Source organism: Xenopus laevis, chromosome 1S (assembly GCF_017654675.1).
Source record: "Xenopus laevis strain J_2021 chromosome 1S, Xenopus_laevis_v10.1, whole genome shotgun sequence".
In the NCBI taxonomy this organism is placed as follows: Eukaryota; Metazoa; Chordata; class Amphibia; order Anura; family Pipidae; genus Xenopus; species Xenopus laevis.
The window spans coordinates 117,369,582-117,441,641 of NC_054372.1; the positions used below are offsets into that span (position 1 = coordinate 117,369,582).

The window sequence follows — 72,060 nt, forward strand, 5'->3', positions numbered from 1 at the left end:
TGCTTATTTCCGTCCTGGTATGCAGGCCCCATCTGTAGTTATGCCACTGACATGTGCCTTTGATCCTCACTGGTACTGATTTCTGTGCTGCAGGGTGCCTCCCGAAAGTCATTTACATAATAAAGTTTCCAGCGATCCATTTACATTATCAAGAGAGCGGCCCATTGGGCATTTGCCCAATATCACAGATGACCAGTCCGGGCCTGACTGTGCCTATGAATTTATGTAGGGAAAGGAGGACAGTCACTGTGCCTCTGAATTTCTGTGGGGTACGGGGGGAGTCACTGTGCCTCTGAATTTCTATGGGGTACGGGGGGAGTTAGCGTGCCTATGAATTTCTGTGGGGTACGGGGGGAGTCACTGTGCCTCTGAATTTCTGTGGGGTACGGGGGGAGTCACTGTGCTGATAATGGCCAAATACAGGACAGCCATTGTACAAGATACCCCTAAAGGGACAGAAAACCCCCTCAATACTTAGATGACTGTACAAAAGTCAGATTGTAATGATCAGATACTTATAGACAAATACAAGATTCCTCTGCACTCAACCCATTATCAATATATTTAAGACAGAGACATTTTGTGCATACTGCTACTGAAAAATGCCTTACCCTTTAAACAAAACAGGGATTGTTTGTCCATATATTGCAATATATGTATTTATATTTAAAGGGTAAGGCATTTTTCAGTAGCAGTATGCACAAAATGTCTCTGTCTTAAATATATTGATAATGGGTTGAGTGCAGAGGAATCTTGTATTTGTCTATATGTATTTTGTGGTCACAGCCTCATTGCACCCCCGCCTAATGATTTTAAAAACTAGTGGTGAGCACAACTTTCCCTTGTTTGTTATAGTTCTACAGGAGCAGTGACCAGCTCCATGTTGTAGCTCCCACCCTCTCCAACTATAGTCAGGTGATCCCACTGGTGTCTAATAAAAGGGCAGCCAAGTTTGGGAGTTTTACTTTGAAAGCAGCTAGTAAGTTGCAGGTAAAACGTATTCGTCCCTTTTATAAAATGTATAATTAAACCATAGAATTCTTAATGAATCAGATGAAAATTGAGCATAGGACTGGCCAGATATGGGATGACTTTGACGTAGTTGGCCAGCTTAAATATATTGCAATATATGGACAAACAATCCCTGTGTTGTTTAAAGGGTAAGGCATTTTTCAGTAGCAGTATGCACAAAATGTCTCTGTCTTAAATATATTGATAATGGGTTGAGTGCAGAGGACTCTTGTATTTGTCTATATGTATTTTGTGGTCATACCCTCATTGCACCCCGCCTAATGATTTTAAAAACTAGTGGTGAGCACAACTTTCCCTTGTTTGTTAATGATCAGATACTGACAAACATTGGCTACTGTTACAGAGCACATTATGTACCACAAACTTTTAGAGAAGCCATAGATTCACCCCAGTCACAGATATGTCTTAATGCAATGAAAGATGAACTAGATTCACTAAAAGAGAATGATACGTTCACACTGACCACTCTACCAGAAGGTACAAATGCAGTGGGGGGGTTGATGGGTCTGTGCAATAAAATGCAATGCAGATGGATCTGAAACATACAAAGCAAAACAATGTGATGAGATACTTGAAAATTACTATTGTTTTTGAGTTAAGCTACAGAAAATGTAAAGAGAACTTAAATCTTGAGGCATATAGTGATGCTAGTTGGGCCTCAGACCTAAATGACAGAAGAAGCACAACAGGATATGGTTTTAGTCTATCCACGAATGTTGCACTGATTTCTTGGAAGTCAAGGGAACAACCCACAGTTGCACTGTCTTCCAGTGAGGCTGAATATATAGCACTGGCTGCTACCACACAGGAGAGTTTATACCTGATGCACTTACTCAAAGAAATAGACAGTGAATACCAATAGTTAAAAAGTTAAATATATAATAGTTAAAATCTGACTCCGTAGTGCCCCCTGTTGTCTGTTCTGTTTCTGAATATTACTTGTTCCTCCCTACACAAGGATTCATGGGCATTCTTGGAACTAGTCGATTGATCCTATGCTCCAAATTACTACAACATCATTACGGTAATGTCTGTTACAATTAGATTAGAAATATAGTGCTGAGCACTTCCCAATATCTGGGTTTTACAATTGCCAAGCTGCAACCTTTTGTAAGGCATAGCAACCAACGTCCAATCAGGGCCGGATTTACAGGCACCCCTCGGCACTCTGACGTTCATCGCCCCTGTCCCCCCCCTTTATTCAAGCAAATTTTCATCATTGGGATTGGTGCAATGGGGATTTGCGCACAGGAAATTAAATAAAATATTGTATCTCCTGTGCATCTCCAGTGTTTCTGAACCAGTGTGGGTGTTATTGGGCTTCATGCTGCCCCCTAAAATCCTGCTGCCCTAGGCCCGGGCCTTGGTGGCCTTTCCACAAATATGGGCCTGCGACCAATTGTATATTTAATGCAAAACTTTGCTTTTTCTCCCAATGCAGTGCCCAATGGATCTGACCAGGGTGGAGCAGAGGCTTTGTTCTGGGTATTATCTCACCAAGAAGCAGTTTGTCAATGACATGAAAACCATATTCAGGAACTGTGCCAAGTACAACTGCCAGGACAGTGGTAAGTATTGCTATGAATAGCTTATTGTATGTCCATAACATTCCCTCCCTGGGAGCTGCTATATTATTTCCCTTAGGCAGTACATTATGAGGGTATAGCTTATTTTGTGCCCAGAACATTCCTTCTCAGGGAACTGCCATATTGTTTCCCTTAGACACAGTACACGTTGAGGTTCCCTATACACATGACTCATTACAGAATACACAGAGATGGTGGAAAAACGGGAACTCTGCTTTAAGAAGGACATGCTCAAGCACCTTCCCGAGGATGAGGGGGAATCTGACAGAGAAATCAGTATTCACATAAAAGAGAAGAGGGCTGCGAAGCGGAAGAGTCTGGGGAGGCTCTCAAAGTTGCTGGCGGAAAAGCAGAGAGGATAGTGGGAGAAAAAGGCAATCAAGCTCAGGGCTGATCCTATCAAATGTGGGGCCCAATTGGGACCATGTTGGCGGGGCCCCTAGACAAAGTGTTGCTGGCTACTGACACACCAAGTATTTAGGAAAATAAGTGCATACAGGCACAAAATAGAAAGGAATGGGGCAGACAAGGTAAGAGAGGGATGAAATAGGGGCACATAATAGGGGCACACAGGGTAAGAGAGAGAGGGAGGAAATAGGAGAGTGGACTGGGCCAATTAGTTTGGGGCAGGCTGGGCCGATTCAGCTTGGGAGCAGGCTTGGTTGGATTGGGGGCAGGCAGGGCCTATCAAGGTTGGAGGAAAGCTGGGGCTATGAGAGTTGGGGCAGGCTAGACCTATGGAGTTGGGGGATAGGCTGGTTTATCAGAGTTGGGGGTGGGCTGGACCTATGGATTTGGGGATGGGCTGGACTCTCAAAGTTGGGGGCAGGCCAGGCAGCATCATGTGCTGAGGGAAATATTATCTGCGCTGCCCTGTGGTGCGGGGCCCCCAGAGGTGCGGGGCCCTATTGGGCCCAATTGGTCCAATAGGCCTAAGGCCGGCCCTGATCAAGCTAAAGCAGCAGGGCCAGTCCTTCCACACCGAGACCAGAGGAGAGTGATAGGCATTGTGGTCCTTCTGCTATGGCATCATCATAGTTACTAGGCTCAACAAAGAAGGACCGCTCAAAGTTCATCTTTTTGCTGCTCCAGTCGGGCGCCCCGTCCGCAGCGTCCCCACTGCTGAAATTTTGATCCTTACAGGAGTATGGAATAAAACTATATTCCTTCGTATCGGAGTGCCGTCCTTTTTCTTGGTGTCTAATATGGCATCATCATACCCTCACCAGCTGCACTATGGGGGCATGCCCCGGCAATATCTACATCCAAGGGCCATGGCAAGCAATGTCTCGCAGGCTAACTGCCAACTCTCAGTGATGTTTAAGGGCTACCATCTTGAGGCTTAGGGACAGTCCATTTACTGGAAAATAAAAAGCTTTAAATAACAGCATATCAGTGTTCTAATTCTCCCTGCATATCTGGGCAGGTTCACTTAAGGTCAGTTCTCTCGGGGGGGGGGATTGGTCATATTTGAGAGCTGTGTCCTCCAGCTCTAGCAACTGTGTAGCCTCAAGTGACTGATTAGTTCAACCTATTATGGTAATGACTAAAAGGGAAGCTGCCCAGCTTGCTAGATAGGCTAATGTAAGCCTTTTACAGTTTGCACTGCTTTTAGCTTAAACCCCTTATTAAAAAAACCCTAACCTACATAGGGGTAGCACCAAGGTCCTTTCCCAGATACCCCCACAACTAGCACATTCTCCCTATCAGTCTTATCAGCACCCACCCTATTACCCTCAGGAATATCCACGCTGGCCTCAGCCTCCTCAGCAGAGAGGAACCTATGCTCACCCCGGAGCCCCCCAAAATATACAGGGAATGGGGGATCTGAGGAGCTTGCTTATGTCCCCTCTCCTGGAAGGAGAGCCCAAGGCAATGCCAGGGGAGGCCAAAATGCAGACAGAGGAGGAATGATGCTGCAGCCTCCCTATCCACCTTAGCATCATTACTGACCTCAAGCGTACCTCTAGCCACCTGTGCATGCCATGCGGCCCCTTGCTCAAGGTGACACTAATGGCCACGCTGCTCTGTGGCCTGTCTGCCAGAACCTGGATCACAACAGAGGACACTTTCAGGCTGTCATGTTTGAGCAAAGTGGCAACATGCCCCCTTTCCAGAATATATACCGACCCCAGTGGTGAGTATTGTGGCAAGTGTATTGCTGGCATCTGGTCGCTAGCATCTCCAGTTCCTACTGAATTACAACTCCCAGTATTCTCTGTTCTTATGGTATGTAATCCATAGGCCAATGTGAATACGAGTTAACGTATATCATGTTTAGGGACTGGTTGGCTGAGGATGCTGGGATCTGTGGTTCAGTATTAAAGTAAAAGTAGAGACTTATTGTTTCACCAGTGAGTTCATGTTTTAATCTCTCTCCATCTCCCTTTTACAGGATGCCATTCCAAATGCAGCCTCCCCAAATCCACTGCACAAGGGGATATAGGACCAAAACACCCATGCATGCTGCAGGACCAGGTAAGGGGGGTCAGTTTGGGGGTCACAGAACCCTCTCAGTGACATCTAATATCCTAATCATTTAAATTAGGGCTTATATTACCCCTAATACATGAGTGATATTCAGTGTTCCCTGTATAACTCAGCCTGCAGCCTTGTGCCTTTATATGGTCACAGAACAACCCCTCAGTGACTTCTAATATCCTTATCATTTACAGTAGGGGGGTACATTATCCCTTATAATACACGCGTGATACTCAGAGTTCCCTGTATAACTCAGCCTGCAGCCTTGTGTCTTTATATGGTCACAGAACAACCCCTCAGTGACGTCTAATATCCTTATCATTTACAGTAGGGGGTACATTATCCCTTATAATACATGAGTGATACTCAGAGTTCCCTGTATAACTCAGCCTGCAGCCTTGTGTCTTTATATGGTCACAGAACAACCCCTCAGTGACTTATAATATCCTTATCATTTACAGTAGGGGGGACATTATGCCTTATAATAGATGATCCCCAACTCCACCCTCAGCATAGGCTCATTCCAGTAGAAGCCTCAGCTCAGTGCTGCTCCATCATCCCATAGCTTCGGCTGGCCTGTGCATTCAGGAACCCTCTTCCAAATACCCTGCACCCTACGTGGCTACTGCAGGCCCTTGCTGCCATCTTAAACTATAACTTGGAACAAGCCTGTCCATCCCAAGGTGACACACAGGACAGGGTATCTCAGGAAATTTGAGTGGCGTTGTTCTTGCACCTACTCGCTTCTGTTTACACACTCCATTTTGCTGCCTTTTTGTGTTTTTTTTTTTTCATTTTAATTATTTTTATTTTATGGTTTTGATGAATGTATTGTGCATAATTTGCCCCCATCCCCTAATGTGTCTGATTCGAGTTCCTTTGTGGGTGAAGAAATCATTAAGACTGGGAGTCCAGTTAGTTCCCCTTTTAAAGGAGATATCTCTGGATAAAATATCGGTGTGTTTTCCTCTTTTTGGGTTGCTTTTCCCCCCTAAAATAAGATGGATTTCTTAGCCAGTTATTTAGAACATGGCGCTTATCCCTTTAATGAATCCGATTGGTATCCATTGCTGTGATGAGTTACAGGCACTGATTTTGTTAGCTCTGTTTGCTTGCTGAAGATCATGGGAACTGTATGCCAGGAAGATGCTGGTATTGGCATTTTATAGTTTAAGAATGTAGTATTAAAAGTAAACTCACTCTTAAGTACTGCTGTTTTCTATCAAAAAGGATGTTGAGAGTCGCAGTTCAAAGATTCCTGAAGGACCAATGTGCCCTATTTATGACCAGGTTCTCTCCCTGTGTGCTTATGGAACATCCCTGCATATTTGCAATTAAAAGACATGTAAACCCTCAAAAAAATATATGTATAATTGGTCTGCTGAGCACTTTTGCAGTTTGCGGTAAGTATGTTTTTCTCCTTTTCAGGATTTCATCAGTTTGTACCCTATTAATGTAATGACATTAAAGCAACAGCGTCACCTGCTGTTTATTTTGTCCTAGCAACCACAGTCAGGAGATAATGAAGTTAGTGTGAAGAGGAAAGTCTTGTGATATTGCTATGCTTGGAACTGACATGAAAAACATCAGGTGACTTCTCTGCTCGTTCGCTTCCTTTTCTGAGCAGTGCAACACCACAAGAGTTTCCTTTTCTCACTAACTTCACTTCTACCTGACAAACAGCAGGTGGCACTGTTTCAGCTTCACTGTATTAGCAGTGCAAATACTGCTCATGTCTTGAAAACACAGAAGGGAATAACTCTTCCCGTGGAAGGGGTAATTCTTCAATATTGTGCAGTCTCCCATTTTCAGCACCACTGTTATTTAAAGTGTCTGACTCTGGAACTCGAGCAGCCAGCCAATCATTTTCCCTTTAATCCTGATTATTTTGCTGTGCCGTGTGAGTGCAAAACTAGGACGCATGGAGCCACATGCATTGTTGTTCTGTAGATTTTGTTATGCTATTACATCCTGCTGCATTTGTATGAAATTTGTCATGTGACCAGGGTGATGCAAAGAAAAATGCCGCCCCCCATGTGCAGAATATGCGAGAGTCAAATGTGTCCCTCCACTCTGACTCCTCAACAGTCTAGCAATAACCAGCCGACTAACCAACCTGAAGCTGAATGGACCTGTCTGCTACATTTGTTCAAGAGTCGGAACCAGAAAGCAGAGGGATATTTTAAAATCAATGGCATTTACAGATTAATTTAAAGCCACTGGAAAAGTGAAATCGCAATCCATGTACTGGACTCGTTTATTAAAAAAAGAAATTAGATGTTTTTTTTAAAAGTAACACTTTTGAAATATTAAATCTCAGACTGACTTCGCTCGTCATGAATAATTGAGAATAGCACCAGCTCATTCACTCCTGTTGCTTTCCAGCACAGAGAAACTCATCAGGCGCCTCCCAGAAAATGTCAATTTATTTTTATTTGTTGGTTTTTTACAAATGTGTATATTGTTTGGATTTGGATTTTTTCAATGAACTTGTCCAACACAACAATGGATCTGTTTAACCAACCAATGGCTCGAGTGTGGTTTCCCCATGTGTATTTAGAAAGAGGTGAAACATTTTATAATTTGACAAAAAAAATATGCAAAGCTTTGATATATACATTAAAGGTTCTTAGAGGGGTTGAGCACCTTTAAATTAACATTTAGTATAATGGAGAGAGGGGTATTCTAAGACAATTTGCAATTGGTTTTCATTTTTTATTATTTGTGGTTTTTGAGTTATTTAGCTTTTTATTCAGCAGCTCTCCAGTTTGCAATTTCAGCAACCTGGTTGCTAGGGTTCAAATTACCCTAGCAACCTTGCACTGATTTAAATAAGACACTGGAATATGAATAGGAGAGGCCTGAATAGAGCGAGGAGTAATACAAATATGTTTAAAGAATACACATGTAACCTTACGGAGCATTTCTTTTTTAGATGGGGTCAGTGACCCCAATTTGAAAGCCGGAAAGAGAATATTTCAAAAGCTATAAAAAAATAATGACAACCAATTGAAAAGTTGCCTTAGAATTAGGCATTCTATAACATACTTAAAGGTGACCCACCCTTTTGCAGGGATACGTTACCCTTAAACAGATTATGGGCTGTTTTTATAGATACTAACAATGTCTGTCTGTTGTGTGCTCTGAGATGTAGGCATTTTCACCACACACTAGAGAGCGCCCCTGCTCCATTATAATGCTGGTGTTTTTCAACAAATCTGGATCAAACAAACCCTCAATCTTTTAATTTCCCAGGCTATTTGGGCCCCTTCTGAACAATAAATAGGGGAGGGGCTTATAATATTAATATTGGGCTCCACTGAAACTGAATGTCTTCTTATGTAATCCCTGTCTTTATCCTTTATGGTTACCCAATGGAAATACAGGTATGGGACCTGTTATCCAAAATGTTCGGGACCTGGGGTTTTATTGAAGAAGGGATCTTTCCATAATTTAGATCTTCATACCTTAAGTCTACTAGAAAATCATGTAAACATGAAATAACCCCAATAGGCTGGTTTTGCTTCCAGTAAGGATTAATTATATCTTAGTTGGGATCAAGTACAAGCTACTTTTATTATTAAATAGAAAAAGGACATTTTTGAAATTATTTAGATAAAGTGGAGTCTATGGGAGATGGCCTTTCTGTCATTCAGAGATGTCTGGATAATGGGTTTCCAGATACTGGATCACAAATGTAATACCAGTACTTAGAGATAAATCATAATTTTCATGGGCTTTTACAGCATTTGTTACAGCTCTTCGTCCAGTATCACACCGGAATTCAGTGTCCTTTTGCTTTTCCTTGCACTTGGGGGATGAGACCCTGCATTCAAGCTTGGTACCCACAGACTGCCCTCATAATCAGGGAATTGGGGACTTTCAACACAGAACCTGATGGATTTGTGGGTATTCAACCAGTACCAGACCCAGTGCAAGACTCAACACCCTGTAACTCGCCAACCAGTTATTTTTTATGCCTCTGCCTCTATTGCAGAGATATCCAGGGTGCAGCCCTTTAGCTGTGTGCCTGGGGATCATGGGAGTTGTAGTCAAACAACAGTTGGAGAGAAGTTGTCTGGAAAATATCCCCTATCAGATCCACTAAATCAGATATTTAGTGTAGGTAAAGCTTTAAGGGTAACTTCGCTTTATATGGTTTGTTTTGCCTATGATGGGTAATAGGGGCACAGTGTTTTGCCTGTGGTGTATTCCGAGGGCACTGTGTGGGTGCTAGGATATATTTTGGTTGGTTTTTCCATCCTGAGCTTTCTTACCCATGTCAAGCTTTAGGATGGGCCTTTCACCATAATAGATAACATGAGCTTGTCTTGTGACTTTCGTGGTACAGTCATGCTTGATGCCCAGGGCTCTGGGGGTGGCATAGAAAGAGGTGAACATCACCCCTTCTATTATATTACATAGAAACCCTGAAAAGATATCTACCCTGTGTCTATCAGCCCCATCACGTAATTATTAACCAATGAAATTGCATATCATTACCCATTCTAACAACCACCTGCACAAATATTGACCTCTTGTATTTCAGCCCCATGATGTTCATATTTACCAATGAATTCCCAGAGCAGTACCTATTCTAAAAAAAAACCTGCATAGATATAAAACCATACAGATCTTTAAGACTCTATCAATACCACTGGTGAGTTATATCCCACACTGCCCTGCACATTTGAGCAGCCCCTCCGCAGTATTAAATCACACTATTGGTCCGTTACATTGATCAGAATGAGGCACAGGAGCACCTTCCCTCCCTTCAATATTTACCATAGAGATTCAAGAAAAACACAGAGACATATTTATGGGGAAACCTGTTGATGTGAACAGGATTTATTCATATTAAAAGTCAATTGGGTGCAGGCATCCTTAACAGCCGATGATCCAGAGGTAGGCAAAACCTTAGAGTGCTTGGGCCAATCTGCACTAAAGGGAAAAATTCCTTCCTGACTCCAAATGGCAATCGGTATTACTCCCTGGATCATAGCTTTATATGTATGTTTGAGAGGGAGGGTTCATGTATGTACATGTGTGAGTGCTTATGTGGGTACTAATATGAGTGCATGATAAGCGGTAAGGGGGAGTGAGAGTGAGGGCAAAGGGTGTGGGTGAGAGGAGGGGGTGAAAGTGAGAGTAATGGGTGGAGGTAAGAAGAGGGTTGGTTTAAGCTAGGGTAAAGGGGGTTAGAGGAGGGAGGTTAAAGCAAGGGTAAGAGGAGAGAGAAGTTAAAGCGAGGGTAAGGGTGTGGGGTAAGAGGAGGGTGGGTGAAAGCAAGGAAAAGAGGTGGGGGGTGATAGAGGGGGGCTAAAGCAAGGGTAAGGGGTGGGGGGGTAAGAAGAGTGTGGGTGAAAGCGAGGGAAAGGGGTGGGGTGAGAGGAGATGGGGTTAAAGCAAGGGTAAGGGGTGGGGGGCAAGAAGGGGGTGGGTGAAAGCAAGGGGTGGGGGTGAGAGGAGGGGGTGAAAGCAAGGGTAAGGGGTGGGGGTTAGAGGAGGGAGTTAAAGCAAGGATAAGGGGTGGGGGGTGAGAGGAAGGTGGGTTAAAGTAAGGGTTGGGGGGTGAGAGGAGGGGGTGAAAGCGAGGGTAAGGGGTGGGGGGTTAGAGGAGGGGGTTAAAGCAAGGGTAAGCGGTGGGGGTGAGAGGAAGGTGGGTTAAAGTGAGGGTAAGGGTTGGGGGGTGAGAGGAGGAGGTTAAAACGAGGGTAAGGGGTGAGAAGAGGGGGGTTAAAGCAAGGGTAAGGAGTGAGAGTAGGGGGGGGTGAAAGCGAGGGTAAGGGGTGGGGTGAGAGGAGATGGGTTAAAGCGAGGGTAAGGGGTGGGGGGTTAGAGGAGGGGGTTAAAGCAAGGGTAAGCGGTGGGGGTGAGAGGAAGGTGGGTTAAAGTGAGGGTAAGGGTTGGGGGGTGAGAGGAGGAGGTTAAAACGAGGGTAAGGGGTGAGAGGAGGGGGGTTAAAGCAAGGGTAAGGAGTGAGAGTAGGGGGGGTGAAAGCGAGGGTAAGGGGTGGGGTGAGAGGAGATGGGTTAAAGCGAGGGTAAGGGGTGAGGGGGTGAGAGGAGGGGGGTTAAAGCAAGGGTAAGGGGTGGGGGATGAAAGCGAGGGAAAGGGGTGGGGAGGTTAGAGGAGGATGGTGAGAGTGAAGGTAAAGGGTGAGGTGATGTAATAAGGGGGGGTGAGAGCAAGGATAAGAGGTGGGGTTGAGAGGAGAGGGTGAGAGCTAGGGTAAGGGATGGAGGTGACAGGGTGGGAGCGAGGTTAAGGGGTGGGGGTTGAGAGCAAGGGTAAGTGGTACGGGGTTGAGAGAAGGTGTGAGAGCGAGGGTAAGGGGTGGGGAGGTCAGAGGAGGATGGTGAGAATGAAGGTAAGGGGTGGGGTGGTGTAAGAAGAGGGGTTGAGAGCAAGGATAAGTGGTGGGGGTGAGAGGAGGGTGGTGAGAGTGAGGGTAAGGTGGGAGGAGGGAGATGAGAGCCAGTCTAGGGGGGGTGAGGGTATGGTGTGGGGTCTTAGAGGAGGGGGTGAGAGGAAGGAAAAGAGGTACGGGGTTGAGAGATGGTGTGAGAGCGAGGGTAAGGGTTGGGGAGGTCAGGGGAGGATGGTGAGAGTGAAGGTAAGGGGTGGGGTGGTGTAAAAAAGGGGGGGTAAGAGCAAGGATAAGGGGTGGGGGGTGAGAGCAAGGGTAAGGGGTGAGAGGAGGGTGGTGAGAGTGAGGGGTAGGTGGGTAAGAGGAGGGGTAAGAGCAAGGGTAAGCTGTGGGTGGGTGCTAGGGTAAGGGGGGTTAGAATGAGGGCAACAATAGATGCTAACAATTTTAATCCATGAAAACCATGTTACAAAATCAATGTCCACTATCTCCTCTACCTCCATGTCTTCTATCTGATCCACCTCCATGTTCTCCACCTCATTCACTACATCCACCTCCATCTCCGCCACTACATCCACCTCCATGTCCTCCACCTTATCCACTACATCCACCTCCATGTCCTCCACCTCATCGACTACATCCACCTCCATGTCCTCCACCTCATCCACCTCCATGTCCTCCAACACATCCACTACATCCACCTCCATGTCATCCACCTCCATGTCCCCCACTTCATCTATTACATCCACCTCCATGTCCTCTACCCTGTCCATGGGGGGGCCATCTCAACTCCTTACTCCCTACTCTCTACACTCCACTCCCTACTCTCCACACTCCACTCCCTACTCTCCATTCCACCACTCTCCTCACCCCCTTCTCTCCAACTATTCCCACTTACCAGCACAGCCTGTACAGGTGGAATATATAAAAGCGAGGTTGGCTCTCCTAGAAAGAGAAAGGAAGAAGATGGAATTACTTCTACTGTTACTGATGAACACTTCTGCCCTTATTTGCTTTATGTTATTTTATATATATATATATATATATATATATATATATATATATATATATATATATTTGAGGTAACTTTTAGTATGATGTAGAGAGTGATATTACGAGACAATTTGCAATTGGTTTTCATTTTTTATTATTGGTGGTTTTTGATTTATTTAACTTTTTATTCAGCAGTTCTTCAATTTGCATCTTAAGCAAGCTGATAACTAGGGTCCAAATTACCCTAGCAACCATGCCTTTATTTGAATAAGAGGCTGGAATATGAATAGGAGAGTCCATGAATAGAAGGTAATAAAAAGTAACAATAACAATACATTAGTAGCCTTACAGAGCATTTGTTTTTTTAGAAGGGAGTCAGGGATGCCCATTTGAAAGCTGCAAAGAGTGGGAATAAAAAGTCAAATAACTATAAAACTATAAAAAAAAAAATAATGAAACCCAATTGAAAAGTTGTTTGAATTGGCCATTCTATTACATATATTTACCTTAAAGGTGAACCACCCCTTTAATAAAGCACCTACATATTGATACAGGTTTACATACAAAGTAACCAATAACATTGTCCCCTTTAATATCCCATAAAAAGTCCCCCATGATATACCCCTTACTTACTCCAATAAATTCCTGCCTGGGTCAGCTGAAAAATCTCTGACAAAATATCTCTCTAAACTTGTAGCTACTCTCTGTCTCTCCAACAGTCAACTGTCCCAACTGTCACTGCTGTCTGCTCCTCAGGGAGTGAAATGCTGGGGTTTCCAACAGTCCTGCCCACTAGGAGCCCCAAGCAGATCATTGGTTAAGACTCAGAAGGAAGGTTAAAAGCATCAATGGCAGAAAACCTTTTGAAATGCATGAACTAAATACAGAGAATATGAAATATAAATGTGGTATAGGTATACTGATGTCAGGGGACAGGGTTAAGCTCACAAGTAGGATATACCCCAAATAGATGAGCTACATACTGGTATAGCAGCAGCTATTTTCTAGGTTTGCTCATAGCCTATACTTAGACATATGTAGGTGAGGTTTTTCTAAACCCCAGGGATTGAGTTTGCCAGCTAGGCTGGTTCCCTTTTTTCCCAGATTAGGTCCTTTTTCCCAGAGGGGAATTGAGCGTTTAGGATCAGGATTAGGCAGAGTTTAGGATTATGGAGTTGCTGCGAGTTAGACCCCCTTGCCCAGGTCCTCTATAACGGTTTATAGTAACAAAGCAAATATTCATATAGCAGCAATAACATATATCATGTAGAGTCTTGTAATAGGAACAATGGGACAAGGGCCACACTGTGCCACCTAGTGACAGTTTTAGAGCTCCTAAAGGGACATTATTGCAGTAGAGAAAATACAGACAAGAGTAACTAAGCTGATGAAGAGAATGGAAGGTCTCCGGTATGGCCAAGTTGGGGTTGTTCATAGTTACATGATAACTATGTATAAATATACTAGGGGACCATACAATAAACTCTCTGATGCTTTATTCAATAGTATATCCTCCCAGCAAACACAAGGGACCCACTGAGATTAGAAGAAAGGAGATTCCATCGTAACATTTGGGAAGGGTTTGTTACAATGAGAGCTGTGAAGTTGTGGAATTCTCTTCTATTCTCTTCTTTTGGGTACTTCGACCGTCGAATAGGCTACTATCACCTTCGACTTTCGATTCGAACGATTCGAACTAAAAATTGTTCGACTATTCGATAGTCGAAGTACTGTCTCTTTAAAAAAAACTTTGACTACATACTTCGGTAGTTTAAACCTACCGAGGTTCAATGTTAGCCTATGGGGACCTTCCCCGGCGCTTTTATAAGTAAGGATTTTATCGTTCGATCGACCGATTTTTATTCGATCGATCAAAGTATTTGCGCTAAAATCCTTCAAATTCGATATTCGAAGGATTTTACTTCGAGGGTTTATTAACCCTCGAAATTCGACCCTAGATAAATCGCCCCCCCCCCCCAATAAAAAAACCAAGATGGGAACACTCCCATGACAACTTGGATCATTCCTACCTTAGAGATGTTGAACCTTAGGCTGTTTCAATAAGTTCAGTATATAAAATATGGCATTTTTAGCCATATTCATTGTTATAGTTTAGTAAGAGGCTCCTGTCTAAGGACCTGAGAAAATAATAACATGCTAATCTACACGTCACCCCACATAAAATGTACATTTCAATGGCTTTTAAAAGTAGAAAAATGCACAAAAATACCAGATAAGACACAAATATAGACTTAGTTTTAGTGATGATTCTGAACTGTCTCATTCCTGTGAGAGCGTATTCAGCTTGGGGCATTGCTTTTGTGAGAATGGGAAAGTCAGTCAATAACACACAGTGTCACTGGCTAAATAGCTGGGGAAAGTGCAGGGCCACTCGTCCGCCTTGTGCAACTGCCTCGCACCGTCTCCTCCTCCTCCTCCTCTGTGGGAGCGTCAGCAGCTGCAGGGGTGGAGGGCGGCGTAAAAGTGACAGAAACTGAAAGAGAGGGGAGGAATAACTTGGGGGAGGAATAACTTGGGGGAGGAGGGGAGGCTGAGGAACGAATCGTGCTCTCTAGTTATTTGCGCTCTAAGCAGGGTTCATCCAGCCTCCATTGATTTTAAATGTGCTGTTTTATAAGGCAAAGCTTGAGTTGGCAGCGGCACCATTTATGTACCTGCGCACTGTAAACCCTCAACTGGCGCCAAGCTACAGGCCGGACTCTTTTTATCTGTTGTTTTAAACTTTCTCCCACTTTGCATCATGGTGGCTCGAGTGCTGTTCCGAGCGGTGATCATGGGTCCCCCGGGCTCAGGCAAAGGCACAGTGTCAGAGAGAATTGTCAAGCACTTTGCCCTCAAGCACTTGTCTAGCGGCGACCTGCTCCGGACCAACGTCCAGAACAAGACAGGTAGGGACCCTCATCTACACTCCCTGCTCTGTATTCTACAAGCACTTCTTGCACATTTCTATTCAATCTGCTGCACTGACAGATATATCAGGAAATATGCCAACTGTATGTAGCAATGGATAGCAATGCACAATATTCCCTGCCATTTATAGACATTATACATCCTTATCATCAGTGCTTGGCACTAATATTGTTTTCTTTTTGAGTTCTAAAATATCATTTTCCTAGCAACGTTGCAACTAGTCTTCATTATTTATTCTATTATTATTTGACAGCTTCTTTCCAGCTGTTAAATGGGGGGGTCACTGAGCAGGGTGAAAAAAGGTTTTGTTCAGTGAGGCTGTACTTATTTATTGTTGTTGTTGTTAATTTATATTACTTATCCTATTTATATACTTATCCTATTCAGTCCCCCGTTATACTTATTGCAGTCTATTAGTCAAGCCGCTGTCTGGTTGCTAGGAAAAAGAAGAGCCTAGCAGCCAGTTAGCAGCTAAAATACCAGACTGGAGAACAGCTGAACAAAAAGCTGGATAACTGAAAAACCATAAAAAATGAAGACCAGTTGCAGACATTACCCAAGAATATCACTGTCAACATCATACTAAAAGTTAATTTAGCTAACCCTTTAAGGCTAATGTCATGTGGTGTCACAGGCATAAAAAATGCCAATACACTGGGGTCCAATCCACTGGGGTCCAATCCATTTTTAGAAAGCACTCACAGACAAAACATCCACCTGTCAATGCTCACGTGGGTGGATTTTGGCTCAAAAATGCACAAATGTATATTTTTGGTCCATGTGGCATTAGTATTCCTGTGGGAGCCAATATTTTCAACAGTGCCAATTATACCATTTTTGACAATTATTAGTAAAAGATTAATTTGTTTGGTGAGCAGATCTTTATCAGTGTGCCCACTTTGAGGTGAGCATAATCAGGCTAATCAAATGGTTTAGCCCTCAGGCCATAATTGCAGATCATAATTTGCACTATGCAGGCCATTGGAATGAGGACTGCACCAATGGGTGGTCTTCTGTCTGACAGTAAAATATAACCTGACCAATCAACATCCAGCTATTTTTTGTCCAGATATTGGCCAGTTAGACCTGTTAGAGGGCAGATAAACTGGCTTGTTGGCCTGAGGGGCCATATCCGTATATTATATCTGCCTGTGGCCTCTGCGCATGGGGTGTTTTCACTGCAGCTGTCATCCAGGGGTGTTCAAAACACTTCTGTCTGCCTATCACTCCTTATTTATGAATAGTGATGGGCGAATTTGTCCCATTTCGGTTCACCATGAAATTTCTTTCGCAAAAAGGGACGAAAAATTTGCAAACTCGACAATTCTGATGTCGGCGACATTTGACGTGCATTAAAGTCAATGGGCATCCCTTAATTGAGGCCGGCGTCGGGATTGTTGCCAGCGTCATAAAAACTTTGACGATGGCGAACTTTCGCAGGCGCATTTCCACAGCAATTTCGCAAATGTATTCACTGACAGCGAAACACGCAAATTCGCCCATCACTATTTATGAACGCTTAAGTATTTGCCCTGAGATCTGCCTTTCACCCCTTCATGTGCTTCAGCCAGGTCAACAGTGGATAAAATTCCCAGCGCTCCATTAGCCTTAGGGCTGACATTTGCCTCCTACGGTGCGTGATGACAAAGTGAAATTACCATTAGCTGCTCACCTCCACAGTAATCCATTAAATCTAGTGTCTTCAAAGGTGAGACATTGTAACAGGAGCCTGCAACGCCCTGTAGGGGACATTGTGTGGAGGATCCTAATGACCTTACCATGAACTAATGGGTTATATTCAACCAGTTATACAGATGTTTGTTAATGTGCACACACGTACCCACATTGTTAGAAGTTACAGATTGGGACTTTAAACAGGCATTTTCATATTAATTCTCCCTGGGTTAAGGGAATCCATTTCCACCTTGAACTGTTACCTAGCTTACTTGCTTACTCCTCCCCAATCACATTGCACATTCCCAGCATATGGTATGCACAGTTCCATGTGCTTAACACGCCCCCATTCCGTTCTCCTTCTGGAGTAAGGCAGGCACTATACTAACACTGACGTTACTAACAGAAATATGACTTGCATGTGATAAACTATTTATAGATGATAAGAATCCATATGTTAAAACGTTCCTGACTGCATAGAGGCATTGCATCTTGCATACTGTATTTTCTATTATGATAATATTATAAGGAAAGGACTTATTTAAGAATATTTATCAGTGTAATATATTACACTACTATATTAAATATTATGGTAAATATAAGGAATAGACTTGTTTCAGAATATTTATCAGTGTATATGTATGAAGCTACATCATAAATGTACATAGTTCCTTGAGGAGTGAATATGCAAAAAGTGCTCCATGTTGGGGATTTAGGGCTCTTACTGACGAGCGGTTGAAGCTGCGCTCCCCTGCGTTCCGTTTTTCTGCGTTCAGCCACAGCGCCTACACGCGCCTGTGTGAGTACAGCCCCTTTGAAAAAATCTTAATGCAAAATCTTAATACCTTTTTTTGGTCGATCGAACGATTTTTCGTTGACCAAAAAAAGATAGCAAAGCCTATAGGGACCTTCCCCATAGGCTAACATTGACTTCGGTAGGTTTTAGGTGGCGAACTAGAGGGTCAAAGTTTTTTTAAAGAGACAGTACTTAGACTATCGAATGGTCGAATAGTCGAATGATTTTTAGTTCGAATCGTTCGATTCAAAGTCGTAGTCGAAGGTCGAAGTAGCCCATTCGATGGTTGAAGTAGCCAAAAAAAATTCGAAATTCAAAGTTTTTTTTATTCTATTCCTTAACTCGAGCTAAGTAAGTGGGCCCCCAAGTGTTCTCACAAAGTTCAGTGAGTGTTTCAAAATATGCTGGGCAGAAAGTGAGATTATTTCACTGCTATGCCTTAATTTTAGCTTGCCTCCAACAACCCAGAGCATACTGACATGTGCAGCGCTTCACATACCTGATGAAGAATTGTCCATATTCAGAAAGTTGGCAATAACAATGTCCAGTACTTGCAGGTTTGCTTCCCACTAACCTCAATACTGAGGGGCTTCAAGTGATTTTCTGTGGGGGAGTATCACACTGAAATTGTATACGATTCTGAATCTGACAAGTACAGGTATGGGATCTGTTATCTGGAAACCCTTTACTCTGAATTCTGTTCTGAATTACAGGAAGGCAAACTCCCATACTCCATTTAAAAGAAGTTGTTCACCTTTAAGTTACCCTTTGATGTGTTATGAAATGGCCAATTCTAAGCCAACTTTAAAAAATTGTTGTCTTCTTTTTTTAACCCTTTCCAGCTTTCTAAAAACCAATGCTCTGTAAGACTACAAACGTATTTTTATTGCTACTTTTTCAATTTTCTATTTATACCCTCTCCTATTCATATTCCAGTCTCTTATTTAAACAAATTCATGGTTGCTAGGGTAATTTGGACCCTATCAACCAGACTGCTGAAATTGTAAACTAGAGAGCTGCTGAATAGAAAGCTAAATAAGGAAATTGGAAATTGTCTTAGAATATTACTCTCTACATCATACTAAAAATTAACTCAGTTGAACAACCCCTTTAATCAAATAATTGAACATTTGAAAACCTATTCCCAATTTCTCGTTAATAACAAAACAGTACCATGTACTTGATTCCAACTAAGATATAATTTAATAATAAAATACTGATGGGGAAACAAGCCTACTGGGTTTATTTAATGTCTTTATGATTTTTAGCAGACTTAAGGTATTGAGATCCAAATGACGGAAACCAGGTCCAGGTCCCAATCATTCTGGATAACAGGTCCCATACATTTTGTGGCCAATTTGATTGTACTATTATTATAATCATATTGTACAGCTGCATTAAATGGTTGTACAAACTGGACAGATTACAGTTCATACAAAACAAGAGGTGAAGAGAATCCTGATGTGCCATAGTCCTAAAACAAAGGCTGGTCCTGCTGTGCTTTTCATTTATGTCAGGTGGAATTGCATGCACCAAAAGCAGATATACTGTATGATATGCCTCCATCACTCCCCTTGTGCCACAACCATTACACTGATTGCATATACAACGTCTTCGTCTGTATATTTCTGGTGCACAAAATCACAATAGCAGCCTCCCATTCAATTGCCAGCACTGGTGATTTTTGAAAAACACCAGTACTAGAGTTGTCAGACTTTTTCCATTTATTTAAATATAAGTCAGAAGTAGCAGTAAGGCTAATGGCTAATATCATATGGGGATGATTCTCGGCTCCTGTGTTGGGTTAACCTAAGGCTTTTATTAAACACAGCAGGACATTGCTGTGAGCCTGTGAAGTTATTACGTGACTAAACAAGAGCCATTGTTTCTGCACAGCTGGTGTTTATTTATAAGAGTCATATAGCAAAACCTCAGTGCTAATTAAATAGCTTTTAGTTACCTGGGCCAAAATAAGGCCTATGCCACACACAGTGGATTTCAACATCTGTGACTGCCTCTGAAATATGCTGAAAAACACTGCATGTGACATGGGCCTAGGATAAGATGGGCCAAGGAAGAAGATCCTGCTGTTGGCCCCCACATAAAACCCTTGTAGCTGTTCTGCCCTCACCCTTATCATTGCTATTAAAAAAGCCAAATGTAATAAAGAATAGGCCTAATTTAACAGAACATCCACATTTTTCCTTAGGATGTTGTTTTTCCTTCCCAGAACCCCACAGAGAAAGAGGAAAGCAGATGTTTAATAAGGTTACAAGCAAAGAACTTTCATTTGATTTGATCTAATTTATTGCTTGCACAGAATCCATACTCTTACAGCACTGGCACAGGGGCAGATTATTTTTGCTTACTGTGAGATTTGCAGCTACGTGGCTAGCTACTACACTTCATATTTCAGAGTAATCTCCTAAATTCTTGGGTTTACTTGCAAGTCTGGGCATAGAAGGAAATTCTGACTTCCATGGCTTCAAAAACAATTGCCTTTGGTTGCAAGTACACCTAGGGGCAGATTTATCGAAGTTGAAAATACTTCAAAATTCAACCATCAAATTGAATTACTTCAACTTTGAATATCGAATTCCCAAGTTTTTTTTCATCTAATTTGGCCATGTGCGGTCGAAGTAAAATTGTTTATCGGTTAATCGATTCGAAGGATTTCAGCGATCGATCAAATGATTTTTCTTCGACTTCAAAAAACTGCTGTAGAAGGTCCCCATAGGCTAACCTAGCACTTTGGCAAGTTTAATTTGGCGAAGTATTGAAGTCAAAGTTTTTTTAAAGAGACAGTACTTCGATTATCGAATGGTTGAATATTCAAACTATTTTACTTCTAATCGAATTCGAAATCGTAGTATCCTATTCGATGGTCGAAGTATTCAAAAAAAATTACTTCAAATTTCACTTTTTTTTTACTTCGAAAATTCCCTCGAATTCACTTCGACCATTGATAAATCTGCCCCCTAAAGTCCTGATAATTTGTGTTGTATTGTATGTGTAACAATTCCACTCAGTTTATCACCTGCCCATTGAGCTAGAAATGTCTTTGGTGACAAAATGCCTAGAGATTTCCCCATATACCGAGGCCCTAAATCATATATGCACAGATAAATCTGTTTTGTACTATTACCTGTTTGTAAATGCTGGTTCCCCATCATGTCCTATATATACGCAGGCAGTGGAGACCGGATGATCAGCTCAGTGTGCCCTCAGCCTGAACAACATTGGTTACAAATGCTGCCCTCCACTAGCCTCCACTCTTCACACATTGCTGCTTAGCTTTAAATTGTTTTGAGAAAACACAGAATAATATACCACCCAGAGAAAATCTATTTGCATTTGATAGCTTTCTGGCTTGTATGCTCAGCTGTTCTGAAAGTCAGGTGGAACATCCAATACTACTGTAATAGACAAAGTCATTGCTTTCAGTATAAGTGAGTAAAGCAAAACATTGCTAGCTGTCACAGGATTCCTAGAACAAACTGGGAAGACATGGCATGTTCTTATTTTTCCCACTCTTGAGTAGTTACAATCATCCTCTTGGTAAACATTTCCCCACTTTGCAGTAATGTAATAGTTGACTAGGCTTGTCTGTATTTAGCGCAGTGCTTGTTAAAACAGTACAGTGCTGAGTTTTAAAAAAAATATATAAATAACTATATACATTAATAATGCTATATTTAAACATTTGTCTTGTCCAGCATGGTCTCTTTTCATCAAGTTAAATCTAGCGAGAATCTTGCAATTCTTACAAGAGTTGAGTTTTTCATCTTCTGAAGGTTATACAGGGATGTGTTTTTAGGTGTAGGTGTTAGGATTTTGTAATATACTGCACCTCTTAGTACCACAAAGGAGTCTGTAGTAGTCGATCTATGTATTTAACATTATTATTAGCCTAGCAAGGCATGCTGGCACTATGACACTCCTCCTGGGACAATTAAATACTACAGGGAGTTTGCCATCTGTAGCACTCAATAATCTATTTTCTCGACTGGCAAACTCTTCTCAATTTAGCCACAATTTTCTGTTCTGACTTACGGCTATTAAGTTCCCATGTTTGGAGGCCAGGTAGTTGCCACCTCCCTCTTATCGTAGTACAGGTATGGCATTCATTATCAAGAAAGGCTGTCTCCCGTAGACTCCATTTTACCCAAATAATCCACATTTTTAAAATGATTTCCTTTTTCTCTGTAATAATAAAACAGTACCTTGTACTTGATCCAACCTAAGATATAATTAATCCTTATTGAAAGCAAAACCAGCCTATTGGGTTTATTAAATGTTTACAAGATTTTCTAGTAGACTTAAGGGATGAAGATCCAAATTAAGTTTATCCAGAAAACCCCAGGTCCAGAGCATAGGTCCCATACCTGTATATCCTGATTAATTCCACCAGAGGCCTCACCAATGTATCAGTGCAAAACGTATTTTTAGATTTTAACACAACGGCGCTGATTTACTAAGCTCTAGTGAATAATTCGAATGCAAAAATATTCAAATTTCGAAGTATTTTTTTGGGTACTTCGACCATCAAATTGGTCAAATTCGATTGAATCGAATGATTCGAACGATTCGAAGTAAAAATCGTTCGACTAATCGACCATTTGACAATCGAAGTACTGTCTCTTTAAAAAAAACTTCGACTTCATACTTTGCCTTTACTTTTAAACCTACCGAAGTGCAATGTAAGCCTATAGGGACCGTCCAGAGCACTTTTCTAAGTTTTTTTTGATTGAATAAAAATCATTAGATCGATCGATTAAAATCGTTCGATTCGAAGGATTTTATCGTTGGATCAAACGATTTTTAGGCGATCGAAGCTTTTGAGCTAAAATCCTTCGAATTCGATTTCAAAGGATTTTACTTCGAGGGTCGAATTCGAGGGTTTTTTAAGGTTTCTGCTGAATTTAAACATGGTTCTTATGAAAACACACGTGCTGACATTTTGTGCTTCGATTTAACTGTTTCCATTTCACCTTGCTAATTATTTTGATATTGTGATTAAATCCACAGAAGTTGGTGTTATTGCAAAATCTTTTATTGACCAAGGCCAGCTTGTTCCAGATGATGTCATCACCCGACTTATATTGCAAGAGCTTCACAAGATCAATGAAACCAGTTGGTTGCTTGATGGTATGTATATGGGACCATTATCACAAGGCAAAATTCTATTTGTTGCTCTGTTTTTTATTGTATGGGGAATAATATTCCACCCATTGTTAACAAAAAGGCTATTATAAGTCAAGGAGAAGTTCCATGACCATATGAAGGCCAAATGCTTTTATACAGGTCATAGGACATATTTTTCGCAGGGGCTACATAATTTGTTATAATACACGAGTATATTACTTTCATTAGGATAATCATTGTGACAGATGGAGGTTTAACAGGACAGAGCTAATGAGAAAGCAGGATTTGATTGCTGCAACAGTAGATCCTCCGTCATGGACTTCCAGCAACTTAACATTCGCAAACTTAACATTTTTCCTGCCATATGTTTCTTTTGTGAAGTCCATGACTGTCACTCTGCCATTTGTACTGATCTGCAAATGCATCTTGTTTTCTCTGGAGCTGTCTACTCTTAACTGAGAACAAAAGCTACACAAACAGTTAAGACTGGTATGATTATGATCTCCTGAACAGATATTTATATTTTGTTTCCTCAAATTGTTCCTTTTCCACCGTGGCTGCCATCTTGGCTAGTTTCTGCATCACTTCCCTCTGCCTAAACTGCTTTATGAAAATGTGCAATATTGGTATAAGAGCAGCTGGGTCTTGGAGGGTGTTGTGGCAGAAAAGAAAAGTTTGTATACTATGGATTAAGTAGTTTTTACATTTTTAGCCACATATTACCTAAAATGCTATATTTAGTGTGTAGGGAAGAGACCCAAAAGTAAACATGGAACAAAAATCAAAAGTGATCCGACAGAAAATATATATTATCCTGCCTATTTTTCCTCTTTTTTGTTCAGTTCATATTGTAAAATGCCCCCCCCCAGCTAAATGTTTGTATTTACGCACTTGTGTATTCCTCTTAAAACAATGGCAATTTGATCACACTACGTATATCTACCTAAACTTACTGAACATCTGCATGAGCCATTCACATTTGTGTCTGCACTTAAACCATTTCTGTCCACCACCACTACTACATATTACAGTAACCAACTCCAGGCTCCCTTCAGTAATGACACACAGCTGTTGTGTGTTGTGGAAAGATCCAACACTCAAAATCTGTAACTTATAGATACCATAACACCATTCATATAAAAAAGAAAATAAGTTACCGTATATAATTGATCATTTTTCACTGCTTTTTTTCTGTTAGGTTTTCCCCGGACAGTATCACAAGCAATGGCTTTAGATAAAGCTTTTCACATTAACTCTGTGATTGACCTGAATGTACCATTTCAAACCATTAAGGGTCGTCTAACCGCAAGATGGATCCACCCTGCTAGCGGGAGAGTGTACAACACGGAATTCAACCCTCCCAAAGTACCGGTAATGACAGATTGACTATGAAATGACGTGCATGCTGTATACATGCATTGTATGTACATTATGGTTGTAATATCAATTTAACCCTTTAAGTGCCAGCAGAATTTCACATTTTGGTTACGTGAAATGCCAGCCGTTTTTAAAACATTTTGTGCTCTCTCACTTTAGGGGCATTTTATGAGGGGAAACTTTTATAGTTTACCCACGAAAACACAGAAATTGATGTTATGTTAATGTTCAAGTATTAAAATATTTTGAAAATGTGTTACAAATGTGTTTTAAAATGTGTTACAGGGTACAATGTATTCATTTTGAGTTTAACATATTTCTGTTCATTTACCCATGTGTGACTATGCTTCTTATTAAACTGTTAACAAGTTAATAAAGTATTTATTGCTCTTAGGAAGTTGATGACCTCACAGGAGAACCTCTGATACAGCGGGAAGATGACAAACCAGAAACTGTTACTAAAAGACTGAAGGGATATGAAGCTCTTACAAGGCCTGTGCTGGAGTACTATCAGTGAGTTGAAATTGCCTTCATATAGCCTTATATCTGATAGTTAATTGAAGGATACAATTAATGCTGTTTTTTTAAAAAAAAAATAATAATCAGCAGTTATGTATGCTGCAGATAAAACTGATGCTTGAAATTGAATAGTTTTAAGAGAAAACCTTCACCCATCCCCCAAAAACAAAAACGTCTACAAAAGTCAGACAGGAGTATAACTCTTTGGGACCAGGGGTGAGTTCTCCCAGAGCCCACTATAACTTGATGGTTTTTATTTTTTGGAAATGTGGACACCTGTCACACCTTTGCTAAAAATGAGCACAAATAACAGGGCTTCCAAAAGATCCATATTTTCCTAATTGTTTGTCTTTTCTAAAGCTATACTTTAAAAAAAAAAAAATTCTTTGAATTTTCTGTCCTACTTTAATGAACCGGGCTGCCTATCTCTCTTGGAACAACAAAACAAACCCCTCCTTGTCTAAGCTGCAAACTTTTATCAGCTTATTATCAGAGAGGGCTTCTCAGGTTATTCGTTTTATCATTTTCTCTTCTGCTCTGCAGGACCAGAAAGTGTTAAAGTGGAACTGGATTCATTTATTTAGTGCTAGAAATATATAAAAAAAAAAAACCTAAATCTTTCTGAATTGAAACTATTGGCAAAAAAGTGTGTACAGTATTTACGTTCCTTCTCGAGAGCGCAACTTCGCCTGGCGTAAGTGTGTGAAGTAGCGCTAGAGTAGGTCAGTTTCGCTATCGAATTTACGCCAGCACCCATTAGTAAATCAGCGAAGTGGCAAAATGACGTCACGATGGCGAATTTTCGCTAGCGTTAGCCACTTCGCCCTTTAGTAAATTTGCCCCTTGGTTCCCACTGATTGGTTACCAGACAGTAACCAATCAGTGACTTGAGGGAGAGCCACAGTTATGTCCCTTGTGCCCCACCTTAAAGTCGCTGACTAACTCAGAGTTAGAGAGCTGAAAAGTAGGTGTTCTGTTAGACATCCAGTCACTCCAGCCTTCATACATTACATTTTTGGCTAACTAACTATATTAGAAACATTTTTTATTTTGCACAGCCTATCTACCCAGTTTTTATTTTTACACTGAACTGTTCCTTTAATTGTTCAGAGTGCTACTATATTAGCTTATGGGTGTTTCTGGAGAAATATCTTCTGGGATCTTTAAAGGGGCTGTATACTGCCTATTCAAAACACGTTTAATGAACTTATAGGGGCTGATTCACTAAAGGTTGATATTCCATAACGCACAGTTTTGTGCGTTATTTAAGACGCATTATTTAAGGAATGATTCACCATTTTCGCATGCGTTAATAGACATATCGCAAGCGTTAATTATACATTTCTGCACATCAGTATTCTAATCGCATTTAATATTTATAGAATAGAATTAATCCTAACGCATTATTCACTAACATGTTTTAAGCAATAAAAGCATAAAATAGTGCGATAATTACTGTGAAATTTAACACCTCCCAGGAGTAGGCGTTACTAAACAACATCAGATGGATTAAAAGTGGAAGACGTAGTGAGGAGCTGTAGGGCAGTAATTAAAGACCTTTATGAGGAACTGGAGACTTACCTACAGCCACTAACACATTTTCATGATACCTTGGGCAGATCCAGAATGCACTACTGTTGTGTTTTGGTAGCTGAGGATGAGTAGAGTATAACAGTGCTTTATTAGCAGATTCTTGCAGCCATTACACATCAACAGTAGCTTTTCTCTAACACCCCAACCTGCATAGAAAGTAATGTGCATGTACAGCACAACTCATGTGCACAGTGACACCTGCAGGCCATTTGTAACACCACAACTACGTTCTGGGTCATGGAATTATATTAAGTTTCCCATATATAGTGCACAGGTTTCTCAATATAAGTGGGGGGATACATTCCTAACATGTGTTTGATGTTCTCTCCTTAGAAACAAAGGAGTATTGGAAACTTTCTCCGGAACAGAGACTAACAAGATCTGGCCACATGTCTATGCGTTCCTGCAGGCTAAATTGCCTGATGTAAACCAGAAGTGAGGAGACTTCCAAGAGCCATCCATAGTGAACACATTTTAAATGCAAAGCCAGTCTTGTGCCATACCATATGAATGTAACCTTTTTATCACTTTCACTTTAAGTGGCAAACTATTTTAATGTCTATGTACAAAATCAATTTTTATGTCAACTGCTCACTTTAGCATTTTAATATTCTTACAAGTGAATTTTATTTTTGTAACGTAGGATTTTAGGAAAGGAAAACTGAATACTTGAAAAAAAATTACATATAATCTATTTTATTTAGTTTGGTTTCAATAAACCAACTTGATATCGTGTTCACTTAAAATATTGAAAAGTTGATTTACCAATTTACACCTAAGAAATTAAAACTATATTTGTACTTGGTTTTGTAACCTCAAAAACAGTTAATTTATGAAATTACTGAATGACTGACATATGTGTGAGCTAATTTTATGGTAAATTAAAACTAAATGTGCAGAATAATCTGTGTGAACTGTATTTGCCCCCATGTTTCAAAAGTAAAGATTTAAAACCAGCCCCTTCTCATCTGAGTTAGTGTCAGTGGGTTTCTAGTCTGGTTTTTTGCTACTAAGCCTCAGACATTATGGGGCCGATTCATGAAGCTCGAGTGAAGGATTCGAAGTAAAAAAACTTCGAATTTCGAAGTGTTTTTTGGGCTACTTCGACCATCGAATGGGCTACTTTGACCTTCGACTACGAAACGAACAATTCGAACTAAAAATCGTTCGACTATTCGACCATTCGATAGTCGAAGTACTGCCTCTTTAAAAAAAACTTTGACCCCCTACTTCGGCAGCTAAAAGCTACCGAAGTCAATGTTAGCCTATGGGGAAGGTCCCCATAGGCTTGCCTAAGTTTTTTTGATCGAAGGATATTCCTTCGATCGTTGGATTAAAATCCTTCGAATCGTTCGATTCGAAGGATTTAATCGTTCGATTCGAAGGATTTAATCGTTCGATCGAAGGAATAATCCTTCGATCGTTCGATCGTAGGATTTGCGCTAAATCCTTCGACTTCGATATTCGAAGTCGAAGGATTTTAGTTCCTAGTCGAATATCGAGGGTTAATTAACCCTCGATATTCGACCCTTCATACATCTGCCCCTTTGAGTTTTCATTAAGGGGTGGTTCACTTTCAGTATATTTTTTCAGGTTCCACATGGGGGTCACTGACCCTGGCAGAAAAAAAAACTATAGTTCTGTTAGACTAGAACTTTATTGCTATTGTTGATTTTTATTACTTATTTTTATATTTAATCCCCCTCCTATACTTATTACAGTCTCTTATAAAACCACAGCTTGGTTGCTAGGGAAAATAAGACCTGAACTGAAGAGCTGCTAAACAAAAAGGTAAATAGCTGAAAAACCATAAAAAGGAAGACTAATTGCAAATTGTCTCAGAATATCACTATTTACATGATATGAAAAGTTAATTTAAAAGGTGAACTACCCCTTTTAAAGCATTCTACAAATTTTTATGCAAACGAAATAAGAAAACTGCCGAATAGCACAATACTCACAAGGACATCTAGATATCACATCTATAAATTGTGTTGATGTTGCAAATGATTTCAGGGCACATTCACATTACCCAGTCAAACATATTGCAGATCAGAGGGACTTAAACACTACGGGGCAGATTTATCAAGGGTTGAAGTGAAATCGAGGGAATTTTCTAAGTAAAAAAAAATCGAAATTCAAAGTAATTTTTTGGATACTTCGACCATCTAATAGGATAGTACGACTTCGAATTTGATTCAAAGTAAAAATAGTTTCAATTTTCACCATTCGATAATCGAAGTACCATCTCTTTAAAAAAACTTCGACTTCAATACTTAGCCAAATTAAACCTGCCGAAGTGCTATGTTAGCCTATGGCGACCTTCTACAACCATTTTCTAAGTCTTTACACATCGAAGTAAAATTGTTCGATCGTACGCTAAAATCGTTCGAGCGATTTTACTTTGATCGCAGGATGTCCAATTTCGGTGAAAAATACTTCGACATTCGAAGTATTTCAATTCGATGGTCAAATTTCAAAGTATTTTACACTTCGAAATTTGACCCTTGATAAATGTGCCCCTACATGTAAAAACACTCTCAGCAATCGCATTGCACTTCTATAAAAGTTAATTTAGTAGATCTTTAGTAGATTTATTAGATATCCTATAACCCTTGAGATGGATTTAATGACTATACCTACTAGAAATTGGAGATTTTGTTAAGGAATGAGTGGGATAGCTCTTTGAGGTTTATAGTATATATTCTGATATTGTGGGGGTATATTTTTAGGGGCATCCACCCTTAAAGGAGTGGTTCACTTTTTAGCAAACTTTAGTATGTTATAGAATAGCCAATTCTAAGCAGCTTTATATAGTTTTATATATAGTTTTTTCTGACTTTCCAGCTTTCAGCATCACTGACCCCATCTAAACTCTGTAAGGCTACACACTTATTATTACTGCTACTTTTTTATTGCTCATCTTTCTAGCAAGGTCCTCTCCTATTCATATTCCAGGCTCTTATTCAAATCATGGTTGCTAGGGTAATTTGGACCCTGGCTACCAGATTGTTTATAATGCAAATTAAAGAGCTGCTGAATACAAAAAGCTAGAATACAAAAAGGCTAGAGACGATCCTTCACAATTCAAATGTATGCCTTTCGATCACATACCTAAGCCCCCCCAGGGGTGGTGATATAGAGAAATTGCTGTTAAAACTGGAAGCTTTTTGGATTTCCGAACTTGATTGTGTGGCTCCCAATGGGCAGTTACAATTGAACTGTTTTCTGACTTAACACTTCAGGTTGTCTTTATGCATTAGTCCCCATATGTAATGCCTTATCCTGGAGTATAAACTTACTGTTTATTTCACAGAATCACAGTCAAATGAATACTCTTTTCATCTCTGTAAGTAAATGTTACTTTTTTTGTTCTGTACGCAAAAGGAAATATTTTAACCAGTTTTTAAATACAGTGTTTCTTATATGATAGATTGTTTTCTTTTTCATGCACACTAACCTTTACACAGTGCAAACACTGACACCCAGTGGTGTATTTGCGGAATTGCACACTATTTTTTCAAAGGAAAATGGAAAGGAGAAAAAAACTTTGAATTTGACACTTCTGATTGGACTTATGACGTCATCTTGGCGCCAGAGTACACTAATGGGGGGTGGGTATTTAATGGACGCATTGCTAATACACAATATCCTTAAGAAACTTAATTTTGTTCACAATAAAATATTCTTCACTAACAAGTGTGCTCTGATCCTCCTTACACCATATATATATATATATATCTATATATATCGAGAGAGAGAGATGAAGAAGATAAGCATTCCAATATTTCTGATTAATAATTATTTATTCCACTGTGCATACCAACGTATCGGGCCACATTTGGATTTTGTGCAAGTGTTTGGTGTGAGCTTAAATACCCGTTGGGTATTTAAGCTCACACTAAACACTTGTTTTTCCAGTTTTTTTTCTTTTTTTTCCAGTTTTTTCAATTGCTTTCCATTTTTTACCCAAAATGTACGTTTAAATAATGTTTGTCTCCAGTGTCTCAGTCTGGCAACTCAATGATCCAGAAGCTTCTAAACGGTTACAATTTGTTACAATTAATTGATACATTTCTCAGCAGTATCTGTGGAATATTAGCAACTATTGTATCAATTCTAACAGCTGCCTTTAATGAAACAGGCATTCTGTTCAGCAAAGACACCGATAACAAATGTATCAACTAAATGTATCAATTTAAAGGAGAAGGAAAGGCTAAAAATAAATAAAGCTCTAATCATTGGCCGTAAAATGTACATATACATACCATCAGTAATTTTTTCCTACAATTAGTCAGTTATTCTGAAGGTGAAATCAATTTTAAAAAAAACTTTAAGCTGTTCTGCAAAGTATACCTCTGCTGCAGTCCAGAAATTCTTCTATTCAGGGCACACGCAGGCGCAGTTAGTTTCTGAGGTGCCCTGTACATGCGCACAACTTCTAAAGCTTTCCCCAGCATATAGATATCACGTGACCTGAAAGCAATTGCTAATCTCGCTGCCCCTGCCTGTTTTAGCTCAAGCGCCAGTAGGATTACTGCTGTCCCGTTACCATGGAGACGTCCCGAAGTTAAGATAAGTTTTGAAGCTACTGCGCTCCTCAGGAGCAGTAAACAGATACATCAGCTGCATTCAGGTCTGTCTGACAGTTGTCTGTACGAACACAGCATTCAATTTACAAACTGACGTTGTTGGGGTCAAATTCTGGCGAGAGCACAGTAGCATTACATTGGAGGAAGGGAAGTGACGTGCACAGAGGAATATGGCGGCGGCAAACGTTTAAATAGTGGGGATTTTTCAACTAATACTTTGTGAGAATGGTAACGATTTGAAAGTTAATAAGGCAGCGTTTCAGGAGAGGGGGGGTAAGATGAACATCTGAGAGGGGGTTTATTTTTAAGGCTTTCCTTCTCCTTTAAAAAGAATCAACGGCTCCCCCCTCCTAGAGCTGCTTTAGAAGGTGAAAAATGAAGCTTTACACTTGATTATTAGAAAAACTGTCATTAATAGGAAGTAGTTGGAAAAAGTTTATTTATGGTGAACTATCTGAAACCAACTGAACTGAAAAAAGTGTTTGAAAGTGTTTAATAAACATTGGAATATTATACAGCACATGGATTAGAGATTATTTATCATTCCCATCAGTGCCTGCTCAGCAGTTCTTCCAGTGCAGGATCCAAATACATAAATGCAAACCACATGTGCACTGTGCTCTGCTTTGTCAGGAAACAGTTGATCATTATGTGTTTTTGAAGGAAATAGGAGTGCCCACAGCAAATCTACACACACAAAAATGGAGAGCAAACTGGTTGCAGAGTCAAACTAAGGACCCCAGTACTGCAAGGCAGCAGTGCTAACCCTTTAATAACGGAAATACTTAAAGGATTACTGTCATGGGTAACTCACAAAAAGGATTCCTGATGTCTGGTAAATTTTTCATCCCCATACTGTCATGGGTAACCATGTTTTTTTCAACATGCATCAATTAATAGCATTGGTCCAGCAGACTGCAATGTTTTTCAAAATAGAAAACTTATTCTTTTATATTTTATTTTGGGGCTAGCCATAGTCAGTTTCCCAGGTGCCCCCAGACATGTGACTTGTGCTCTGATAAACTTCAGTCACTCTTTACCGCTGCACTGCAAGTTGGAGTGATATCACCCCCTCCCATCTTCCCCCACCCCCCCCCCCCCCCGCAGCCCATCAACAGAACAATGGGAAGGTAACCAGATAACAGCTCCCTGGTAGATATAAGAACAGCATTCAATAGTGAAAGTTCATGCCCCATGTCTGGAAACACATGACCAGGCAAAATGACCTGAGATGGCTGCCTACACACCAATATTACAACTTACAAAAAAACACACTTATTGGGTTAGGAATAAAATTTTATACGGTAGAGAGAATTATTTGCAGTGTAAACATTGTAATTTAGAAATAAAAACTACATCATAAAAATCATGACAGAATCATCACCAGGGCCAGCCAGGACTAAAGGACATGCATGAAGGCTGTACACAACAAATAATTTTTGGCATTGGTGGTCCTGACATTTCCCCACAACCCTGCTATTCTCGGGCACAACTAGTAAACCTTTTTCTGGATGATGATGATGATGAAAGGGTTCTCAAATGGACCAAAAAAAACCTCAAACCTCAAACAGTTAGATTGTGATACTGTAGATAAGATCTTTATTTCTGTCCAGGGATTCATTGCTGCATTTAAGTCATGTAATGTTCATCCAGCATCAACATGACTTTTGGCATAGCATTACTTGTTATTCTCACCAACAACTTTGTTATTCTAAGGAGTCTTTTCTGAGTGGCTAGTTTGTGTAGGGAATACCAAAGGATACCAAGTAGGATCTGGTTAAAAACCACTGGTCATTTCACAAAATAAATTAACCAGCAAGTTATGAGTTGCATTGGAAGCCCTGTGTTATACGCCAAAGCTACACTGAGGCTTAAAGGGGACCTGTTAACCAAAAAAATTAATCCAAATCCTATTTTATCATGTTAGTCAAGCAAAAAGAACTATAATTACTCTGTATAAATTATTTGAATCTTGTTTCCTTCAGTCTGGGAATTCATAATTATAACAAGCAGGCAGCAACCATTTTGTGGACACAGTTATTATGGCAAGCCTTCATCATCTCAGAATCTTGTTTGTGCACCAGAATGGGGGACCTAATCCCCATCCCCATGCCCTGGTTACACAATTAAATGGTGAAGAGAACTGGGGAATGTGTGGAGCAGTGACATCTAGGAAGTGCTGAATGTAAAGTGAAAGTAATTGCCTGCCCCACCTCCATGCCTAAGGTATAGTGGAGGGGCAGGCAGTATTTGATTGACAGCTGAGATTTTTAAACGAGTTACAACAGCTATTAATGTTTTAATAAAAAAAAAAATTTGGATTTCATGTTTTATTTATAAAGGACTTTTAATATACAGCTTTTTATGTCTGAGTGACAGGTCCCCTTTCAGAAGAGTCCCGTTCCAGCACTTGGTGAGGCCAAGTCTTTAAAGCTCAGGACCTGAAGCTATCCTTTAAGTGATCATATTTTAGTTTTACAGTTGGCTATTGGCAGATATTATTGCAGCTGATAAGCTTTGCAAAAAAAAAAAAAAAAGTTGCAAATAGAATGAAAAAATACTTGTGCAGCAAAAGCATTTCATTTTAATTCCCTGTATTTTGTGGAAAATAGCAGCAATGTTCACGCAGTAAAACACCATGAACATATCTCTGAGGAATTATTTCCCTCCAACAACAAAAAAAGTCAAGTGCAAAATCAGTTAGTAAAAGTCACCTATAAGAACACAGCCACATAAGTTCATGTAGCAGTTTTAGCTCAAGTGCTTCTTTTGTTATAGTGTGTCCATCATTTTGAAATCCTCATCTTCTGCATGCTCCATAGGGTTCAAATGGCATACACCAGCATTAAGGTGACCTTGTAGAACATCCTATCATAATGAAAAGCATAAACAACTCTTTCAAAGTAGGCATAATTGGATGGAAACATACAGTGCAATTATACACAGAGGGCACTGATCTGTTTTTTTCAGATGCCTGTGATACCTATGGATGTCTTGCAGCAATGGCACTTTTCAGACTAAAATACAACTTTCCAAATTTACCAATACAGTAGAACCCCCATTTTACGTTTTTTTCAAGGGACTAGGAAAAAATTATGTCAAATCCAAGGAAAATGTAAAATCAGGGAAATGTGTTAAAGTAACTTTTTCTGAACTGAAAGGATATAAGCACGAGCCAGTTTTACTTTGAGATACAATATTTACGGTGTTAATAACAAAGGTTAAACATTAATGTAACACTATGGGGGCATGTGCAAGATTCTGTCAGTTACATACTAAAGCAATAAGTGATTGGTGCAGGACTGTATAAAGGGTAGACTAATTGGAACTGACCATTTAAACCTCTTTATTTCACAAATAATACAATTCATAGAGGAAAAAAAGCATTTTTTGGGAACATCAGGATAAACTTTTGATGCAAAATCCAGGGGAAAACATTACTTAAAATCAGGGAAATGCGCCCATTGAAATGCATTATAAATTGAAGGGACCACAAATAAAAAATGTAAAATGCAGGGGACTTAATTGAAGTTTCACTGTATATTAAGATGTACCTGTTGATGGCACTGCTGTGCACCCATATGTCCAAGGTCAGGAGGAAAAGCTTGATATCTTTGGGATTCAGTATGCTGGCGGACTTTTGATTTGAGAATTTCCAGTTCACTTTTAAAGGCTTCAAAATAACCTTCTTTTTCTTCCTGTGCATTGCATGTAATTAAAAAAAAAAGGCTTTTTTAATAAAGGTACTCAGTGCAAGATTCCTGGTAAGCTTTTTTGTCCTTTATCTTGCCACATTAGGGCTATGCAACTGCAATCCCAAAGGCCAGATGTTGCCAGTGCCACTGTCATAAATTTTATACAATCCCCCGAGCATTAACATGAGGTATTTCTGATAATCTCCTACTATATGTAAAACAATGGACATGCATATTAGCATATGGGAGAATGCAAAGAAAATAGCTCATTTACAACAACACATCTTCAAAGAGTTGGAAAATATTATAATAAGCTAGTTTATGGAAACACAATTTTAAATCTGTGTTACAGTGCTGTTAAATATCAGATAAGCAGTAAAACCTAAATATAAGTAAAAGTAACACATTTATAGTCCATACTAGTTAACATGTTGCATATGATTACAAAGCTCTAACACCATTTATTTAGAGATAGGCACCTGGTAACTTACTTTGGCTTTTTGGAAAAACAAACGGAAACAACCTCTGGGATCCACATTACAGCTTTTTGCCATTTCTATAATAAACTGCATGACTACAGCTTGATGTGCCACTTGTTCCATAAGTGCTGTCTTCTGTACATGTAAAATAATGACAGGTTAGTACAGGTCAGAAATTCCCCTAAACTCAATACACGTAGGTCGTATGTGAAAGGTTAATTTTTAAGATACAGGGGGGCTCATTAATAAACACTGGACAATTTTGCACCTGGGCAATAACCCATGGCACGTAGAAGGATCACCAGCACACAGGAGTTTCGTTAGCAGGTCAAGCCCTTGCAATTTTATTAATGCAGTGCAACGTTTCGGGGCACGCCCCTTTGTCAAGCATGCCAGCGTGCCCCGAAATGTTGCACTGCATTAATAAAATTGCATGGGCTTGCCCTGCTAACTGAACTCCTGTGTGCCGGTGATCCTTCTACGTACCTTGGTTGGGTGGTTGCCGATTCCCCTACCACTGAGCACCAGGACACGCTGCTTGGGTTTTGTGAGGTGTGCGGTTTCTCCAAATTGGCCAGTAACCCATGGCAGCAAATCAGAGATCTGCTTTCATTGCTTGATAAATGAGCGCCAGTGTTGGGTGTAGAACAGTTACATTTTAGCCAACCTTCCCTATATTTCATGAAAGACATTCATAACATTTGCACATGAAAATAAAATACTGTTGGCTACATTTCTTCCATTGGGAATACAGTTCTTTAAAGATGGGGTTAAATAATGAATAGTGCATTAATTTCACAATGTAATGGTACCTGTTCACTTTCTAAATGATAACACCACAAGAGAAGATACTTTGCAGTTTCTTCACTGACAAGATCTGGACATTCAGACAGAAAACGTTGGCTGTCATTCCATCTACTAAGCATACCTAGGAAATAATGTAGAATATATTGTTTTCAAAACTGTACTTGTGTTAATTATGTAAAGACTGTTTATGCTTGCATACGGAACTATCCCCTGCACCACTCTCCGCTTTCCTATCAGACTAAAAACAAACACTTGGCAGTGATTTTAGAAATACACACAGGATCAAAGAAAGGACATGGTAGGATCAATTACCCATTATCTCATATGTTCAATTACATGGTTTAGAATAAATACATTGGATCATAAAGGACATGGGGTATTATGTAATGGCAATATCCATTGAACTACATGTGCAGTACAGGTATGGCATAAGTCATCCGGAAACCCGTTACCAAGAATGATCCGAACTACACGAATGCAATCTCCTATAGACTCCATTTTAATTAAATAATTTATCATTTAAAATACACTGCAGGTGCTAATGTTAGGCATCTCCAGTGTAATAACTGCACCAGCCCAGGCCAGTTTCTTGCATAGGCAAGCTTTTCGGTATTTCGCCAGGGCTCCCTTGAGATTTCTAGGCTTGTGCAGTATAATAAAATGAAAAAAAATACTGCTATTGTCTGTGTGCACAAGTCTTATGAAGTCAGAAGGGAGCCTGTGAAATATAAGTAAGATGGTCATGGCCCTAGGTAAGAAAGATCTCAAGACTGATGCAATTTTGTCCCCAATAGGAATTGAAGCAGAGTAAAAATACACAATGGGATTATTAAAGGAACAGTAACATCAAAAAATGCAAGTGTTTTAATGGAATGACAATATAATGTAGTGTTGCCCTGTGCTGGTAAAACTCGTGTGTTTTTGCTATAGAAAGACTACTATAGTTTATATAAACAAGCTACTGTGTAGCCACAGAGGCAGCCATTCAAGCACAGGAAACACAGGAGATAACTGATAAGTCCTGAAGAATCCCATTGTATACTACAGAGCATATGTTATCTGCTGTGTATCCTGTGCCTTTTCACCTTTTTCAGCTTTGAATGGCTGCCCCATGGCTACACAGCAGCTTGTTTATATAAACTATAGTAAAGTTTTTGAAGCAAACACACCAGTTGTACCAGTGCAGCATAATCAGTACATTTTATTTTCATTACTTTAATACACTTAAATTTTTTGGTGTTACCGTTCCTTTAACATATTGGCACCCCAGAAAGTTTTGCCTTTTATTTTTAATCCCCATTTTATTCAGAGGGTCCAGTTTTTAGGGCATTCTTCTCAACATAAAAGTTTAGCATTTTGTTCTATTTTGTAGAAGCTTTAGTATTTAGCGAAATCACACATTTAAAATCTTGAGCAATACTCATTATTGGCAAACTCTAGATCAGCTACAAAATAAAAGTGGGAACATACTTTATGTACACAATTTATGGAAGTGTAGCTTAGATATACTCACCAAAATGTTGCATTTTTGCTTCATATTTCTGTATAAAAGATGCTGACTGATCTTCATCCTCTCTGGTTTTCTTAACCTGATTAATAAAACTCTGTTCATTTGAAAGAGATGAGCAATAATTAAATAATGTAAAATAATAGTAAATAACTATTACAAAAATACATTGAGTTGCTCCTATTTTTAAGCACTTAAAAAAATTTGGCAGAGGGAAATAGAAATTACAGGCATCAGTAAAGTATTGAGGGCTTCTGAGCATGTCCTGCCTCTTCTCACTTTACATCTTGACAGCCAATCTGGTTAATGCTATGTAAATAAACAAGGAATGGGTGTTTGCGCAGTAGATCATACTGGTCTCTGCACTCTGGTGCCCACTCTGAGCACATTACAAAGAACACAAAGGGAGCATTAAAACTATCGTTATAGGAAAAGTGTTTTTTTGTAAAGTACTACCACTTTGGCAAAACTCTGCAAAAAGTTGGAAAACCCCTTAAAAAAGATCTCCATCAAAACCAAAAAAAAAGCCTTTGGTACAATGCAAGAAAATTTAATTCTATGCAGATTTCCATTATACATCAGTTATGAACTAAAAATCATTTTATAGTTAAGTGCAAATGTATATGTTTGTGTTTTATCGTGTGTACTTCTGGTTCTACTAAACAAACTTCTTTCATTGTAACTACATCTACAGCTATCAGAATAATATCAACATGCAAGAAAATGTATATTGGAAAGTTGAATGGAAGTTAGAATTACCTTTTCTTTTATTATTTAATAAACTATTTTGGAGATCAATTGTATAGAATAGTATATATTATTGGGGCTGGGGTTTTCCATGATCTTTCTGTAATTTAAATCACCATATCTTAATTCTGCTACAAAATCATTTAAAATAAATATGAAACATACAAAATAGGATTGTTTTACCAATGTGAATTTATTCAACTGGGGCACTGTTTTGATGGAAGCCTGCTTGCTAAGGCCTCTTTGCTGATTAGTGCATGCTATGACAGAATAAACAACTTAACTAATGCTATTTCATATTCTAGTGAAAAAAAAACTGGGGTTCAGTCATTGTTTCTTTAAATAATCAAATTGCATATTTAAGTATGTATTTTAAAAATACCCCTATGTTGTAGTGGGAAATGGAATAAACTTTAAATATTATACATAAAGCTACAGGCATGTATTTATCACTAGGATCCTAGAAGCACAAGATTTTAATTAGATACAGCATATTATCAGTTACAAATCAGAATGCACATTGCTGGAACTGTAGAAAAATGAACTGGTTTTGTTCAGAACAGTGCCAACATGGTACTGAACAAACCAGAAATATGAAATGCACCACCATTCAGGTTTTATGAACAACAGCTTCCAGAATCACTTGATGGGCCAAAATCGCCATGAGCTCCCTAGGATATGATCTCTTTTCAAGCATTCACCAAACCTATGACCTCCATCATTGCCGATTCACCTTCCCCTTCTATTTCCAGAGGGTACTCTCCTTGAATGCACACTTCGGTAAGCTATGTCAGTCAGCACAGATATGAGTTAGATGAAAAGCAATATCCTTGAAGCCAAAGCCCTGGGTGAAAAAAAACACCAGTACCTGATGCTGCATAGAACTACAGCGCTAGCTGCAATACTAGTTATTATAGTTGTTTTTCAGTACCTTATTAAATACATCTTGATTAAGACCATCTGAAGTGGACAATCCCCTGTTCTCACCCGGGGATAGAGCTGCTTCTTTCCTTTTCCACTCTTCCTCACTGCGTTTTAATTCTAACAACTCAGCCTGGACCATCGCTTGTTCCTGATCTATAGACTCCGAGTTGTGAAGTGCCAAGCTGTTTAATTTCTGTTGTGCTTCAGCCAGGCTCCACTTGCATGCCACCGAGCTCCTACCACACTCGTTCTGCTGCGAGTTTGAAAACGCCATCCCACGTTTTTACTGCTGCTGGAAGCATGCATGTACACAAAATGTCAGGTCTAGGTTGTATACAAATATGCCATTTTATGTCACATAAACAAAAAGCAGGGCACTCCTTAGAAATGCACAATTTATTAAACATAATGCATAAAAAAATCCAAACGCATTTTGGTCCCCACACAGTGGGACCTTCGTCAGAGGAACATGCAAAAAAAAAAAAAAAAACTATGTATAGGAGAAAAAAAAATCATAAAACTAGGGATGCACAGAATCCAGGATATGGTCTTTGTCAGCAGGATTCGGACAAATTCTTCTTCCCGGCCGAACCGAATCCTAATTTGCATATGCAAATCAGGGGCAGGTAGGGAGATAGAGTTACTTTTTGTCACTAAACAAGGAAGTAAAGCATTGTTCCCCTTCCCATCCATTGCATATGCAAATAAGGATTCGGAATTCGGCCGACTCTCTCGCGAAGGATTCAGGGGTTTGGCCGAATCCAAAACAGTCCCACTTTGGTGAGAAAAACCATAAATTGTACTAAAGTACATCATGTCTCAAAATACTGGCACAGTTCTACCTATTATTTTTAAGTTTAACCCTAAACTCTGCATGAAAACTAAAAGAATGTCAGTGCTTTGATGTAAACGGCCTTTATGATCATAAATCTGCTATATGGGCAAAATCCATGATGAGAAACGTGCTCCTTGTATTTGATGATTAACTTGGGAAGATGGGGGAGGGGCAGTAAATCTCTCCTATACTGAAGGTACATCATGATCGGCCGAACATCATTTTCAGAGCTTCTACTCTACACTCACAACTCGTCCGTAAAGCAAAGCACACACCTACCTGCTAACGCTACAACATAAAAACACACACGATCGGAAACGAAATGCACTCCCCTTCCGGTAGACACTCTTCACATTACTTTCAAACAGGCACAGTACACACATGCGCAGACGAATCGAATCCCTCCTCCCTCGGGACTTGCTTCAATTTAATTTGGATTATGTTGCCTCGGGGAAAATGACGGCAGCATGAGAATTCAATGTAGAAAGACGCATAGTGATGACGTAGCCGACCAATAGAAGATGGAAGTGTTTGCGTTGCTATGGAGACGAGACGCTTCTCTGGTGGCTGCACAGAACGACAGATAAATGATGTATTACTGCTGTGTTAACTCATTCAGTGATTTCCAATTCAGTGTTTGCCACATTCTGTCTGTTTTTCATCTAGTTCAATAGCAGCAGTGCCCTAAATCACATGCAGTCCTTTCAGCATATCACTTTCAATAGCTACTCCCAGTTACTTCTACGCTTAATATTATAATATTCACTGGCATGTGCACCTTTGGTTTTCATCTCTATGATGTGGCCACTCCATTATATAAAAATTTACGCGGGATGCGTTATCCGGAAACCCATTATCCGGAAAGCTTTAAATTACTGACAGGCCATCCCCATAGACTCCATTTTATCTAAATAATCCACATTTTAAAACATTATTTCCTTTTTCACTGTTATAATAAAACAGTACCTTGTACAGGATATAATTAACCCTTATTGGAGGCAAAATCATCTTATTGGGTATTTTTTAATGTTGACATGACTTCTAGTAGATTTTAGGTATGAAGATCCAAATTATGGAAAGATCTGTTATCTGGAAAGCCCTAGGTCCTAAGCATTCTGGATAACAGGTCCCATACCTGTATTATATTTGTGCATATTTTTTAATTAAAAAATGGAAAGATACCTGCAAGAAGATCAGCACACAATCAGCACTGTGCATTGTCTGGAAATAAAACAATTCTGCTTTTAGGTGATGGTGTGCTGATCTTATATGCATGCACACCTTCCTTGTTTAGATAAAATTTGAGTCAAAAAGTCTTAGGATCTTCCTGGTTATTTCTTCTGTTCAGCTTTACGACAAACAAGCCACATGCCGTTAAAAATTTTGATTAAGCTTCAGATTCATGCGGTAGGGATACTGAGAATGTAGTTGATAAATAATATAATTTTTAGGGATGCACTGAATACACTATTTTGGATTCGGCCGAAAGATTCATGAAAGATTCAGCCGAATACCGAACCCTAGGGGTGGGAAGGCGAGAACATTTTTACTTCCTAGTTTGGTGACAAAAAGTCACACAGTTTCCCTCCCCACCCCTAATTTGCATATGCAAATTAGGATTTGGATTCGGTTCGGCCGAGGCGGAAGGATTCGGCCGAATCTGAATCCTGCTGAAAAAGGCCGAATCCCGAACCAAATCCTGGATTCGGTGCATCCCTAATTATTATTATTAGAGTTGGGTGAGTTATGGGTAGGTAAATATAGAGGCAGGATGGGGTGTAGTCTAGTGGTTAGGAAATGGGTTGCATAACAGGCTTTTCACTCTTCTTTTCCACATTTCCCATCAACTTTTTGAGAGAACTGGGTAAAATGCGGGTTACAGGTCACAAGTTTAGGGCTTGTTCAACTGATTAGATCCGCACAAACTGTATAAATTATATTCAGCACTTATGTATGAATGAAGACAAATTGTTCCTGTTTGCAGTACTGAAAGGCAGTAAACCATAACAAGACACATTTACTTTTGGTCATGTACACATGGTGGCAGATTTATCAAGGGTCGAAGTGAATTTGAGGGAATTTTCGAAGTAAAAAAATTCGAAATTCGAAGTAATAGGATACTACGACTTCGAATTTACTTCAAATTCGATTTGAAGTAAAAATTATTTGAATATTCAATAATCAAAGTACTGTCTCTTTAAAAAAACTTCGACTTCAATACTTTGTCAAATTAAACCTGAAGTGCTATGTTAGCCTAGTTTTGGAAGTCGAAGTAAAAATTATACGATCGTATGATAAAATCGTTCCAATCATTCGTTTCAAAGGATTTAATAGTTCGATTGTTCGATTTTACTTCGATCCTTCGATGGCCAAATTCGGTAAAAAATCCTTCGACTTCGATATTCGAAGTTCGGTGAAAAATCCTTCGACTTCGATGTTCGAAGTCGAAGTATTTTAATTCGATGGTCGAATTTCAAAGTATTTTTTACTTCGAAATTCGACCCTTGATAAATCTGCCCCATGGTGTACATGTGTACACGTGCATTTAGGCTGCTTCGTGTCCCAATGTTAATCTGAACACAGTAACAGTCTGATACAAGTAAGTGTATTCCTTTTGTTGAAACCCTGCACTGTATTAGGTAAGGGCCACTTGGATTGAATGCAGTAAAACTCTCTTCTGTGCATACAACTCACTATCTGACTGTCACAAGACATATCAGCAAGTACTTGGTTGGTTGCTGGGTTCATGGTTAAGGTTCTATGTAGCTTTATATTTGTAAATCAGCCCTATTTTATATATTTCAATATGTAATTAAAGGGTTTCTGTAATTTTTTCGATGTTGTACTTTTTATTTCTTCATTGCACTGTTAACATTGAAGATAATTTACTCTTCCATATAACATTTTATTTCTGAGCCAACAACTGTATTTTTTAGCTGTAACCAGCTATCTCAGGTCATTGCGCCCGATCCTATGCTGATCCTATGCTTTCAGAAGGAGCCAGCACTTCATAATGGAATTGTTTTCAAATAAGTTAATGTTTTGCCTACTCCATGTATAGTAACTGAAGGAGTCACGGTGGGACTTGGGTGTTTCACTGTTGACTGCTAATCTTATACCGCCCGGTTAGGCTTGGGAGCATTTTTAGTGAAACAGGTGTCAGGGAGCTGTTATCCTGTTGTAGTAAAGAGTGACTGAAGTTTATCAGAACACACATCATATAGCTAAGGGCACCTGGGAAACTAACTAGCTTCATGTCAGATTTCAAAATTAAATATCACAATTTTTTTTGCTCTTTTGAAAAACAGATTTCAGTGCAGAATTCTACTGTAGCAGCACTATTACCTGATGTGGTTTGGAAAAAAAATATTTTCCAGTGACAGAATCCCTTAAATAGTCGTTCCTGGAATTTAGAATCAGTCAGTGATTTTCATATTATTTCCACTCAGGTCACTTGCCCAGGTGTATTCTTGCCAGCGAAAGATGATATTTCCTTAATATTTCAATACTGGGTCAGCACAAGCAGACAGTATTTCCTCTGTTGTTTCATGAGAAAATTAGATTTGAAAAGGTGAGAATATTTTTCTATATATTGTTTGTTACATCAAAAGATTCTGGAACTAGTATAAGGACTCTGTAAAAGGTTTTGCTATATAAAGTATAACATCTCAGCTCAAACATATATCAACACACTATACAGCTCCTTTTCTAATGCATAGGCAGCCCATACAGTGTCAGAATTACTTGCTGGGAATACAGTGGGTTACCCCAGTGGACCTGTCTAACTGGCAGTTTGAATCTAGCTTTGCTACTGAACTTGGAAACTGGTCTTATCCTGCACAAACAAGCAGCGGGAATAGCCGCTTCTTACCGGATTGTGAAGGAGGCAAATTGATTCTAAGCACAGTATCTATCACATGGATGCAATAAGAAGGATCAGAAGAAAAACATAACTAAACAGAGAGAAAGCAAAACAGGGACATAAAACAAGAAGAGAGTGAAGAAGATGTGACAGGAGTATAAGAGAAATTGGTTAAGGGGGAAGGTGTGAACACAAAACAAAATAAAAGTTGGTGCAAAGTGAAAAGTAAGTAGAGCAGAGACAAATAGCAAAGTTATGCACAACAAAATAAAACAAGCTGGATCGTGGGTTTCAGAATAAAACATTGGTAAGTAATGTGGAAAAAGAATGCTGAAAGTTACCGTGTTAATAATACTGTACAATAGAATGTGTGGGCAGGGACGCTCCTACCATGAAGCAAGGAAAGAACCTTGCCTCAGACAGCAGCGAGCTGCCAGTTAAAGGAAAACTATACCCCCCAAACAATGTAGGTCTCTATACAAAGATGTGGAATAAAACAGCTCATGTATATATGCTTCATGTAAATAAACCATTTTAATAATATACTTTATTAGTAGTATGTGCCATTGGGTAATCCTAAATAGAAAATTGCCATTTTAAAAAATAAGGGCCGCCCCCTGGGATCCTACAATTTACGGTGCATACAAACAAACCATACGTTAGGTCACATGAGCCAATTAACAGACAAAGTACTGTCAATGCTTCCACACATCTTCCTGTTACAGTTAGAGTTGTAGTATTTCTGGTCAGGTGATCTCTGTGACAGCACACAGACCATCACAAAATGGTGGTTCAAGGCAAGAGATGTAAAAGGGCAATATTTACTTACATATATATATATATACCAGTTTGATAAGATTCTTTAATATGCCACTTAATTTGATATATACAGATATATAATCTGTTGCTTAAATATTCATTTTGGGGGGTAAAGTTTTCCTTTAAAGGAGTGGCAAAAAGCCACCTCTTGTAACTTTAAGAGACAAATTTCCAGTCTTTAAACTAGAAATTCAGCTTGCTGGTGCAGAGAATGCTGCTCGGCTCATTGCACTGGTGATGCAGCCCCCCTTTCACCCACTCCATCGCTGATGTTTTAAGTGTAGAGCAGGAGAGGTAGACAGCAGCCGAATCACCCGTGTGTGGGTCACTGTGCCATTTGAAGGAGGCAGTTCACCTTTAAATTAACTTTTAGTATGATGTAGATATTAATATTCTTAAACAGTTTACATTTGCACTTCCTTTTTATTTTTGTGTTTTTTTTAACTACAGTAGAATCCCCATTCTATGTTTTTTGCAAAGTCAGGAAAATGCGATACATTATATATTGGTGGGACCACAAAAACAGTGTGAAAAAAGGGAACACTTAAAATTGGAATATGTTCATCAGTTGGTGAATTTCTCCACTAATATTGTGTCATTTAATGCTGAGGGGCACCATGCCATTTAAAGGAATTGTTCAGTGTAAAAATAAAACCTGTATAAATAGATAGGCTATGCAAAATCTAAAAAAATTTTAATATAGTAGTTAGCCAAAAATCTGTAAAGACTGGAGTGACTGGATGTCTAACATAATAGCCAGAACACTACTTCCTGCTTTGCAGCTCTCTTGGTTTCCACTGATTCTTTACCAGGCAGTAACCAATCATAGGGTTGGGGGGGGCACATGGTTCATAACTGTTGCTTTTGAATCTGAGCTGCAAAACTCACACAACAGTTATGTCCCATGTGCCCCCCCCCTTATAGTCACTGACTAACTCAGAGTTAGAGAGCTGAAAAGCAGAAAGTAGTGTTCTGGCTGTTATATTAGACATCCAGCCACTCCAGCCTTCATACATTACTTTTTTGGCTAACTAACTATATTAGAAACATATTTTTGCACAGCCTATCTATTTATCCAGTTTTTATTTTTACACTGAACTGTTCCTTTAATACTTGTGGTCACTGTGTTATTTAATGCTAGGCGCTGTGCAGTTTAATGAAGGGGTCATCACTGCTCTTGTTCTGCTGGCACACCAGTATGTGCTTTGCATTCATTCTCTTGACAAACTACTAGGGGCACTGCATTTGCTCCACTTGAATATATTTATGGGTACATTGAAATCATTACTTGTAGACCTGATACATTTTAATACACATACATTTTCCTGTTTCCTAATTTGGCTGCCTAGAGTTTTGATTTACTTAATTCAGTTCCTATGGCATTTAAGGTATAGTTCATCTTTAAACCTTTGGTATAATGTAGACCGTAATACTTTTTTTTTTTTTGTGGTTTCTTTTAGTTATTTAACTTTTTTTGCTCAGCAGCTCTCTAGTTTGACATTATATCAGGTATCCAGTTGCTAGGGACCAATCTAACCTTGCAACAAAACAGCGGTTTGAAAGAGAGACTGAAGTATGGTGAGGAGAGAGCTTGTATAGAAATATAAAAAGTAACAGCAAAATACAATTGGAATCAGTGCATCCCTATTTGAAAGCTGGAAAGAAGAAGAAGGCAATTTCAAAACTAAAAAAAGCCCAGTGGAAACATTGCTTAGAATAGTCCATTCTATAACATACTAAAGTTAAGTATGTAAAGATGTTAATTAACACATACAAAAGTTAACTTTTGAACTCCATGCATGTGATTTATGGTCATTTGTCACTTGTTTTTCTGGCGAGCCAATGCTGCCTCAGTTTGACACAGAGTAATTAGCTATTATGTATGTGCTACAGATGTTTAACTGATATCAACTGAAATATAAAATTATTGTAGCATTTTTCTTAATGACATATTTCATTCTTTGTACTATTCTAGGTATTTCACAAGGTTGTGGATCCTATGTGGAATGAGTTTCCTTTGAGTTTGCTACGTCTTTTGTAATGCCCTTTGCATTGGAGCTGTTTCTTTCTAAAATACATGCTAGCCTTTCATTTTTAGTAAGTAGAATAATACTCTCAGGGCTTAATTAGTGATTTAGTTGCTTAATTTCACAAGTGCAGTTCCACATTGCAACCATTTAGTTGTATACAATAAATGGGCTTTAATAAAGCTTGAATGTTGTAGCAACTATGCTATTTAGTTCTACTTGCTTACCATTTCCCTTTTAATAGCCCGTTAGTTGGATTTCCTCCTTGGCAGTTTATTTGCTTCTGCTGATTCTTTGCTAACAGATCCCTGCTATCCTTTGACTAGACTACCTTGCTTATGTTGGATTATGGCTCTGTATGGCAGGCATCTGCCATAATCATATAAGAATTAGCACTTATAAGAATAAGCACTTTGGTTGTCCGAAGTCTACTGTATGTGCTGCTTTTATTGTTTATATATAACTGCTTTGCATGAGTCGCTAAAGTTTATTTATATTTCATTTCCGGTTTTAGATCACACAACCCGATTTGAATTAATACAGCTCACCCATTCAGGTAAGAAGATGTCAATGCATGCTAATTTTGTCATTTATGGTAAAAATGGGAACAAACATGCAAACGACTTTAAGAAAAAATGTTTGTAAAAGATATTCAACATCTACTACAGTTTAGTTGGTTTTATAAGAGTAGTAGTGCCCTTTAAATGACACATGAGGGAATGGGATGAAAGTGGCCTTACAGTGGTACTACTCTTATTCATTTAAAGACCAGTCAGGAGAGTTCTGCATCAATGGCCTGGTGCAGTTTCTTCCTAATGGAATTTCCAAACCTGCATAATAAAGTTCTGCTAAATCTTTGGTCAGATATCAGTAGATCAGGCTTATGTTTTGGCCCAATACACAGGTCCAATCAGATACCCACACAGTCTGAAGTGTCTATAATCTGCACGGAAAGCAACCTTATGTTATGAAGTTCTGAACCTTCAATGATTTCTTAGTAGTTCTGTATCCCTTTAACCATTTCCTATCAAATTCTGATTAGACTTTGTCCATGCTAAGGAAACTATTAAAGGACAAGGAAAGTATTTTTTCACTGAGTTTATAATTGGATTTGTCACATTTCCCCCTCCTAGATCTCTACCTATTTTTTTTTTTTTTACAAAGACAAAGTAGTGCTACACAAACACTCTCACCGCTTTTTGTAGCGTCGGGTGCCAACTGTGACTCTGTCTGCCCAGGTCTAATCCATATTCAAGAAGATATTTCAGCAGCACTCCCATTTAGTGAAAAAAATGACATTTTATTCGTGCCTTAGGCTTAGCTTGAGGCACGAATAAAATTTACATTTTTTTCACTAAATCGGAGTGCTGCTGAAATATCTTCTTGAATACTTTTTTTTAAATACCTCCTGTGAAGTCTATAATCTTTGTGTGAAGTTGATTTCCCAATTAGATTATTGCATCTGGCATTTTGGACCTTATCGCATCACGGCGCTCGTCCTTCCTCTTAGGTTGCACATGTATAATCTTTCCCTGCGCAAAAAAAATGATCTTCTGCAGCTCTGTTCCTCTCCTTCTGGAAGCTGTGCTGCGATCCTTTCAGGGCCTTGGCAAGAGTTGTGAGAAATAATTACAGATACCCGAAGGCTTCAAGAAGCAGATTAGCCGCAGTCAGATACACAACCTACTCCCTGAACTAAATGTGTTGGATAGGTAGAAGATGGAAGAATCTTTTACCATATACACATAAACTTCATTGACCCAATACTCCTGTAGGTGTTCTTAACAAATTAATTTAAAAGTTGCAAGTGCATTTCTGAAGTTGACAAATTATGGTCTTTACCGTCAAAGAGAATACATTTAGGAGAGGAAGCCATTTTGCCTAATCTGCCAGCTCATCTTCTGCCCCAGGCTCATAAGCTCATGATCTGGATTTACAAACCTCTGTACTAAATTTTATAGATAGCAACTAACTTGCGGTAGACTGTTCAGAGTTAATTACTTATTGGTTACTTTTGCCAATAAGTAATTAACTTTGAATGTGCTTGTAACTGAGCTCCATTTTTTTAATAGTTTGTGTGTATAAAGATTAGACTTGTGAGAATAATCTGTTATATCCTGTAAGTAATATAGGAAATTATGAAATATATGAGAGTATTAGGACTGACTGATGTCTTCCATGACCATGTAAAGACCCATAGCTGCAGGAACTCCAAGATAACTTCTAATATCTTGATATATTAAAGGGATTCTGTCATGATTTTTATTTCTAAATTACACTGTTTACACTGCAAATAATTAACTCTACAATATAAAATTTCATTCATGAACCAGCAAATGTATTTTTTAGTTTATTTAGGCAGCCATCTCAAATCATTTTACCTGGTCATGTGCTTTCCGAAAGAGCCAGCACTTTAGTATGGAACTGCAATGTAACTGAATGTGTCGCAGTGAGACCTAGATTTTACTATTGAGTGCTGTTCTTATATCTACCAGGGAGCTGTTATTTTTTGTTAGGGAGCTGCAAAAAGCCATGCCTAAACTCGAGGGGGGTGCATCAGGAGGGAACCTACCGCTGAAACGCCGCTGAGATTGATAAGCAAAGTTTTCAACTTTTGAAAAAGAAAGGAGTATTTAGATTACATATGATTGCCATTGGGAATTTTAGATGGATATCCTAAAGCAAGAAACACTGGAACTTGTCAGTCCATAGGGATCATGTGTAGCCACAGTATGAACACCAGATTGTTGCTTTAGATTGCCTCTTCAATAACAAAAGCATGGGATGTGTGAAAATACAAAATAATCCAAATAATCTTGAAGAATATTAATTCTTATTTTAGTACTGCAAGTAATATTCTTGCTCCTGCACATGCAATTTTTTAACAGAAGATGGCAGTGTACTCCAGTTCCTCTTTGGAATCCATTTAAACAGTCTAGTTTTTTGCGTATTTTCCCTTCTAGTTCATTACCCTAAGTAGACAAAGACTTGCTAGAAAGGCATACAGAAACTCATTTTAAGGAACAAATGGGCAAAGGCGCAGTCAACTCCCTTCATTGAAATCTTGAAATGTTATATTTTTAAAAAGCAAAACATCATGCCAAAAGATACATGAAGCCCTTTACTAAACCCTTTAATATACTGAGCGAACACACATTTACAATATAATTAGAAAATGTTAAGGTTTTCAGGACAGCCATACCCAAAAATGTATTTTATAAACTTGTCCTATTGAAACACTTAATAAAACTGTTAGAAGGTTATTAAAGTTCCGATGCCAAAAACTCATATAATTTGATCCGAAAAATGTAATCTGAATTTTTAGTGGGGAGTAAACTCGAATTTTTCGAGATTTATTATACCCCGAGGATGGAAAAAATCAGAATCTGAAAATCCGGCATCTTAGACTTCCCGAGGTTGTATATAAATCAGTGGGAGAGCTTCCCATTGGAAGTTTCTGTGGTCTGTGCAGGAATTACCCGAAAATCTGACTATTTCAGACTTTTCGTGCAAAAATCTGAAAAATTAGAGCGATTCTTCAAAAAACTCAGAAAAATTAATACGATTTGGATTTTTGATAAATTTTTTTCAGGTTTGTCCCTGATCCGATAAAATCATCCAAATCCTAATTTACATATGCAAATTTGCGTGAATTTTTGTCACACAACAAGAAAGTAAAAAAAAATTCCCCTAATTTTTGGAAATTAGGATTCGGTTTGTTATTCAGCCAAATCTTTCGCAAAGGATTCAGGGGTTTGGCTGAATCCAAAATAGTTCAAAATATTCAGTGCATCCCTACTTTTTATGAACTAAATTTTCAGTGTTTACATTATGATGTGTTATTGAAATTATTGTTGGATTTTTTTGTATAGATCTGGATAAAGTACTATATGTGTAATTATATTTATATGTTTTATTAAAGGGTATCCCAACTATAAGCAACTTTACAATATACATTAATTCATACATTAATTTTTAATGGTTTTGAAAGTCTTTGGAAAATGTAATATCAGTGAATGACGAACCAATGAACATTTTACATTATTCTGTCATGGAATGGTGATACATATCTTTATATATGAAAAAATATTTCGGTGAAGATCCCGTTAAAATGGCAGGGCACCCACTTGTTCATCATGAGTTCAATGAATAGGGCTTGTGCTGAAAATAGGTTTTGCTATTAATCACAAAACTCCTTGTTTTTTTTTTGTTATTTCTTTAAGAAAAACTATACCCCTGAACTATAAAAAGCGATTCCATTTTAAGAAACAAGGGCGGCCCCCCGGGATCCTACTATTCACGGTGCACACAAACAAAGCAAAAAACCATACATGATAGGTCACATGAGCCAATTAATGGACAAGGTTCAGTTTGGTGCTTTAAGGGTTCAACTTTAACTTTTAGTATGCTATAGAACTTTACAATTGGTCTTCATTATTTATTTGTTATAGTTTTCTAATTATTTGCCTTCTTCTGACTCTTTCCAGCTTTCAAATGGAAGTCACTGACCCCATCTAAAAAACAAAAGCACGGCAAAGCTACAAATCTTGCTACTTTACTCGTCTTTCTATTCAGGCTTCTCCTATTTATATTCCAGCCTCTTATTCAAATCAGTACATGGTTATTAGAGTTATTTAAACCCTAGCTAACAGATTGCTGAAACTGCAAACTGGAGAGCTGCTGGTTTTAGTTGCTCAACTTTATTTTATCTTAAAGAGGTGGTTTGCCGTTGAGGTAACTGTTAGTATGTTATAGAATAGTGATCCCCAACCAGTAGCTTGTGAGCAACATGTTGCTCACCAACCCCTTGGATGTTGCTTCCAGTGGCCTCAAAGCAGGTGCTTCTTTTTTAATTCTAGGCTTGGAGGCAAGTTTTAGTTGTTTAAAAACCAGGCCCACTGCCAAACAGAGCCTCAATGTAGGTTGTCAAATCACATAGGGGCTACCAAATGGCTAATCACAGCACTTATTTGGCCTCCCCAAGACAATTTTTGATGCTAGTATTGCTACCCAACTCCTTTTACTTCTTAATGTTGCTCAAGGGTCCCAAAGGTTGGGGATCCCTGTTATAGAATGTCTAGTGTTAACTTTGCTTTCAAATGAGGGTCACTGACCCCATATAAAAACAAATACTCTGTAAGGCTACACGTGTATTGTTATTACTACTTTTTTTTTACTCATCTTTCTATTCAGGCCTATCCTAATTATATGCCAGTCTCTTATTCAAATCAATGTAGGGTTGCTAGTGTAATTTGGACCCTAGCGACCTGACTCCTGAAATTGCAAACTGAAGGGCTGCTGAATAAAAACATAAATAACTCAAAAGCCACAAATAAAAATTGAAAACCAGTTGTCTCAGAATATCACTCTCTACTACATCATGCTAAAAGGTATTCTAAAGGTGAACCATCCCTTTAAGAATAACTTTCGATCATTCTCAGTTGGGTATTTTGTTCGTACAGGTTTGCACAGATTTTACAAAAGTGGTATGTTTTTTATTATTAAGGTGCAGAGAGGTGGTTGTGATAATATATATTGTTTCTGTGTTTATGTAGCAGACATTCTGGCTGTATTTGAAGAGAACACTCGTCAGTTCTTGTTTCCTGAGCCCAAACTGACTCCGGCTTACCCTGGAGTATATCGGAAAGTGCTGATGAAAACAGTCCAAGGATTCCCTGTGAATATCCTTTATGTACCAAAACTGACATTTTATTTATGAAATCCTATTAAAGTGACAGATTTTATATAGTTTATCTAGGATCATTTACATTGTCGTTTGTCATTAGGTTAGTGTTGGGTGAAGCAGGTGTTCCTTACCCCTGTTTTCAGATGCACAGGGTCAGAACAAATCTTAGTTGAGCCACTCTGTAAGGCAATAATTTTGGCCCACATTAGTCCCTCAGACACTTTGACAATCATCCAACAACTCCTAGCCAGTGGCGGAACTACCGGGGGAGCAGGGGGTGCGAGCGGGCCAGGGCCCCCCGGCAGCGCTGCGCGCCACTAAAATCCCTGCAATTCAGGCCATACGGAGGGGGGCGGGGCCCGGCTGCGCGTCGCGCACCAGGGCCCGCCCCCCTCTAGTTACAGTACTGCTCCTAGCCCAAAAGCTCCAATTTTTTGCAGTTAGGTAGATTTTGCTAGGACAGAGGAAGCAGACCCTGCAACTGCTGGAGGCCCCATGGACTACAGGGGGCACGGCGAAACTGATAAGTAGCTGCAATATATGTTCATGGAAAAATGTCTTGTTCACAAAGTTAAGGGGCAAAATGATATTGCTGTGGGGCCCAATAACTAGTAATTTCACTGCTGTTTATTGGGGGCACTGGAATTTACCTTACAGGGCAGATTTACTAAGGGTCTAAGTGAAAATTTGAATTTTCGATTTTTTTTTTTTGGTCAAAACTCTCAAATTCAAGTTGTGAATTATTCAAACATGATTTGAGTTTTAATTTGAATTTGTATTTTGAGATTTATCATACTCTGGCCCTTTAAGAACTCTAATTAGACTATTAGCCACCTAAAACCTGCTGAATTACTGTATAAGTCAATTAGAGGGGTCCGGGGATCAATTTGGTGATGTTTACAGCCTCACTGACATTCAAGTTTTTTTTGGAGAAAAAATCTCGAATCAAGTTTTTAAATTCAGCTTATAGTTAGCCTGAACCATTTTCAGCTGACAGTTTCCTGAAAATGTATTTGCATCTAATGGCTTCTTGCCACTGCTATCCTACATTTATACTCACTGATCACTCTGCTCTTGGGTTATACTCATTATCCTTTTGGTGCACATTCATATCACATTAATGCTTACAAGTTATTTCAAATCTGCCTGATTTTCAGAAATTCGTCATTTCCAGATGGTTGTGGAAAACTTGTTTTAGTGCTTTATCAATAAATTAAACCCTCTTAGCTATATTTTGCTTTTCCCTACAGCCAATTTTATGGTGAACACTTGCACAATTGAATCTATCATTCAAAATCTATCATTCATGAATCTTCAACAGTGAAAACTATAGAGCTCATAAAAGGGTGTTCAGATTTAGTAATTACAATTGATGCAAGATTTGCATTGATTTCTATGGTATACCTTGCTGTTATAATATTATTTATAGATCATTTTATTGTACCCCTCACATATAACTGAAGTCTAGGAAACTCCATTTTAAAAAGATCTTAATGCCAAGAGCCATATTTTTAGCCATATTGAAATGTTGCATGTTCAATCTGTCATAAACCAGTATTCATTAGAAGCACAGTAGGTGTAAATTTGTAAGAAGGTGATTGGTTTGTGTGCATGAAAATGTGTATTGTATGTTTAAAGTGAATGTGAGTGCTGTAAAAATGTTAAAGTAATGTTTAAGTGATTGAAAGTGTTAAATGTGTTGGAAGACTGTAATGTGTAAAATGTACCACAAGATGGCAGTGTTGTCATGTAAATGGATGATAAAGGTTCCATGCTGGGTAACAGAGGGAAAGCACATGTACAGTAGTGAGAATAGCACATGCACAGTGAGTGTTAGGGTAGTGTTTAATTGAAGAAAGTATTTAAAGGGGAGACACACCCAAAGGGTTGTACACATGCAATTGGATTTAGATAGAGAGAGGGCACAAGTGTGAAATACTAGGTATTTCAGATAGTCAGGACTATTTAGCATGGGTAGTTAAGACCCCAACGAGGAGGTAGTGGCATATGTGCCAAGGCTAAGCCAGTGAGGGTGCAAGTGGAAGTTATAGGAAAAAGGACATCCTGAAGGAGGGGGAAAAGAAAAGTCCTATCCGGAGTAGGCCAGAGGGGCATAGGTCGTATGCCGGACTGGTAGGACCGGAAGGTGTCACAAAGAAATTCCTACCCTGAAAGGTCCGTGGTGTACTGGCGTGGTGTCAGCCCGGCTGAAGCAGGGAGGTGGTGAGTAACCCTGGAAAGGGATGTCCTTCGGAAGGTTTCGGGGAAAAACCTATGTACATCTGGAGTGTCGGTTTAGCCAGTAAAGGAGACGGTTAATATTGGATTGTATAACTGTATGCCCTGATGTGTGGAAGAGTCAACTGATGAAAAAGTGTGCCAAATAAACAGTTCAAGTTTTTGTTATAATCAAGAGTGTGGACTTTAATCCTTGGATCAAGCTGGGGTTCCATGGTGACGGTGTTTAACCCTTTAACCCCCTTACATAATTTGGCGCTGTGAACAGGATAAGGAAGAGTATGTGCTTTGGGAAACCCCTGTGAATACCTGGATGTATGTTTTGAGACTGTGTATTGCACTGTTCCCTGATTTGGCTGGCTACAATTGATGTGACCGGAAGAGCATATACCAAGTAACAGTACTTACCAGGCAGGAAGTGGGCAAGCAGCCTGGGATCCCTTTTCGCGCCACAGGAACAGGAAACAGTAGTGTGGCCATCTTAAAAGTCTACAGACCATGCGGAGTGGCGCAGTGCTGTGGTGCCGAGAGATTGGAAGGAGTAGACGCACCTGTTACTATGCAGAGTACCTCCGCAACCAAGATGTCGGATAAACAGCTGGCCGACACCGGCCGTCGGTTTATGTGGACTGGAGTCTTTGCCCAAAAAGTTGGCCGCAACGGAGCAATCGTGATGGTTCCCATGTGTGGGAGCTGCGGCGATGAGGCCCAGTGGTCGGATGTGCGGGCGGCTGGACATTGTTCGGTCTGTACCCGGGATTATTTTACTGGCCCGGTTTATCTCAAAAACCAGTTATCGAAATCCTTGCAGGACATCGACCGGCGCCTGACAGCATGGGAGGCCTGGCGTCTCACAGTACCTGAAGGTGAGGCGGCACAAATCGCAGGCACGATGGAAGTGATTGTGTCGCTAAGCTCGGATTCAAGCCACGAGGCTCCACCGCCCTATATCGTGGCGGATGGCAGTGTGGAAGCGCCTGCCCCACGCCCCACCTTGGCAGCAGGTATGTTGCACAAAGCATTGCGCACCAACGTTATGCCGTGGCATACTAACAGCAGTCGCAGTACGCTACCGAGTGTCACAATACCCCAGTGGTGCAGGATTCCATTGAGCGAGTGGATTCCTGGCTGAATCCGCACAGTACCGGAGCATCGGAAGGGGCCCCATGGGAGGAGGAGTGGGAGGCAGACCCCCTTGCTGCGAGTATAGAAGGTGCCGCGTCGGTGACGGCGGTGCCTGCGGTGACCGAGATGGTTAAAGCGGCAGTCCCTGAAGTGGAGCAGCGAGTCTCGCCTCCAGTAAGTGTGATGTCATTGGGTGTTCGACCCCGCAGTAGTGCGTATCAATCGCCACATACCCAAATGGTGAACGACGAGAGTACATTTTGGGTACTACCCGGAAAAGCCCAGGAGAAAGAATTTCGGGCTGTGTCCCGGGTTCAAAGAAAATCAACCTGGAGGTTAGTAAGAAATGGGGATTTTACATGCCGTACGCCCCAGAGTATGTGTTTGATGAGGTGGAGAAGAATTTAGAAAAGTGGGTGCGGCAGGACATCCTCTCTTATCTGAAGCTTGATGAGTATAGTCTGGTGCACCCCGACAGTGACACACGAAAGAAGGCAAAGGATCTCTTGGAAGAGACTGTTCCCATGTGGTGGCAAGGGCGCACTGTCATGCGGCACCATGTCCGAAGTGTGACCAAGCACACTCCCGAGCGGCACCTCAGTGTCGATGTACCCTTGGAGGGTGGAGGTACTGTTGAAAAACCTCACCCAAGGTACTACATATCGTTTGTCAATACCAAGAATTGGTTCACTCGGATGATTTGAGGACCGAGACTGTTATTTGGTTTTGAACATTTCAAAGGATTACCCAGTCGGGGTAATTCATTCAGACTTTATGTTTGAAACTTGTTTCGCATCCAGTTGGAGGATGCATCATACCCTTCGGTTGAAGATGGTTACCCAGTCGGGGTTAACCGTGGACTTATTGTTCAGTTTTACAAGTGTGCCTTGTTTTACAGTTTTATATTGAAAATTTTACTAACCTTATGAAGGTAATAAGGTTTTGTTACTAAAAAAAAATCAAGTTATTTAAGCAAATGCAAACTTATGTGTCTGTTTTCATTTTCATGTGTGATTAGTTGTGTGCACGAGGACGTGCTTGATTTAAAAAGTGTCGAGTGTAAGAAGGTGATTGGTTTGTGTGCATGAAAATGTGTATTGTATGTTTAAAGTGAATGTGAGTGCTGTAAAAATGTTAAAGTAATGTTTAAGTGATTGAAAGTGTTAAATGTGTTGGAAGACTGTAATGTGTAAAATGTACCACAAGATGGCAGTGTTGTCATGTAAATGGATGATAAAGGTTCCATGCTGGGTAACAGAGGGAAAGCACATGTACAGTAGTGAGAATAGCACATGCACAGTGAGTGTTAGGGTAGTGTTTAATTGAAGAAAGTATTTAAAGGGGAGACACACCCAAAGGGTTGTACACATGCAATTGGATTTAGATAGAGAGAGGGCACAAGTGTGAAATACTAGGTATTTCAGATAGTCAGGACTATTTAGCATGGGTAGTTAAGACCCCAACGAGGAGGTAGTGGCATATGTGCCAAGGCTAAGCCAGTGAGGGTGCAAGTGGAAGTTATAGGAAAAAGGACATCCTGAAGGAGGGGGAAAAGAAAAGTCCTATCCGGAGTAGGCCAGAGGGGCATAGGTCGTATGCCGGACTGGTAGGACCGGAAGGTGTCACAAAGAAATTCCTACCCTGAAAGGTCCGTGGTGCACTGGCGTGGTGTCAGCCCGGCTGAAGCAGGGAGGTGGTGAGTAACCCTGGAAAGGGATGTCCTTCGGAAGGTTTCGGGGAAAAACCTATGTACATCTGGAGTGTCGGTTTAGCCAGTAAAGGAGACGGTTAATATTGGATTGTATAACTGTATGCCCTGATGTGTGGAAGAGTCAACTGATGAAAAAGTGTGCCAAATAAACAGTTCAAGTTTTTGTTATAATCAAGAGTGTGGACTTTAATCCTTGGATCAAGCTGGGTTTCCATGGTGACGGTGTTTAACCCTTTAACCCCCTTACAAATTGTGGGTAGGTGCCACAGGAATATTCAGAGATGGCAAACCTGATCAACATCTAGGTATCTATATATATATATATATATATAAAACTCGTCAGGCTGGAGCACTCAACCAATCAAGGCCGACTGCCTGGGTGCAGATTACAAATGGTAAGTACAAAGCAATCTTGAAAAGAACCGCACTCACAGGGCTTGTAAAGATGCAAAAAAGAAAAATTTTATTACGACGTTTCGGCTCTAATACTAGAGCCTTCCTCAGGAAGGCTCTAGTATTAGAGCCGAAACGTCGTAATAAAATTCCTGAGGAAGGCTCTAGTATTAGAGCCGAAACGTCGTAATAAAATTTTTCTTTTTTGCATCTTTACAAGCCCTGTGAGTGCGGTTCTTTTCAAGATTGCTATATATATATATATATATATATATATATATATATATATATATATATTGTAACCGTTTGAGGTAACAGGGTCGTCGTCTCCTGGCGGTAGACGGGTACACATCAATATTGGAGTCCACGCAAAACAACACAAAACTGGTTGGTTGGTAATGTACAACTGGCCGCAACCAGTTTTATTTGTCTGGTTGGCAGGAAGACAGGAATCAAAACAAACAAAAATGAAAATAAAACCTTGCCTGTCCGGCACTAACTAAACAATCAGCTCCTAACTAACTAGGTGAGGATCTAACATCCAGCACCTAACAGAAAACAGTATTTGTGGCACAGCACGTACTCACATGAATCAGGCTCTCTCACAGGCCTGCACTGCCTGCTCTTTTCCCCAGGATTGAGAGAGAGACACACACAATCCCTTCCCTACTTAAGGAGAGAGAACACCTGTTCCTCTCTCAGGTGTTGGGCAAAACCCGGACCGTCCATCTGGAATCGGATCACAACACTCTTGTAAACCGGGTCCTTTTTCCGGCTATTACAGCTAGCCACAGACCCGTGAAAAAATGTACATTTACTTGGTTGCTTAAAAACAGTATGACAGAAATCTGGATGATACATACACCCCTTCAACCAATTTCCCAGCATTTCTGTTACAATATATATATATATATATATATATATATATATATATATATATTTATAGATATATATAGTAGCTTTATTGAACTTAACCTAAGTAGATGTTATTTTACTGAGCATTGTGGAAATGGAACAAATAACATCCTTGATGTTCCCTATCTCTAGTGTCCCTGGCCTGCCTCTGTCTCTGGTTTACTCTTGTTTTTTCATCAGTCTGCTTTTTGTCTCTTAAGGGAATTGCACCAAAGATTGAGTTTTCTCCAAGGACCACCATTAAAGAAAAGCCACATGATTTTCTGAAGAAATGTTCTGTAAGTTTAACACTTTGGTTGACATTGTCATTGTGGTTTTCCATCTCTAGCCAATCAAGATAACTTACTTTTGGTTTTGTTTTGAATTATGTAGGTATTCTGTACTTACCTGCCTACCTACCTACCTATATAGTAAAATCCATAGAATTATCCATTCATCTTTTAGTGTTACTGACAGATTAACTAAAATAAATTATAGTGTTTATGTATTCATTGTCTGTGTACAAATATAATGTGGCTACAAATTTTTCTGAAGCATTTTGTGAGATGGCATCTTAGAAAATGTCAATGGAGAATGTCGATATTGCATATATTTATATGGGAAGAGGGTCCATTTTAGATGTATTTCCATCTTAATGTGATAAATGAAACATTTGTAAATATACAATTAGGTTTCTTGTAGAATTTCAATTTTAAAAATACTTTTTTATTTTCCTGATATTCATTTTATTTACAATAGGCACTCCTCATTCATCTACCTTCCCTGCAGCAGCAGCAGCTCTTTTGACCTTGCTTGTGCTGCTGACTTTAAATTACAGTTCTGAAAAACCTTTCATGTCTTGTCAACCAGGAAGGTGACCATACCCATTGGTATACATTTTTATGGGTTTTCAAAGTGAGGTATAACTTTTCTTTTTCAGTAGCTTCCATGTTGCTATGTGCACAGACATTTTTGTTTTCACATTTTTAGCATCCAAGCAATATTATTTTGAAATGCAGTTAGAAAAACAAAAATGTATACCGGGTGCATGTGTAACCAATAGTAACAATAAATTTTCTTTAGCAACTTGTCATCCTATTTTTCAAATTTTATTACAGAAAGTAAAACCATATTTTAGGAGACCTTTAACAGTACCATCCAGAAAATTAAGATCTACTCAATCAAACCCAGTCAGAGACCGAAGCCCAACTAAGAACTACTGCAGTTCAACTAAATCTTCAACATCTCCATCTCCATCTCCCATTAGTGAAAGATTTGTTAATGGACTAAACAAGAACGTACAGCAGCAGCTTGCAAATACATTTGTGATGCATGAATAAGGTTTCTCATTATTTATGATATTGTTTTCATAGTGACATGAAACCCTTTATTATGCACACTGCTATTATTATTATTAAGCATAACAATACATGTAATAATCTTTCTGTAAAACTTATTAAATGCAATTAAATTAGAAAGCTCAGTGAACATGCAATTTTTCATTGTTTCAAAGCAAACAAGCTGTGTGTTCATTGTATTCTAAACACCCGGCCTGTAGTTATTAATATTTTGTTTACTGGAAAGATAATTGCGGACAGTGTTTTTTCATTTATCAGGCAGTAAAGTTAGAGATCACACACCAAACATAAGCTAATAGGGGTCATGCATCACAAATGTATTTATCAGATGGTGCTAATGGGATTTTCCAATGAATATCAGAAGAGTAATTGTTGCATTCAAGAGGATAAAACTTACATGTCTAACAAAAGAAAGGGGGCCTTGTGTCATTATCAGAGTTGTTCAGGCTTAAATTTGCAAGCTGCTGCTGTACGTTCTTGTTTAGTCCATTAACACATCTTCTGCTAATGGGAGATGGAGATGTTGAAGATTTAGTTGAACTGCAGAAAGAAAGAAGAGGTGCATTCAGAGAGCACTTCTGGGGTCTGGTGGTGCTCTGCAGCTTGAGCCAGCTTGAGTTGTAGATGATGGCCTAAAGAGATGCAAGGCTGTCCTTATAGAATTTTTAGATTTCTTGTAGCCATGTCAGTAATAGTGAAAATATAATATACCAATATACTTTTCCAGTCTTTAGGTTGATGGTTCAAAGTGTTTTGGGGATAATGTGCAACAAAATTCAAAAGCCAAACACCAGTTAATATCAAACAAGAAAAATCAAGGATCTCGGCTAAAGAGAGGTTTGTACTTTTATTTATTTTGCTATGAATTTATTGTTAGTTTCAGATACATCAAATGAATCGTGATTTATCTGACTATTTCCCACATGGCATTGCATAAAACACCAAACATTGTGTTGGTCACAAAATTAAATGTTGTTTTGTCTACCTTGGCAAGAAAGGGGATTTTTTTAGACATTATGCTATAGGGATCTTCATATAGAAAAATAGCAAGCCCTAGTTATTCTCTCAAGATAGAAAGCTATTATTATTATTACTGATAAACCACTATTCTGTCTCATTGAAATCAGACCTAGTTTTTTTGCCAGTGGTTAAAAACATATGCTAAGTACCACAAAATAACTGCTAAAGAAGTTACAACTTGACTGCTTTATTTGTTGAGTCTTTAGCAAAGAAATACACTTTATACTGTGGATGTAAGCCATCTATTAGTAAGCACATGGCAAATTATCAATGAAATATGCAAAGTAACTCATTTAAGCAATTCATTTGTGCAAAATCACCACAGCAATTAATGTAAAAAATTGTGCAAATCAATATAAAGGCATAACATAATAACATACTACATAATTGAAAACTCTCACATTGAAACATCACATCGAAAATCGAATTTACCATTTGAACCTTAGTAAATCTGCCCCTAAATGTAGCTCTGAGAAGTTCAGCAAAAAATAGATTGAAAAATAGTTGTTTTTATATTTCCATCTCTTAGATATTATTGAAAGAAACTGTTTTGATAGGTTAAGATTTTATAGAAGCAAGGACTGAGTTTTTATTCACAACTTACTTATGTTACACATTTTTTCAGCAGGGTTCTTTTCCCTTTCTTTTGGTTTTTTGTCTCCTATATAGTTTATCATTAGGATGTTTGACAAATGTCTGTTTAAATAAAACAGTTTATTATTTTTGTCTCCACCAGCAAGAGCAAAGCTGTGCTCCAGAGATTTATCCAAGAACTTCAATACATGTGTGCAGTTTTCAGGACTTTCAATAATCTGTGGTAAATATTATTGATGTGGTTACAAGAGAAACATACAGTATGTATATTTTTACGTTTTATACATGGTGCATTTTTTTCATTAAAATAAAGTAATATTAAACAAAATTACTAATTGTTCTGCTTTATCACATGCTTTAGAACCATAACCTGAAGAAGCAATAAAACTGCTTCAGATCCTTCGGCTGCATATACCACGAGTCGACTGATATCCAAGTCTTCTGCTGATATCGTTCAGCCCGTCTCCCATCATACACACACCGAATATCGTACTAAAATTAGTTTTGTACGATATTATCTGTGCGTCCACATTTACACTTGAACATCTGCTCATTGGGCGAGGTCACAGGATAAGCGGATCTTTCCTTGCCGAGTCCATCTTGAGGTGGACGATAGGCTGATCACAACGATGGGAATACAGTATAGACAATCGGAGCAAGGACTGCATTAACAAATCAATGCTGTCTTCTCTCCAGGAGAGAGGATTTTCAAACCTGAGTATAGTACAAATATTGGTTGGGGAAACCTATTGGAGGGCCCTATTCACAGGCCAATAAGCTGCCAATTTTTTTACCTCAATATAGTGGTCCAAAATACTGAGATTCTTCCATAAGGATACTTGTAGAAGGAGAACATCCTGAACTTTACTGAAGTTCAGTATTTCAAGCTGGCCCCTTGCTGGCACCATGCTGAATCCTCACAAGTTGTCCATATAAATAAATCTAAACACATTAGACAGCAAAACAAATTTTTACTGTATAACCAATGATCTGTTGTTCGTAATATTTTGTAACATTACACATTTTTAAAAAGAGTTTGTATCTTTAAAACCTATTTAAATGGTTAAATTGTTTCAAACAGCGTTTTTAGTTTGTCAGCCGCTTTGAGTTGTAAAATATTATTGCCGGTTCTGGTATTCATTCACATCAGAGACAGGCACAGACTTCTTCAAATTCTTTTCACCAATAAAGTATTGGTTGTTTTTACGTTGTTTCAGGGGGAGGAACAAATGCTGGATCAATGACTAGCTGATATTGCTGATATGTATCACATTTAGGGGGTTATTTATAAAAATCCAAAGTTGTTTCATTATTTTCTGAAAACAACTGCCAATCAAATCAGCATGGACTTAACCCCCCTATTTATCAATAAATGTTCACCAAAAATTATTGTGCGGTAAAAGAAAAAATCCATATCATATGATTATTTTGCATTTGTCACTGAAAACTGCGACTTTTCAGAGTTGACGCCTGAAACCACGGAATCTTTGGATTTTACAAAACCCAGCGCAGATCAGGATATCTTCCAATTGTAGAACGTATAATGGTTGGTACAGCACTCTCCAATATATTTTATACAGACTTACTCTACTCAATTAATTGAATGGTGCAGGAGATAAAAAATTTATTTAAATAACTTAAATGCGAAAATTATCTCCAAACTTGCACTCGGTATTTAGTCCATCATTAAATATTAATTTATTTTAATTATCCTCACAGCCACCTGATTCAATGAGTTAGAACTACATAAATATATGCAAATTAATTATCTTTAATACAAAAAAATCACATTTAAATTAATAACACAATTAAACATTATTAATAAAGTGCATGAATTGATAATGGGTTAGAAAGCTGGAACTGTTAATCAATTAATATAAAAGTTCATGGTTAGTTGGTGGTCAATTAATATGAAAGTTCATGATTAGTTGATAGTAAATTCATCTATTATGAGCCAGTTAATAGAAACATTTTGATTCCTTGATTTTGGTTAGTTTGTTAGTGTCCCAGAAAAAGTTCATAAATTTTCCAAGCGATCAGTTAAGAAAGTTTAAGAAATTTCACTGAAAGTACGCTAGTTCCATTTACTCCTTCTTCTTGCTCATTTTGAATTTATGAATTTGCCAATTTGTTTATGCTGCCACTTTAAGCACTCATCCTTTCAGCTGGAAACCAATTGGAAACAAATGTAGCGGCATATGGCAATATATGTAACCTTATCTTCCTTCTATAGCCAGCTAATTTAGAGACACAGCCAAAACGCAACAAAGTACTATGAAAGAAACTGTTGCTTGATGGATAACATATTGATTGGCATTCCCAGGACCCAAAGTTACTCGAAAAGAGCTGCGCTTACTCGCACTTCTAATATAACAGCGAATGAATTGCTGCCGGCATACATTACCGCTTCCAAAGTACTTGCCGCGTGTAGCTTCCGGCTGAGGGCACTGTGTACTGCACACCGCTCTTTATCCGATTCTCGGGGCATTTACATCACCGCTTGTAGCGTTCATCTGGGCAATCCTTGTGGAGATCATTATCGGCTGTGGACACAATCTCATGTGCGCTGGCTTCTGGGAGGGCAGTGAGCAGAGGAGAATAGCGTTTACTTTCAGTGTTAACACGCCAACGCGCGTTTCACCGTCCTTGGCTTCGTCAGTTCCAGCTTTCTAACCCATTATCAATTCATGCACTTTATTAATAATGTTTAATTGTGTTATTAATTTAAATGTGATTTTTTTGTATTAAAGATAATTAATTTGCATATATTTATGTAGTTCTAACTCATTGAATCAGGTGGCTGTGAGGATAATTAAAATAAATTAATATTTTATGATAGACTAAATACCGAGTGCAAGTTTGGAGATACTTTTTCGCATTTAAGTTATTTAAATTAATTTTTTATCTCCTGCACCACTCAATTAATTGAGTAGAGTAAGTCTGTATAAAATATATTGGAGAGTGCTGTACCAACCATTATACGTTCTACAATTGGAAGATATCCTGATCTGCGCTCGGTTTTGTAAAATCCAAAGATTCCGTGGTTTCAGGCGTCAAATCTGAAAAGTCGCAGTTTTCAGTGACAAATGCAATATAATCATATGATATGGATTTTTTCTTTTACCGCACAATAATTTTTGGTGAACATTTATTGATAAATAGGGGGGTTAAGTCCATGCTGATTTGATTGGCAGTTGTTTTCAGAAAATAGTGAAACAATTTTGGATTTTTATAAATAACCCCCTAAATGTGATACATATCAGCAATATCAGCTAGTCATTGACCCAGCATTTCTTCCTCCCCCTGAAACAACGTAAAAACAACCAATACTTTATTGGTGAAAAGAATTTGAAGAAGTCTGTGCCTGTCTCTGATGTGAATGAATACCAGAACTGGCAATAATATTTTACAACTCAAAGCGGCTGACAAACTAAAAACGCTGTTTGAAACAATTTAACCATTTAAATAGGTTTTAAAGATACAAACTCTTTTTAAAAATGTGTAATGTTACAAAATATTACAAACAACAGATGATTGATTATACAGTAAAAATTAGTTTTGCTGTCTAATGTGTTTAGATTTATTTATATGGACAACTTGTGAGGATTCAGCATGGTGCCAGCAAGGCTTCCAATTGTAAACGGGACATCTGCCATTGACTCATTGACATCTATGTGAACTCGCTGGTCTGAGATGGAGTATTTTTTTATTCAGACTTTTAACCCCATCTAGGTTTAATAAATCACAAAATATTCGAGTTTTAAGCCTTTTTTTAACACAATCACTTCCTTTCAGGGGCTCAAAAGTAATTGGACAAATTAAAAAACTGAAAATAAAATGTCAATTTCTAATACTTGGTTGAAACCCCTTTGCTGGCAATGACAGCCTGAAGTCTTGAACTCATGGACATCACCAGATTCTGGGTTTCCTCCTTTTTATGCTCTGCCAGGCCTTTACTGCAGCGGCTTTCAGTTGCTGTTTGTTTGTGGGCCTTTCTGTCTGAAGTTTAGTCTTCAAGTGAAATGCAGCTCAATTGGGTTCAGATCAGGTGACTGACTTGGCCATTCAAGAATATTTGCTTTAATAAACTCCTGGGTTGCTTTGGCTGTATTTTTTGGGTCATTGAAACGCCTCCCAATCAATTTGACTGCATTTAGCTGAATTTGAGCAGACCGAGACCGTATGTTTCTGAACACCTCAGAATTCATTCAGCTGCTTCTGTCCTGTGACCCGCACCGACCCTAACCCGCCCCGGGTTTTGGGCTAGTCCCCACACATATATATATATATACACACACACATACATATCTTTGTTTGAATCAAGTACAGAGCACTGTTTTATTATTACAGAGAAAAAGGAAATCATTATAAAAAGAGCTTTCTGGATAACAGATCCTATCCTTCTGGAAGACTAAAGATAAATCACTAACTAACAAATTGAGTTTCTTTAATTTCTCACCACTCGTATTAATACTTATTGTTCGACTTTGTTTTTATCTTTTGGAGCCTATGATTGAGTGAGATATGCATTAAACGTGTTAGGCTGTTTTTTGCACGTTATTAAAATTGTTTTTGTGGTCTGTACATTTGGAGAGTGCCGGCCTATATGCTATGACGGTGTTGTGGCTTGGCCCAAAGTCCTCCAAGTGGGCCCATTGGAAGGCTCATTAACTCTGCAATATTTAACCACTAAGAGACCCACTACTTAAATACTGGATGCAACACTGTGGATAAAGAGATAAAGATGCTTACTGTACTACTTTAAGGATGACTTTATCTGCACTACATAGAATTGTTCATCCTTGTGAAACACTTACTATTTAGCTTGTAATAATGTAACAAATTATGAGTTATGCTTATTTTTCAGAAAATGCTCAAAGTTCCAGTGAGTGATTGTCTGCAATCAGAATCTGTCTTTAGTGATATATAGAAAATAAAGGCTCAGCTAGAAAGGGTTATCAGTCCATTGCACTACACTGAACATCCACTCATCTGTGTGTCATGAACGCCTAAAATAAGACTTTAATTAACCTTGGAGTAGGACAAGCATTCCAACTGTTCCTGCTATCATTAGGAAGTGGTGTAAGAGCTTTGCAGTCTATGCTGGCAATGATGACCTTCTACCCATCCAACTTATCATAACAGTAAGAATCTAACAAAATAAATTTACAGATGCAAATGCATTACTAATTTTTAACTGTAAGCTCTTCTGGTCACTTAGGTATTAATTGCTCTTATATTTTCAGTGGTACCTATGTGTTCTGCAACAGTATTTATCTGCATATACCACCATATAACATGAGTGATGGAGAGGAGCATGAAGGAGTGCTATGTTTTTGAATAGATGCTTTGTATAAGCACTTCTTATTTTAAATGTAGTTATCTGTGAAGGGCTGTTTCAGGCACATCAACATTAAGACATTGGGTGATTGCCACTGGTTGAGTAGGGCAGTACTCAGCTATGTATCAGATGGGACCAAGCATAAATGGGGGATAAAAACCAAGCAGCTCAGTGCTGTAAATACTGTAAGGTCTATTGGTGTTCTATAAGTGCACAGATGAAGTTAAAGGGATTCTGTCATGATTCTTGTGATGTTGTTTTTATTTCTAAATGACATTGTTTACACTGTAAACAATTCACTCTACAATATAAAATTTCATTCCTGAACCAGCAAGTGTATTTTGTTAGTTGTAATATTGGTGTGTAGGCAGCCATCTCAGGTCATTTTGACTGGTCATGTGCTTTCAGAAAGAGCCAGCACTTTAGGATGGAACTGCTTTCTGGCAAGCTGTGGTTTCTCCAACTCAATGTAACTGGAGAAGTCGAAGTGGGACTTGGATTTTTATTATTGAGTTATATTCTTAGATCTATTCAGGAGCTGTTATCTGGTTACCCTCCCATTTTTCTACTGTTAGGTTGCTGTGGGGGGGGGAGGGCTTATATCACTCCAACTTGCAGTGCAGCAGTAAAGAATGACTGACATTTATCAGAGCACAAGTCACATGACTCAGGGCACCTGAGAAACTGACAATATGTCTAGCCCCATGTCAGATTTCAAAATTAAATATAAAAAAATCTGTTTGTTTTTTTGATTTCAGTGCAGAATTCTGCTTGAGCAACACTATTAACTGGTGCATTAAAAAAAACGTTTTCCCGTGACAGAATACTCAATGAATAGGACATTTTCCCAATGTTTTAATTTAAAAAAATCTATGTTTTTTTTTAATTGTATAGCCTTGCAAGGCAGATAACCTTCCCCCCCCCCCCATTCTCACTCTGTTATGTCATGTTCGCAGGAGTCATGCAGGGGGATTATCTGTAGTCTGATAACCTAATTACAGTATCTACCTGAAATGGACCAATCATGGAGTATACTATAAGTATAAGGGTATAGTGACCCTGACAAAAGTTGGGGACTGGGTTTTCATTGTTTAGATCCACCTCTGCAATACAATTCCACACTGACGTGCAATGCAAACTGTTGTGAGAGAACTATAACATTTAGATGTGGTTTGAGGCAAAAACACTTATACCGTAACACTCTTTGGTGGATGTTCTGCTCTTTAGCCTCTAAACTGCAGGCTGGAGCCAGAGGTAAAGTGAGTTTAGGGACCAAAGATGTTAATGGCAGCATCATTTGTGCTTTGAATTGTAGAATCCACAGTGCCTAACTTAAAGGGATTCTGTCACAAATTCTATGGTACAGTGTATATTTTGAAATTACACTGTTTACACTGCACATAATTCTATCTACAATATAAAATGTCATTCCTAACCCAACAAGTGAATTTATTTTTTTAGTTGTAATATTGGTGTGTAGGCAGCCATCTCAGGTCATTTTGCCTGGTCATGTACTTTCAGAAAGAGCCAGTGATGCACTATGGAACTGCTTTCTGATGGGCTATTGTTTCTTCTACTCTGAACTGTAACTGAAGGAGTCGCAGTGGGACCTGGGTTTTTACTATTGAGTGCTGTCCTTATATCTACCAGAGAGCTGTTATCTGGTGACCTTCCCATTGTTCTGTTGTTAGGCTGCTGGAGGAGAAAGGGAGGGGGTGATATCACTCCAACTTGCAGTACAGCAGTAAAGAGTGACTGAAGTTTATCAGAGCACAAGTCACATGACTGGGGCACCTGGGAAACTGACAATATGTCTAGCCCAATGTCAGATTTAACATTAAATATAAAAAATCTGTTTGCTCTTAGGAAAAACAAATTTCAGTGCAGAATTCTGCTGGAGTAGCTTTATTAACTGATGCGTTTGGAAAAAAATATTTTGCCGTGACAGTATCCCTTTAAAGGTCCATTGTTTTGGCACAGTAGATTCTACATCTCTGGAACGGCTCTTTGATCTGTGCTGAGGCCATGTTTACCAGGCACAGATGAAGAACTGACTATAGGGCACACAGACTGTTGACAGTGGCTTTTGTCAGCCTGCGTATTTTTGCAGAGAAGCAGATCTGCTCTGTGCCCCTGCTCCATTGATTTTAATCAGCCTGTGTGCGCTCACACACAGCGGAGCTGAAGCTGAGGTCAACATTCGGGCTGACCTCAGCCTGTGTGTGGCCCCTGTGTGTGTGAGAGTCCGCATATAGGCTGATCATATTCAAATAGGGTTGCCACCTGGTCGGTATTTTAGCTGCCTGGCCGGTAAAAATGTTGCTTGATGCCAATTTTATTTATAGGGAAAAACCATAAAAATATAGGAAGGCCTGTATTTTTTTTCCAGAATAGGTGGCAACCCTAGATTCAAATCAATGGAACAGGGGCACTGAGCAGATCTGCTTCTCTCAGCTTGCAACAAATACACAGGCTGACAACAGCTGTAGCCAACAGCCTGCATGCCCATAGCCTTAGGGCGCACTGGGTAATTGGCTTACTCCATAAAATAAGTTAGACAGCACTCTTTTATCTTATTATGCAAAGTTTTAAACCTTGCACATCATCCAGTGTTTTAATGACATCCGCCCTTGCTCTACAGGAATGGACAACACAGACACACACACACACACACACACACACACATACATACACATATGGCAACACAAAGCACATACAAACCCAATTCATTACCCAATTCCTAAAATGTACAGGAAGACAGCAGTGTAACCTCACACTATTTCTGCATGGTAACAGTATGTGAGATTTTATATGAACATGAGCGATTCGATTGGTCTCTCCTGATTACCCATTAACAATAGCATCAATGCATGTAATTGTGTCTCCGAATTGTAAGGGGAAAACTGAAAACCATTTTTGTATGCAACAATATCCAGTCCTTTTGGTGTGAAAATAGCAGCACATCATTAGTGCTTTGTCCATCATTTCTCTGTTATTGGTGCCTCTCCCTATTCAAGCTCGGGAACAATGAGTGCACAAAGAGCGCTGTGAATCAATATTATTGGATAAACATACAAATCTGGAGAAAATATTATGTCTGTACCCATTCCCATTATTAACCATAGCAGCAAACATCCTTTTTAATAGTTTAGGCTTTGTATTTTATACACAGAGCTAATTGTACAAGTGACATATTTGGTGCTGCAACTGCTACTCCTCTTCTTGGCACAAACTGTGAAATTGTATATTTACATGTCTCAGCTTAAAAGTAAGGGACAAACTGTGATGTCACTGAACAATTGACAAATAGATATGTGAGTTAAAAGATCACTAGCTTCTCTCTGTCTGTGGTCCCACCCTCATTTCCCCCATGTCTAATACTGAGCCTTTTGCTTTTAATTCTCACATAGGATGTAATTTGGCAACTTTATGGCACGTCATTAGTAGCACATCTCATTTCAAGCCATTTGTTCTTAGCTGTCACTTATGTGACATGGCCACACGTGCTTTTGTAATATACTATTCTTCTGTTTTTCAGGGGAATGAGTCAGAAAGGTGCACATTCTGGAGCAAGTCATGACTATGCATTGTCTATGGCCCTTTCCTATTTCTCACATATGATGATATAACCCCTATAACATTTGTATATACTACATGATGTAATTGCTATTGACCAACTGGTGCTAGTCTGACACCCGCTGAGTGCATGACTAGATAATGGGTGCTGGTTTTGCCTTCAATTGGCCCATTGTTGGGTCCAATACCAGGGTTGCCATCAGGGGGGCACTGGGGGGACAATTGTCCTGGACCCAATGGCTTTTAAATGTTAAGAGGGGTCTGGCTATGCTTTGTTTCCTGGATTAACCGGGCCCCCCTTGAGCTGCCGAAGTAGGAGCCGAGTTGGCCAAAAAGACAGAGTTGAGTTGAAGTAGGAGCTGAAAGCCGAAGAAAGAGGAAGAAGTAAGGAAGAAAGGGCTTTTTTTAAACCGTTGGGCACTCGTTTTTGTTACTTGTAGGGGGGCCCTGGCTACTGGGTTTTTTTTTAACTTGGGGGGCCCTGGCCCCCAATGTTTTTTTTAACTTGGGGGGGAGCCCTGGCCACCAAGGGTTTTTTTTTTACTTGTACAGGTCACTGGCCACCAATGTTTTTTTTTTACTTGTAGGGGGCCACACCACCAATGTTTTTTTTACTTTTAGGGGGGCACAGAAAATGTTGTTATTCTGATGGCGGCCCTGTCCAACACTATTCAATTCAAGGCATAAGCTGCCTTCTTATACTCCCATATTAATTCAGTATCTCAGGTTGATGTACAAAGTAATCAGTATCGTTATCAGTCATTTATATTTTAATTGGCTTGGCTTCTGTACACATAAAATATATTTGTTTAGTTAAATGGACAATTGTAGAAAGAGGGTGCCAGACATTATTGTATGCCCAGCAACCCAGTAAGATATCTGCTTGTTATCCTTGTGCACAAATGCTCTCCAAAGATAAATTAAGTATTGTGCAAAGTACTGTGCTTCTTATTGGCAGATTTATTGTGCAATTTACAGAAAAAAAGAAAGAAACTTAAAGGAGAACTAAAGCTCAACAAAGAATTATGCTACACCCCGAGGGCTCATTTACTATGCAGGGACGTGACCTTGTGAATACTGGCCTGAGACACAGAACTTTGCGCTCCTACCCCATTATGAATAAAAGACACAATTTTGCCCAGATTTAGTATCCTTTAGCAACCAGATGATCAGTAAATGGTATGTGCAGATTGGTTGCTAAAAGTGACTTTATTACATAGCCCCACTAGATTAGCGATAGTGATCAGCATGGGAGGCCATGGTGGTGACTTGCACTTGAGCCTGGGGAAATGGTAAATGAACTGTCTTACATTTGTGATTCTCTAGCAGCCCA

General features: G+C 39.2%; 3 protein-coding genes across 6 annotated transcripts; 2 read left to right on the top strand and 1 right to left on the bottom strand.

The window, feature by feature from the left end:
* Positions 1-2,452: 2,452 nt before the first annotated feature.
* Positions 2,453-27,454, top strand: ak3.S (adenylate kinase 3 S homeolog). Of its 2 annotated transcripts, XM_018241609.2 has the most exons (6): positions 2,453-2,600; positions 5,014-5,096; positions 22,892-23,011; positions 24,207-24,379; positions 24,780-24,898; positions 26,831-27,454. In XM_018241609.2, the coding sequence occupies exons 2-6, from the start codon at positions 5,015-5,017 to the stop codon at positions 26,934-26,936; spliced, it is 600 nt and encodes a 199-aa protein (XP_018097098.1). In that variant the 5' UTR covers positions 2,453-2,600; position 5,014; the 3' UTR covers positions 26,937-27,454.
* A 4,913-nt stretch (positions 27,455-32,367) lies between these two features.
* cdc37l1.S (cell division cycle 37-like 1 S homeolog) lies at positions 32,368-40,573 on the bottom strand. 3 transcript variants are annotated; one of them, NM_001127732.1, is given in 7 exon segments: positions 32,368-33,957; positions 34,644-34,787; positions 35,276-35,398; positions 36,076-36,191; positions 37,584-37,674; positions 39,256-39,540; positions 40,363-40,524. In NM_001127732.1, coding segments are annotated over 6 exon segments (837 nt in total). In that variant the 5' UTR covers positions 39,523-39,540; positions 40,363-40,524; the 3' UTR covers positions 32,368-33,861.
* An 878-nt stretch (positions 40,574-41,451) lies between these two features.
* Positions 41,452-60,178, top strand: LOC121398961 (spermatogenesis associated 6-like protein). Its single transcript, XM_041578630.1, has 6 exons — positions 41,452-41,490; positions 46,740-46,785; positions 47,306-47,347; positions 52,347-52,468; positions 59,060-59,137; positions 59,957-60,178. Exons 1-6 carry the CDS (start codon positions 41,452-41,454, stop codon positions 60,176-60,178), a joined length of 549 nt encoding a protein of 182 aa, XP_041434564.1.
* The last annotated feature ends 11,882 nt before the right edge of the window (positions 60,179-72,060 follow it).

Bases quoted from the DNA above. Each gene is read 5' to 3' on its own strand.
- ak3.S (XM_018241609.2), top strand. From the start codon at position 5,015: ATGCCATTCCAAATGCAGCCTCCCCAAATCCACTGCACAAGGGGATAT. The intron at 5,097-22,891 runs GTAAGGGGGGTC...TTAAATCCACAG, and splicing joins CATGCATGCTGCAGGACCAG to AAGTTGGTGTTATTGCAAAA. The intron at 24,380-24,779 runs GTAATGACAGAT...TATTGCTCTTAG, and splicing joins TCAACCCTCCCAAAGTACCG to GAAGTTGATGACCTCACAGG.
- LOC121398961 (XM_041578630.1), top strand. From the start codon at position 41,452: ATGCCGTTAAAAATTTTGATTAAGCTTCAGATTCATGCG. The intron at 47,348-52,346 runs GTAAGAAGATGT...GTGTTTATGTAG, and splicing joins AATACAGCTCACCCATTCAG to CAGACATTCTGGCTGTATTT. The intron at 52,469-59,059 runs GTGAATATCCTT...TTGTCTCTTAAG, and splicing joins AAACAGTCCAAGGATTCCCT to GGAATTGCACCAAAGATTGA.
- cdc37l1.S (XM_018241606.2), bottom strand. From the start codon at position 39,522: ATGGCGTTTTCAAACTCGCAGCAGAACGAGTGTGGTAGGAGCTCGGTG. The intron at 37,675-39,255 runs GTACTGAAAAAC...TCAAATGAACAG, and splicing joins ATCAAGATGTATTTAATAAG to AGTTTTATTAATCAGGTTAA. The intron at 36,192-37,583 runs GTGAGTATATCT...ATTATTTCCTAG, and splicing joins AGCAAAAATGCAACATTTTG to GTATGCTTAGTAGATGGAAT.